The 72,089-nt window shown below is 36.1% G+C and overlaps 1 protein-coding gene across 1 annotated transcript; it reads right to left on the bottom strand.

Moving 5' to 3' along the window:
- Positions 1 to 18,037: 18,037 nt before the first annotated feature.
- On the bottom strand, positions 18,038 to 43,108 carry LOC150110100 (galactose-3-O-sulfotransferase 2-like). The gene is made up of 2 exons (XM_090391400.1): positions 42,783 to 43,108; positions 18,038 to 20,071 (listed from the first exon to the last, which is right to left on the bottom strand). The coding sequence occupies exons 1-2, from the start codon at positions 42,893 to 42,895 to the stop codon at positions 18,859 to 18,861; spliced, it is 1,326 nt and encodes a 441-aa protein (XP_090247526.1). The 5' UTR covers positions 42,896 to 43,108; the 3' UTR covers positions 18,038 to 18,858.
- Positions 43,109 to 72,089: the final 28,981 nt, after the last annotated feature.

Below are 72,089 nucleotides of genomic sequence, written 5' to 3'. Positions count from 1 at the left end.
GTTTTTTCAGAGCAGAGTATTATGCATATTAACAGCCGGACGGATGGAAGGGAAGAATAATAAGTGCTTACACCTTTGGCAAAACGCTTCTGAAAACGTTACACAAAAATGCTGTTTGAAAAGGTGTGTGTGTGTGTGTGTGTGTGTGTGTGTTCTCTTCTATCATAGGACCAGATTCCCTCCCTCGTGGTTTGGAAAAACAAACACAAGATGCTTAAACGTAACAATTTCAATTTCATTTATAAAAACCGAATTTTGTTCATAATCATCCAACTCGAGATATTAAAAAAAAAACTTAATATTTAAATATGTTAATCATGTTTCTTTTTCTTCTACTTCTTTTTCATCTGTCAGATTACGGGTTGCGCCTCCTATATACAAATCTTTGCCATCTGGTTCTGTCTCTGGCCATTTCTGTCATCTCTCTGACGCTTAATAATTGGGACATTTCCTTCAAAGAGTGTAGTCAAGTTCTTTTGTTGGTCTACCTCTTGATCGTCTTCCTCCAATGACTCAAGACTATATGTAGGAATCTTTGAAAAGACATTCTCTGGAGGTGCCCAAACCATCTTAATTGCTGTTTAAGAATTATAATTATATGTATATCTTCTCTACAGTTTAATTCGTGTTTGACTTCTTATTTGTTTTGTGTTCTGACCAGCGAGTCTTACTTATTTTTCTTAAGCATTTCATTTCTGTTTGAGTGTCCAAGTCTCGGCTTCATACGTTGCCGTAGGTATAAGAATGGTTTTATAGAGTTTTAGTTTAAAGATTTTTGAAATTCTGTTATTTTTTTCATATTTTGTTTCATTTATTCATATTAGACCATCACATATTAAGTCCGTATTTTACTGTTTCTGTGCTGTTGAAGTTGCGAATAATGAGACTGCTAAGAGTTTTCAATGAACTTAGAAAATCACATACTTGAACAAATAAATTGCTTTACTTTTTCAAGTATATGATTTTTTTATGTTTATTGAAATTTTTTCCTCGTCTCTTCCTATTTTCATTGTTTTAGTTTTGCTTAAAATGATTTTTATTCCATTCAAAAGTTTTGCACTCTTCACTTAAATTTTTTATTGTTTGTTCTAATTGTTTTTTTAGATTTGCAAGAATAATAATATCGTCTGCATATTTAATGTGGTTGATATTCGTACCATTTGTTAGTAGATTTGGTTCTTCAGCTATGGATTTGCATATTTCTTCGGGTTAGATAATAAATATTTATTTATTGTTTTTCGAGTTTGAAAAGGAATAGGTTTTGCTATGTGTTCCATTACCTAGCTGATAAATATTCATTTTCAATGATTCAAAAAAAAAAAAAAAAAAAAAAAAAAGGAAAAAAAAATAGTCATATTACACCATCCGATGAGGTGCATAATTCAAAAATAGTTCCATTCTATCCAAAATTCTATCTAAAATAATATATTCTAATTATTTTTATTATTTTTATTTTTCATTATTTTTAATTTATTATATAAGTATTGTATTTTATTTTTTATCTATCAAATAACATTGTAGTATAGGTTTATTACGGTAGATGGCGCTCTAATAAACGTAGTTTACGAAAACAGCAAAGAATTTATAGTAAATAAATTATCTTGTCGTGTTTTCCAGTATGTAGTTGACACGGACAATATTAAATATAAATCTCTTTCCGAAATGAACAGAATAAATTATGATGTTATTTTGATTATGCTGCCACGCTAAGCTGTTAAATTCCACTTTTCACATAATATGTAGTTAAATCATAATAAATTTATGTCCACAATGTGGTCTTTGGAATCGCTTAGACATTGCGATAAATTTTACATGCAGTAACGCTTAGATCGTTCTACGCAGGTGAAAAATGACTACCCCACTATCCCTAAACACGGTATTATTGCGTAACCATGTTATTTGAATGCAAATTACCTGTCTAGCAAATGCGACAATTATATCGTTTTCATGGTAGTCGGCAATGCCTTTACGTCATTCGCGTGATGTTAGGTTCTCATGGTTGCAATTAAGTGGATGTAAGCTGATCGTGGAGGAATGATGAAGAGGAAGAGAAACGCAGCCTTGTTTTCTATCCTAATGAATTATTCTGCGGCTACGAAACTCGGACAGAGTAATTTGTTATAGCATAATTCCCAACCATACTTGGAGAAGACAACACTTTGGTAAATGATACGACACATCTTTCTGGCGTATCATTACGATGATGATGATGATACGACAGGAAGGTCCACCACCCTAACATTATAAAAAATAAAACGAGGGACAAATAGATGAACGAAAACATTTTAGGACAGTTGAAGAGCTAAAGAAGTTCTGCCTACCCCCTTACGAATGAAAGACATTGCTGGAATTACTTTATTTATTTATTTATGATGTAATTAAATGACTATTTATTCAAATAATAATAATAATAGTAATCAGTGATCGAAAAGCTTTTCCTTATTTATTTCTTTATTTATTTTACGTATTTGTCTTCTTCTTCATTTAAGATCTAGAATAGAAATCTTTTACGACATCTGATGAATTACACTATTATTCATCATAATAGTGTAATTATGATGAATAATAGTGTAATTCATCATAATTACACCCCCCCCCTCTCTCTCTTCGTTTTAGTGTTATATTGAATTATTCTCTCTGGTAGTCTTTCTATCTCCCATTCGTTGTATGTTCTCTTTAGTTCTTTTGGATTCCGTCCATTCTTTAACCGTTCTAAGAAGTTTCCTTTCACTATTTGTATTCTACTTTCATCCTTTTATTTCCCCCCTCTTTTATGCAGCTTTTTTGCCATATAATATGCTTGTCAGACCTTATATAACCAATCAGAGATAACTGGCCCAATTAGTATCAATAATAATACATGGCATCCGGTGACGAGAGTACGACAGACACTTGGCTCCACCTCGTGGTCTCTACTGCAATATAGTATTGTCTGAGATAGTAGTGTGGGTTCTGCCGTCGATTTTCTTCAGTTACATATTGAAATTGCTTGACTTATTCAGTTTTCCTTCAAATACTAGTTTACGTTGTATGATATTTACCCACTATGGAATGCCATAATTTTATTTTTAACTGAAATATGTAAGTTGTATTCACTACTGGGTTGTTATAAATGGTTAACAGATATTTGAAGGTCTTCTGATTTTTGCATGACTACTTGAATCCTCTACAAAGAGAGAGAGAGAGAGAGAAAGAAAGTCATTGGATTTACTGTAGTAGGCTGATATTAATTCTTCGATTTGCTAGTCTTCCACTTCCTTATCCGGTTATCTACATATATTAAATAAGTTAGGAAAAAGCCTACATCCCTGTCAAACTAGTTTCTGTACTTGCTGCTCTGCACGTTCATAAATATTCACGATTGCTGTTGTATTGTAATATAAATACTTGATTTCAATTAATAACCATGTTGATTAACTTCGTTCTTTTATTATATTCCATAATTTTTGTCCATTAATCCGGTCAATGATGTTTTTAATAATCCATAAATGCCAGGTTGGTCTGCAAATTGAATTCCGTCTTTTTTTTCTTTTTTTCTGACTTGTTTAATTGTAAATACTTCATCCATTGCAGCTTCTATTTCCCCCTAAATCCACCCTTGTCTATTTATTAAATACAATATAATTTATGCGCTGTATTTAACAGACTCCATACAACTCCTGTAATTTCGCATATTACTTATTTCTCTCTTTATCCATAACAAATTAGACATCATCTGTTACTGCCAAATTCTGAGTGAATTTATAATCGCTGATTGGGTTTAATTAGCTTGGTTAATACAGAAAACCAATGTTGCTAATTGAGGAAGTTGTCCAAATAAATTGTATTTTAAATTAACTGTTAATTCATCAAGCCGGTCTGGTTAAAGTACTTGCTTTCCAACCAACAGGCTGCAAGTTTGAACCCTACGGTAGACGTGGATGTTTGTAATTGACCTTATGTGAGAGATCACCTGCCCGCTAAGAACTGAAGTGACCTTTAAAAGTTTCATGTTGGGTCTCTAGAGAAGAGTTTCCGAATCACATAGCAATAAATGAAAATACAAAAATATATAAAATTAAGAAAAATGGGGGGAGGGGAATAAGTCCGCCCATGATATAAATACTGTGGGTGGAAGGTACAACAACAATAAAGGATTATGTCAGCGCGGTTAGCCTGGTGGCAGTGCACTTAGCAACCATATTCTTAGGAAGGAGTGTCCTAGGTTCGATTCCCGTCGGTGATGTGATGTGAGGAGCTGAAGGAGCCATAGCCAAGTTAGCCGGGCGTGGACAGTAGGATTTTTTCCCCAGTTTATCCTGTGGTTTTTCATCCCGCAAAGCAGGCAAACCGGCCTTGAGAACTCAACACTATGGACATTGGATACACCAGGACGTAAGCTGACTACCTTATCCTGTGAACGGTTTGAGGTCCGATGATTAATAAACCCTCGACACCGCAAGGTAAAAGAGGGAAAAAGGAAGGTGAGATGAGATAAAGGGTTATCTTTAAATGTTGTACGACGAAGCATGAATGGAGTTTTAGCAAGGTTATATTATACTCGATAGGCCACCAAGACAATTGTTTGTCTTCAGTGTTTGTTTTTTTGCTAATTTTTTATGGTAATTTTTAAATCTTCGCTGTCGACTTTGCTCCCTTCTCAATTCTCAAAGAGTTTTGTGTTTTAATTCATAAAACGAAAAAAAAAAAAAAAAGCTCATCATAAAGTTATGTTTGATAAAGTAATATTTACACCGACTAAAATATTCGGCGTGTGTGAGGTGGTAAAATGCAATTTATAGCCTCTCCTACTCAAATGCCAACCTTACCTTCTCTTGGTTCACTTTGTTCTAAAGTATGAACGAGGAACTGTCGACTGAGTTTACGCGGTCTAACCCTAATATGAGTATTCGCCTAATGTACCATTTACAGAAATATTGTTAGGAAAACAGTCCAGAGAATGCAGGCAACAGTTCTATCGCTGGACTTACTCACAACCGGCTAGTAACCTGTCCAGGAAAATCTGAATTGCAGGTAACCGTCGTATAACGCGGATGTTGGTTCCACAGAAATGCCGCGTTATATAAATCGCGTTATGCGAGACTCAGAACACATAGAAAAAGTAGGGTTATGTTTCCGAAATCGATTTTTTTTTAAATTACATAAACAACAATGACATATCCAACAACAAAATAATAATAATAATAATAATAATAATAATAATAATAATTCAAGTTATTCATGTAAATTAAGAAAACATAAACTATGAAACACAATACATAGTATAAACTTATAAAAATACAAATTGTACGTAAACTTCATGGCCCATAATGAATAAATGTTTTAGACAAAATAAAAAAAGTGCACATTTTAATCGTCATCACTCTCTTCAAAACTAACATTTCGTAGATGTTCCTTATTTGAGTGGCCGGACGTCGTCATCACTTGAAATTTCCTGGATAGCATTTGTCTAATTCTCATTGCGTACTTCGGCTGGTTTAGTTATCAAGAAGTCAGTAATAAGACTTTGCTTTCCACTATGCTGCAATTTTATATTAAATTCATAATACGGAGTTAAACAAGTATCCAACTGTCTCTTGAATTTTCCGGAGCGCTCCATTGAGGGATCATTATCCGTAAAAGAACTTTCTAACTTTCTTGCCAAGTCCAATCGTTCTGCTAATTTTTTAAACTGAATTCTTTAACGGATTCATCACAATCAGAATATTCTGCAGCACTTTCCCTGCCATTTGGTTCGACGCCATCTATCAATTGTACCAATTCCTCCTCATTTAAATGTGTTTCCCCATCAATTAATTCACTAATTTCGTTTTCAACCATATGGCAAAAGCCTTTTAAGTGGTCATTACTATAAAAATAATTTTTTACACTAAAAAGCAAGCATTACATATTGTATGTAAATCACCAGAAAATAAAGCGTTCAGCTTGAGATTAACACACTTATGATTTTTAATGCGCTTTCCTGGCAGGAAATGAAGACAGTTTTGAACAATAAAACTTTATACCAGTGTTTCTCAACGTGGGGCGTACTCCCCACAGGGGGAGAAATTTGAATATTTTGGGGGACAATTCGAAAATGATGTTGCATTCGTCACTTCATCACCGATATAGTCAAGAAATCGACTTTGTCGGTGATAAATTATCGATGTTGCAATCCTGACTTTCCGAGAAAAAAAAAAAAAAAGCTGGCAACACTAGTATAGTACGCCCACAGATACGAGACCCTACGACACTTCTGTGCATGTCAAAAGAAAGAGAATCCATTCCGATAATAGGGTAATCAATCCGTCTTCTGGGATGAGTTGTTTACACGTCGGAAAATTAACTTCTCTTTTATGAACGTTTTAGTTTTTAAAGTGGTCACTATTTTGCTCGTATAACAGTTGCAAAAATTTTACGTATAAAGCACGTGATTTCGCGTGTTGGGGACCAATTCGTCGACATGAATTAACTCCTCTTGGCAGTCTGTCAACGACAGCTCTCGCTTCTGTGGTCGGACTATACAGCAGTCAACATAAATAATTGGAGGCGTAAGTGTGTTAAGGTTTGATCGTAGCACCCGTCACTTCTGAAAGTAAACAGTGCCAATTTAAATTGTGCGGTTTTGTTGCAGAAACAACGAGGCAAGTTTGTTTAATTTTTTTATGTATTGTCAATGTTTTTTTATACTAGCGGGCGTTTTTATGTACCATTTTTACATGTTGTTAGTTTTATGGTTACCCAAACGTTGCTACGAACCTAAAATACAATCGCCACGATTGTATTAGGTTCGTTTGACAACTGAAAACATGAACGTAATCTCTCATAATTCGTTCTTTCTTTTTCTCTGCTTGTGATGGTAGGCTTTCAAAATTTTACGTTTTTGTTATGTTAACTTTTTATTTATTATATGTCTTTGTAGAACTCGTAATATAAATACATGTTATGCACCATTCATTTCCTTATACAATCCATATATATATATACGTAGTATACTTTATAGACCTGAAGTTTTTTTGAAGTTTTTTCCCTTTCAGTTGCTAACTTCATGCATAAAACGAGTAATGCAAGCAAGAAAAAAGTTCGTCGGTATTCAGATGAGTATTTGAAGTTCGGTTTCATACCCACTCCCCAGGATGAACGGTCACCACTCTGTCTATTGTGCGAACATTGCTTAACCAACGAATCAATGAAAAAAAAAAAAAAAAGATCGTCTCGAAGCACATTTAAAGGCAAAACATAGTGCTTATGTAAACTATGATTTGAACCAATTTAAGTCTCTAAAGGAGAAGTTTGAGAAAAGATCAACAATAGATTCATTGTTCTCTCTACGAACCGTTACCCAAAATCGTATTCTTGAAGCTAAGTATGAAATTTCTCTGCTCATAGTTAAATCAGGAAAAAATCATACTATAGGGGAGGATTTAATTAAGCCAGCGATATCAACTTTTCTCAAAACAGTTCTGGAGAAAGATGTCAAAGGAATGTCACTGAGCAATAACACTGTTAGTAAAAGAATAGATGAGATGGCTAAGGATGTGGAAACACAACTTATTGAAAAGTTGAGATCAAGGAAATTCTGAGTTGGGTGAATCAACTGTAAGAGACAGTGAGGCTGTATTGATGGCCTATGTAAGATATAATGAAAATAGTGAATTTACTGAAGAGATGTTGTTCTCTGAAGCATTGAAAACCACCACTACTGCCATTGATATATACAATAAACTCAAAAATTATTTAGGTGAAGCTCAAATATCAATGAAAAATATTACATCTTGTGCTACAGATGGTGCGTTTGTTATGATGGGCAAGAAACGTGGCTGTTTAAAATTAATGAAGGATGACAATCATGAAATGATGCTTGTGCATTGTGTTATTCACAGAGAAAATTTAGTTTCCAAAATACTTTCACCTGTTCTAAATGAGATTTGTATTCAGTTATAAAATGTATCAACATTATCAAAGCTAATGCCAAATGTGAGCTTCTCTTCAAACGATTTTGCGAGGATAAAACTGATGACCATGTAAAACTACTGCTTCACATCGAGGTGAGGTGGCTGTCTCAAGGGAATTGCTTGAGAACATTCATGGAACTATTTGATATTCTTAGTGAGTTTTTGAATGACAAACTTGAAATGAAACTCCTACAAACAATTGACGGTCATGCATTTGTGAGTGATTTGACAGATATCTTTGAAAAACTGAATGTGTTAAGTAAGCAACTGCAAGGAGCAAATAAGACTCTTGTTGATGCAAAGGCCAAGCTATTGGACTTCATTGCATTTCTGCAATTATATCAAAATAATGTTTCAGCCAAAAAATGTGACCAATTTTATTGGCTAAATAAGTGTGAGGTAACTGATGCTTCTGTACTTGTTACTGCGTATCACCTGAGCAAAATGGCCTGTGATTTAAATGACAAATTATCTGATTTAAAAGAGATTTATTTTCCATCTTGGATGAGTCAGCCAATGCTAGTTGAACTAACTATTGTGGCCATGCAGTATCAAGAAGAACTCTCAGAAAAACAAAATGATGAGTCTATTAGAACTTTATTCAACATAAAAGGAACAATGGCATGGCTTTCTGACGAGACAGAAACGAAATACCGAAATTCAACTAGTTTTGCAAAAAAAAAAAAAAACTATTGTTGCCTTTCCCGTCATCATATTTAGTTGAATGTGGCTTTAGTGCTGTAAATGAACTGCTACTGAAAAAAGAAAACATCTCACAAACCATGGGGATTTGAGATTGAAAATGACTAAATGAGTACCTCAAATAAAAACACTTTTCAGCAAACATCAAGTTCAAGAATCGCATTAACTTGGATTTTATTTTCCCGAGTTCAGTTCGATTTATGTTTTATAATATACAAAGTGTAATATAAAATTTATATTCATTGAAGGAAGTCAAATTAAAAGCAGTTTTACCTATGTTCCTTTTTTTATTTAAAGTACATACTTATATTATACTTTTTCAGAACTTGGCTGACTATTATGCTAGAGAGGGGGAGGGGGTATCAAAATCTTTGAGACATTCAGGTGGGGCACGATCCAAAAAAGGTTGAGAACCACTGCTTTATACGGCAAACAATTGACGTACATGCGTGCTAAAGGGTATTTCCCCCTAATATAAATTCGCTACTTATAACTACCTCTGCGAGACGGGTAGACGCAAATTTAACGAAGATAAAATTTGATTTTTAAGTCGCGCGGTGAAAAACATATGAAAAGATAAAGGGTTACTACAGTTTGTAGAACGTCTTATATCGAAACCTCGTTGTATAAGTACCGCGTTGAACAAGGGATACTACAATTTGTAGACCGCGTTATATCGAAAGGTCCGTATGGTCCTACGGTAACGCGGTACTTATACCGCGCTGTATAAATATCGCGTTATACGAGGGTTACCTGTATGCAAATCTATAGGAGAGTTAAAAAAGAGGGAAGAGTAAAATAGGTATTATGATTCTTATGCACAAAACTGCGAATAAAAATATTATAACTACTGGAACAAAAGAAATTAGACTCACAACATTAAGAGGCCACATAACAATCTAATAATTATTACATAATAATTATAATAATTATGCTAACACATCTGCGATCCTATCGCGTCTTCTAGCTGAAGGCTTCACTCCCAAAAAACCTGATAAGCTACCGTAGGACCATACGGCGTCAAAATGACGTCACATGTGAATAACTAATTACATGAATAGGGAAAACCAAAAAGAAAAATGGGAATTACAGTCTCTTAGATAAAACTGACGAAGCTGGTTATTTATTACTAATAAAGAGATTTAAATGCCAGGGTAAGAAACACAGAATTGAAAACAAAACAAATCAAGTCGGCTAATGGGTACTACCGACTGTGCTCTGAAAGCGGTTCAGTTTTCTTAATTCAAATGTATTTTTCGATTTCAAAACGAAAAACCAGAGATTTCATCTATTCAAAAACAACAGTATCTGATATTGCATTTTTTTTTTTTCTCACCCGATCATGAGAACTGCGCATGTCATAAAGTTTTCTTTTTAGCCAATCCGCTCAGTTGAACTCGGCAAGCACAACAGATTTTTCCCATGGAGCTTTTTTTTTTTTTTTCAGTAGCGTCATCTCGCAGAACACTAGCGTATTGCAGAACACCTTGGCTGAGAAAGTAACCAGGCGGTATCCCCCCCGGGGGGGGCGCTGTGAACTCTGAGGAAGGCGGTAAGCGTTATAAATGCAACTAATATAATAAAAGCAAAAAAATTCCGTATTTAATGTAGCATCCCTGTTTATATTGTATGTTTGGCAACGGTGTTCAAATTCGCTACTTATTTTTTATAATTTTTACATTGAAAGTTAAGTAATTGGGCTACTTTTTGGTCTGAATTTGCTACATTGAAAATAATTAATTTGGGCTATTTTTAGCAGAATCCACTACTTTTATAAGCTTTTTCTGCTACTTTTCCTAACGCGCCCACCTGACAACCCTGGTTTGCAGTTTACATCCAGCCCGTGGTATCGTGTGGCGCACTTCGTTGATATTGTGTAGCCCATTAAGATGTGTGAAAAAGTGTCGTCAATATTCAAGTGAATATTTGAAGTATGGAGTTATTCCATCTATAAATAATGAGCAACTACCAGTGTGCTTAATATGTGAAAAAAACTTTCTCAAACGAAGGAATATGAATCTTTCAAGAATGATTGAGCATTTAAGAACAAAGTATCCAAATAAAGCAAAAAAAAAACACGTGGAGTTTATTTGTTTAGCGAATTAAAGACTAAATTTCAAAATCGTCCTGGACTTAATTGCAAGACGAAATTTTCTGCAGTTCCCAATTCTACAAATAACAGATGATTTATTATATATGGATTTGGATTTGGATTTCCATCTTCTGACACTGAAAGAAGACTTGATGATCAGATTCAAACACTTTGATGAGCTTAAAATATTTGATCGGGTCATAAATCCATTTCTTTCTGATGCCATTTCTGTTCGTCCAAATGTGTGTGAAGAATTTATTGACTTAAGAAATGATTTTGAAGCTCAAGTGCAATTTCAGCAGCGTGGGTATGAAAGATGCTGGCCAAACATGCAATGCAGGTGTCCTCAGCTTTGGCAAGAAATAAAATTACTGCTCATTGCTTTTCCTTCTTCATACTTGGCCGAGAAAGGATTCATCGTCGTGTTGCAATTGTTAGCTAAGCAGCGAAATACATTGCAAATAAGTGAAAGAGGAGACTGGAGACTTCGTTTGTCAAACATGGAACCTGATATTGAAAATTTAGCAGGATATTATCAGGCTCAGGGTAGCCATTAAGGATTGGCTTATTAAATGAAATAAGTTTACGTCTTTTTTTCAGTGAAAATTAATTTGTATCAGTTATTAATTTTTAATTAACTATCAGTTTAATGTTGATGATAATTTAGGTTTGCCTAATAATCTATTATAATTATCTTATTGAGTCAGTGACTTGGTGTAAAATTGAGCAGGGGGAGCGCCAGGCTATACAAATAGTTGAAAGGGGTCCCCAGGCAAAAAATGGTTAGGAACTACTGGACTAAAACATCAGTGTGTAGGGGGGGGGATGCACCATTGAAGTATAATGAACAACGGCTTACGAATAATCTTAATAGTGCAGATTTTTGATTTGACGACTTGGCAGCGTGGGATTCTCAAGATCGCTGATGCTGAAGAACGATTTACGCTTTCGATTCTAGTACTATTCAAGAACTTTTTCTCATGAGTTTTCTTTCTTTCTTTTTTTTATTCGATCTTTTACATAGACAATATTAAGTATCTTATCTAGCACACCGTGGGAATGCACTCAACTTCGGCGACGATGAGAAGTTGAAACCGACTACTTACCGATTCTTCCCCCCCCTACACATCATAAAAGAAAACAAAAAACAGTTAGGTCGGAAGAGAGTGGAAAATGTTGCTTGCAAGTAGTATTAAAGTATTAATTTTTTTTTTTCGTAGGCTGTTCTTTTTATTCCACTTCCCCCCTGTTACTGAGAGATGTTCCAAAGCAGTCAAAACTTGAGTAGAAAAACAAAGAAAAAGAAAAACGTTTTTTTCATGTTGGCAGATCTGACAGTAGTTGTCAAAAGCAAAACAGTGCATTAAGTTTCTACATGCACGTGCGACAATCAAAACTAAATTTGCTGCACGAATTTGTGAGTTTTAGAAGCAACAGACAGAATTCATTTTATAGCATGCGAATTACGAAAACACAATATTCATACTGAGCTCGCTCACGTGCGTGGAGAACACACGATTAGCGGAAAATTAGCTGTTGCTTTATGCAACCGTCTAATGTGAATGAATACGATCATTCTAGTATAGACCTTATGCTCTTTCATTTTGGAATGCACGCATGCACGCGTGCTTTATGTCTTGCACAAAAAAGAATCCCACCTGGAATCCCTTTATTTACGCGACTCAGTTGTGCAACGTTTTGATTTCGTTGCTAAGTGTACAGACACATCTAAGACATCACTCTTCAGCTTGTTGCAATAACTATTATCATATTCATTAGTATATAATTACGTGTTAGTGAACATCCTCCTCTTCTCATACGTATATTTGGCCTAGTGGCCTGTTACTTTCGTGTTAGGCATGGCCTATTACGAATTGAAACAGCGGCCGCCTCGAGGATAAGATTGTTAGCCCTATGCCTCCCGGTGTGTCCTATGTCTGTAGATGCGTGTGTTCATGGGGATAGTTTGCTTGTTCTGAGGGACAAAAAACCCGAGTTTCCGGGTGAAAAAAAAAAAACTACTACCTCCTTATGAGACCGGCTAACTCACCTTTAGTCGAAAGAGACCAGATAAAGATTCTTCATCACGGATGGGAATCGAACCAAGTCTTTATATATATATATATTCCCCCAGATCGCTAATTTTGCTCCTTTAGTGCTAAACTTATTTTTCACATTTTGGAAGCAAATCTGGCCTTTCTTCCTTATCTACAAGTAACGATCGTTAAAAGTAACAAATTTCATTCTCATACTAGAAATACAACTGGGATGAACCTCAGCAAGTGGATTCGCATCAAGTTATCTCTATGCAGTTATAACAAGAATAAAATCTTTGTTGTTTTGCTTGGCTGCTTTTCTTAACGTGGCGTCGTGATGCTATTTTATAGCTCCATCACAACATTCTACATTAATTAACTAAAATATGTTCTGAAGTTGCTATTTTGCAAGTGTAGAAATACAATCTACTTTAACACAATCACCTTCCTGTCTAGCTTGCTGACAGGAAAGTGATATGAATATATGAATATAACAGGCAAATTGGCCATCTCGTGTTCCTAATCCGAACAAGTATTATTGTATGAGTATCCTGTGACTGTGGTCAATTATTCTGAGTGTTTTTTTTTTTTCTTGGAATAAATTGCATTTAGCTACTCGAAAGATCAACCAACTCTGAGGAAAAAAATTATTTTAGGCGGCGACTAAACTCAGAAGTTTTTTTTGTATCATTTGGAATTTCACTGTATTTGATTAGAATCTAGGGGAAAACAACGAAGGCAGTGATGCCATTATATTAATATGCCTGTTGACTATCTCTTTTAGTTTTATTTTTCTTTTCGTCGAATGAAAAAAAATCAGGTATCGGAGAGGAAACTGGGATTTCTTCCTGCATTTTCTTCGTTTAAAACCATCTAAATTACCTTTCGTTGACACACCCTTATAAGGGTTTCTCGAGACTTAGCTTTTTCAATCGAATGTCCTACAGTCTTCGCAAATTCAATATGGAGTTGCTTTTCTTCTGCCAGTTTCTTCATAGAAGTTACGAATGTATTCTGTCTATAAAAATAAGCAATGCTCATCGTGTGTTTGTATAGAATTTTATCTGTAGTAGAATTTAATCTGTAGATAACAATATGCGCAGTATCCATAATTTGAAATAAATCATAAACATAAATCAGCAATTCGATTTGGGATTCTCCTCTCACAAAAGATCAGGTTGCTTTGATCTCCCCCCCCCCCTGCACTCATCCAAGTGAGATGTCATTTAAAGACAATTCTTCGGTTAACTCATCTTGACTAGGGGATTCATATTATATACCATAAATGCAATTAATAGACTTAATAGGAAGACAACAATAGAAATCCACTTATGATTTTTATATTCCCATTAATACGAATTACGATTTGAGTATGTTATTACACGAAACTCTAACTGTAGAAAGAGTTAATAAAGAAAGATAAACAAGATCTTAGAAAAGTGCTAAGAACCAAGAAAAAAACGATAAAGATAAATTGATTTCGGTGATCCCACAAAAAAAAAAAAAAATCATCGTCTCTTTAACTCCAATGTGTGTGTGTGTGTGTGTTAACCAATATAATATGCTACATTCCATCTGGGTATCCTTCCAAAGTCGTCAAGTGGATGCAGCCAGCCAAAAATATGTGCACAGTAAACGTACATATTCAATTTATGAGATTCCCTAATACGCGAATTCTTCTTACGTAAGAGTGACGACATCTGAGTCTAAAACGTCGCTAGTCTCCTCGTTACCATGGCGACAAGTTGCTACCCATTTAAAACAGCCATTTTTCAAAACTGTAACTTTGCATGACCAGCAAACTATGTCTCCCTTTTTTACATGCACCGCGCTATTCCACTTGTTATTCTCCCTCCCTGACTGAGACTACTCCATGTGCATGTCGTTACTCCCATTATCCATTGCTATTCCTCGTAATGAAAATACACTAACTTTATTCAAATGTATTTTTAATAATCCAATCTGAAATGTTCAATATTTGTTTCGAAACAAATGAAATCAGCAACAGTAGTGACATTAGAATTAAAGACCTCAAAATTAGTGACATGCGGTATTTCAAATTCACGTGGGAGATCAGTACAGTATTTAGTGTATGTTGCACAATACGTTCTGGGAAAATGTCTGATTTCTCACAGCTTCAATGCTGTGACATCGAGTCATAGTGTTGCACATCCGTGTTTGCATGGTGTTGAAATACTGAGAAATTCCCTGAAAAAATTCTTCAAGTATGTGTACCAGTCTAAGCAGCTGTTCGTTAGTTCTATGTAGTTATGTAGTTTTTTTTTTTTTTTTTAATTTATTTAACTCGCGAAGGCTGTCTGTAATATAACCCTGCACTGAGCACAGCAGTTGGTTTAATTATGATTATTTCGCACATTTGACACTTCTCTTGATGGTTGGCAGAGGACGTCAGGCTATGGTTAGTCAAGTAGTTGTTTGTGCTTGATAATCTCTGGCAAAATTTCAATTAAATGGACAGTCTTTCTTTCTATCCCTCTCTTATCTTGAATTCATGACATCAGAATATTATTTATAAGCTCTTTGCAATGAATCTGTTTTAATTTTACTCACGTATTAATTACTCCTTTCATATTTCCATATCTACTGTATGTATTTATATTCTAGTCTGTTCATCTAAAAGTCTAGATGAGCCCTTTGATCTATAGCTTACTAATTCTTTATAAGATTAAATGGTTTACGTTACGATTCTGAGAAATCAGTCTTTTTTTAAATATTTTATGGCTGATAACAGTTAAGACGTCAGTAGCTTATCTGAGGTCACTTTATTTTCAAGCTTATGTGTGTGTGTGTGTGTGTGTGTGCTAAGATAAGTATATGTAGAGGAGGTTATGAACAGTTTAGAAATATTCTTGGTAATAAATCAGTCTGAAGGGCAAACTACGCCGATCAGAGCAGAAAGAGTCGAGAGTTCAAACAGTTAATTGCTGGTCGAATTTGCAGGTCATTATGGGTCATGTTTTAAATCGCTAAATGAACTACTAATAAATAAATATCAGTTAAAAGAAATGCTAAAATTTGTAATAACTCTTATCGCAACCTCATCTAGGCATCTTTTGATTTTTTTTTTTTTTTTCGTGTTCTGTTCTTGCTTCAAATGCTTGCCATTGTTCAAATGAATTTCCATGAAAAGAAAACAAATGAAGCCTTGGTGAGTACTTAAAAACAATAACATACCTTAGAGACTTGTGGAAGACGACGCATCTGCAGAAAAAAATTCGCGGACGAGATTACACACTGGCATACGCAGCGGAAATGTCAGAACCACACATAAAAAAAAAAAAAATGTTCTCCTCAAAAAAGAGTATTTAATGATCAACTACTAGGGACATACCCGCTACACTAAACTAATCTTCACCACTTTCTTGAATTTGTTTACAAAAAACAAATACTTTCTGAACATTTATTCTTTCACTAAATATTTTCTCAAGCCTTTATTTATTTAAAATCTGTCGCTTTAGTACCTACCGACTTCTGCGAAAATGCATATAATAATAATAGTCTGCGGTACTTACCAGCCGTTAAGACTCGCAACCTTCCCAGATTGCCTTCAGTAACCATAATTTTAGTTATAACGTGGTTATGCCTAAATGTGTATTGTTGTTTGCAAGCTACGTGCGTTTTCCTGGGTAGGTTTGCACCGTTGCGTGATATTTCCGGGAGGAACAAACCTTCCACCTTCGTATGAGAACGGCTAACTCACTTTCAGATGAAAAGTCCCCTGATAAAGATTCTTCGCACGGATTCGAACCCAGATCGCGAAAATGTAAAATGAAAATGTAAATGGAGTAAAATACTACATCTGTGTAGTATTTTGAAGATTCCTCCCAAAGATTTGAACCCAGATCGCGAAAATGTCAAACGTCTCTGTAGTATTTTACTCCATCTTTTAATAACGTTCTAAAACTCCAAACTCCCACCTCCCCTTAGATATGTACCCACAGAATGTCTTTACTCATCCAAGATATCAGTGGGGTTGCCGTTCGGCTCAGTATTTTCTCTAGCATATCCTGTTTTGTTTTGTTTTTTTCATTCTTTTAAATGGAGACGAAAACTTGTATGAAATTTTCAATTTACTCAGTTATTGTTTAGAGGCTTCACCGAATCATTCTGGCTATTAGTACGAAAACCTAGAAATTAACCAAATAATAGCTTTCGCAATTCTTGTAAAGAGCCAATAGGCTACGTGCATTAGCTCACGCTAGTAGGCGCCGATGCTTTTATAGTTTACCATATTCGGCATGAAACTCTCTGATTGCAATCTTTGAGTTTCTTATTCGGCTTTAAAACAATGTGGGATTTAATATCCCCTTAATTTGAATAAAATTAAACAGATAAATAAGTCTCATAATATCAAGTAACCCTTTGGCTTTGAGACGGGTTCGTAGAACTGGCCAGATGACACTTTAACCTTGAGACGTATATGTGACATGACTTAAGGTCGTAACGTTGCTGTATTTGCGCATGCTTGCGTAAGCTCTAAGGAGCGGGAAGTCCTGAAGACAAGAGTATAAGATATCGGTTGAAATGAGATATATCTGTTAACTGCGTGCGTTCCTAGCCAGTTTTCTGTTTCGGGAATGCATAAGATTGCTTGAAAAGCTATTATAGAGGTTCTCCTACTTTAGACGGGATTTGAACCCAGATCTTTTTTTTTTTTTTTTTTAATCAAAGGGAGCCATCACTACTGATTATTCTGTTAGAAACAAAATATGTGATTTCACTCCTTGTGGATAACCGACAGATGGTGGACACTTTACCTATGACATAAGAATGTTCCTATTGGTCCACTGGAACTGTTATTTACAACAGTGACTTCCTCTCTGCAAAATAAGTACTGGCGGTGAGTGGAATTAATTTGAAATTTAATAGTTGTTTTCTGTATAAAAAGGATAACTTGATCCACAGTGACAGTTCCTTTAACTGTGATATTATAGCAGGATGTAAACACGTTTCATTATATTCACTAACTGCTGGGATTAAGTTTTAATTTTAAATTATTTATTTTTATGCTACTTCAAGTCTTGGAAAAATAACACCATTCCAGATAATAATGAGAGTTAGGATTTAGATCCACGAGATGTCGCCAGTTGTCTGTCGTAACTCTCTTCCAAACGCCTTGATTCGTTGATAGTTTGAGCTCACTATCAGTGAAGGCTGAAGAAAACGATAGAGACTGGCTGCCAAGCTGTCCTCGGAAGTTAGGACTAACTTCTGAGGACAGGTCAGTACTTCCCTTTGGAGAACAAATGAGATTAGAGGATTTATTAGTATTTATTTATTTATTTTTTTACTCCAAGCTTTCAATACAGAAGAGTAGCTAATAATGACGTACTTTAGTCACTTCGTGGAACAGTCCAAGAGATGATACCTTCGGCTGAAATCATTTAAGTACGCTTTTCCTAAATTGGAAAAACTTGCCATGGATCACGGACGCCACCATAAACGGTTTGCTACGAAAGACTGATGGGCATGTTTGTAACTTGAAATGTTGAACAGTTCTGCTCGTATTTCAACATTCTATAGAAAGTTCTTCACTCTCGGTTCATTGGAAATACGAAGACCATCATTGCTTGTATGAACTTGAATCTCTGCAGTGCATGTATCATAAATAAAGTGAAATCGTATGCATCATTAAAAAATCGAAATCAAATAATATGACAGACTTATGACTAAAAAAGAAATGATCGTCAGCATTTCTCTCTCTCTCTCTCTCTCTCTCTCTCACACACACACACACACACACACACACACACACACACACACACACACACACACACACACACACACACACACACACACACACACACACACACACACACACTCTCTCTCTCTCTCTCTCTCTCTCTAAGTTTATTTAAAGACTCTTGGACGTGACAAGTAGAAGGGTCTTCAAAATCAAAGTTTATATTCAAAGATTTTGTTAGGTTTGGTGTAAGCAGCTCCAAGAGTTGGCCATTATTATTATTTTTTTTAAAGTATACACGTTCTAAAAGGATCTTTATGCAATTGTAGACGTATTTATCACTTAGCCGAAGGTAGAACACTGGTCACGGAATTATTTTCCTCTCAACTTTTAGAAATAACTAGTGACTTTTGTGATCAGCTTATTCACGAAACTAGGTTCCCTGGTTGCAGTGGAATTGGACTTCGTTGGATTCTTCAAAAGAAGTTCAGGTCTCAGATTTCGTAAACGGTTATTATGCAGCAAGACGAGGGCTGTTTCCAATTCCTTTTCACTCCAGGTTTCTGTGTTGTTATTTTCCAAGTTCTTAACACTTCTCACCACTTGATATCGCCTCATATCATCGGTGAAGAATCTTTCCGGTTTCACCAAGTCTTCGCAAGTCCTGTTCACCAATCCAGGTTTCAACTGGAAAACAAATACCTTCTTACTCCACATTTTGAATTTCTTTAGAGCTGTCGCTTGGACTTGTCGATCGACACAAGAGTCCATCCATTCTTTTCTTCTTTTTTGCAGCTTCTGGACTTCTTCCGACATCCGATCACGGCCGAAAGCATCCACAATGGTTTGAAACTTCCTCAAAAAATGATCGTACAACAGCTGATCCTGAGCATTCCACGCTCTCAATAACGCACTCACTTCCTCGGTGAGGTTGTGCTTGTAGGACCTCATACGAGCATTTATGGTTAGGCTGATGACGTCATCGAGATCCCAACACAACAGATGACTCAGGAGGACGATGGATTCGTCGAAGTATTCGGCGATCATGATAAGATCGAATCGCTTTTCAATGCGGGCGATGGTTTCGTTGATATAGGTGGCATTGCGGATTTGTTTGATGGGAACTCCAAAATCAAACAGCATCTGATTAGGCCCCGTAATTCTGTTCGCGTTCCGACGCAACAAATTCCTCTTGGATGTGTTTGTAGCTCTGGCATACTGTTTAATATTCATCTTATAAAATGTTGCCATATCGTCGTATTCGTATAAGGATTCAAACAGAGCTACTGGATCTCTGAGGATGGAGATATATATCGAATCAGAAGGCATAAGGCTTTCCACTTCCTTTTGGTTGAATACCATGTGATGACAGATAACGTTGTAACCGAGATGCTTCCAAGGGGCTCCATCTACCATGCTCCGCTGGAACGGCACGAATTTAGACAAGTAGTGAGTCCGAGATTCAATGGGAAGAACAATGGTCAGATTACGACTGTGACCGGCTCGGAGTAAAATATTTTGGACTGAAGAACTTGCGCACTTGTGGGTCTTTAGAAATACAATATTCTTCTTACGAGAACAGGAAGGCTGTGGTGCATCGTATCTGGAAGAAATACAGGAACAACAGTTAGAGATAAAAGGAATTATAGAACATCGAATAACCACTAAAGAAAGTAAATGCAAATAAAAGTAATATATTAATGGCAGTCTTCAAGTGAACGAGCATTGAACCGCTTATAAATTAGCTAAAATGCGAACAATGGGGACTTTTCTGACATCCATAAAATAAACGAACGAAAGATTAACCTACATATACACGAGTCTCATTGTCTACCGCGTAGCTAGCCGTGAGGTAAAAGTTGTTAAACACCGTATCCAATCGACCTGTTCGTTGTTTTGCTCTTGGGGGAAGAAGCTACAAGAAACACGATAATGGCTGGAGGGGGAGAAAGTTGGCGAAGCATGCAACGATGACCTGATACTTCCCGTTAAGTATGAAGGTGAAAAAGAAAAACTAGTGTCGATCTTTGACCCTATCTTGCGGACTCTTCAAACGACCTAGAAACGTCCTTAAACGCAATCACACTAAGACTTATTGCTGACTTTTTGTTTCGCTGCTTATATCCACGCACTCGCTCCGATTATGGCAAAAGTGTGACGCCGGTAGAGGAAGTGTTAATAATGTGTTGACGCTTTTACGGAAATTCTTTCTAAGGTTCGAAATTTTTTTTTTCTTTTTATGCACTTCAAAGGATGCGACCTTTACGAAAGTCATCTATCAACAACAACAACAAAAAAGAAAAAAAAAAGGGAAAAATGTAATTACTGCGAAGTGTGTCACAATCACTTCCTTCTCGCTTAACTCGAATTTTGAAAAAAAAAAAAAAATAATCGAACGTTTGTGGCGGAGACAAAATGTAGAGATGTGCAGATGTATCCTACTGGATGGCTAAAATTAGCTTTCCAGCCATCTCAGCGAATCAATGCTAGTAACCGATCTAGGTGGAGACAATGGGTCTGTCCTGCAGTGTCCTACACGTACGCTCTCTCTCTCTCTCTCTCTCTCTCTCTTTATACTTTTCTTTTTTTTTTTCTTCTTCTTTTTTCAGTCTTTTGGATCTCTTCCTAGTCTCAAATTTATATTCTGCCGTTCTCTCTATTATTGACAAGATAACCTTTCAGGAATGATGGATTACTTTTACTAGCACATCAATTTTGTTTCGCCGCATGGATTTCGTTTCTTACCGCCGATTCCCAAACACCCTTCTTCTCACTTCCATTTATTTTTAAGTAAAAGAAATGCGTATAACAAAAATGCAATAAACGAAATAGAAATCACCGGTTGTTATCCAACTATAAAAGACAGAAAATCAAGGAATAAATATATACGAGTGCATGTCTCGCGAGGAAGCACAGCTTTTCTGTAAAACAGGGTTTAAAACGTTCAACTTCATCGATTGTTCGGATGACGTCACAGTAAATGGTAGAGGATGACACCTCACACGTTATTATCATTTTATTTGAGATCCTGTTCGATTTGCTGTGAATGTATTTAGCTTTAAACTCCGAAGCGCGGAGTAAAAATAACAGCCGGAACTCTTCGACATAGCGCTCGCCAAGCGTTTACGATCTTCGGCATATGCTGTCTCGATATTCGCCATACTTAAAAGCCATAGTCTGCTAAGAAGTCGTGTGTTTTATTTGCTTTTTTTTACGATCCCACTACTTGAGAGTGTTGTCAGGTAGCGGGGACCGTAAAGATGACTGTCATTGCTTATGCTTTGAAGTTTAAAGGCAGGAGGATACATTCATAAATGACCAGAGGATCTTTCTAGTACACGATGATAGTAGATGGGATTTTTTTTCCTACATTTTTTTTTTTTTTGACAATAAACGAGAGGAAAACAAGTAAATGAAGTTGATTATACGACCAAGTAAGATGTAAATCAAGCATTTTCTGGCTTGTGCCGCTCCTTATGACTTTGGATTATGCGTGTGTTTGCTCAACGGCTGGTTTGTCTACTTTGCAGCAAGAAAAAAAAAAAATCTGAATTTCGTGGAGAAAGATGCCTCTAGTTCACTCTGAGAACAGTTTATTCAGCCCAGCATGATCCATGGATGATTCATGAAAACTTGAAAGAGAAAGTGGAAATCTAGATATTGAAAGAGGGAAGAGAAAGAAATGATGGTGATGATAAGTGGATGTGTGATTGGGATAAATGGGTGATGAGAGAGCCGATAATGATGAGGACAAATAATGAATGATCACAACGTACTGAGGGAAAGATCCTAATGATTTAATCGTACGTAGATGGGATGATTGTGATAAGTGGATGATGACAATAAATGGGTGAGATGATACATGGGTAATGAGAGAAATTATCGGGATGATGATGACAAACGATGAGGGATGAAGATACTGAGAGAAAGAGAGAGAGAGAGAGAGAAAGATGGTGATGATAAGTAGAGGGGTGATTGCGATAAATGGATGGGAGAGAGATTATGACCATACGTAGGTGAAATGATGATGATAAGTAGGCGGAATGATTACGATAAATGGATGAGCAAAGAGGTGACGAAAGATGATGAAGAGACATGGATAATGAGAGAGAGAGAGAGAGATGATAATGATGAGTAGATGGATTATTGCGATGAATGAATGAAGAAAGAGGGGAGAGAGAGATGAGACGATACGTGGGTGATATGAGAGATATGATGATGATGATGATGATAAATAATGCATGATGAAGATACTGATGATGATAAGTAGACGAGATGATTGTGATAAATGGACGATGACAGAGAGAGAGAGAGAGAGAGAGAACGAAAGATGACGGCGATATATGGATGAGATAATGGCCATAAATGGATAGAGAGATGTGATAATGATAATAAATAAACGGATAATATGGGGAATCGAGAGAAGCGATGTTCACGTCTTGAATGTTGTCGAATGTTCACTCGATCACGATTTTGGTTGGTTCATTTCTGTCCACTGCACTAAACACGCAGTCCCTATCAATTTCTCTCCCAGCTAAATAGTTTATTGATGTCGATGGATGTGCGTGCTATCGAAAACTTGCCACTTGTCATTGAATTCTGTGCGACAGATCTTTCGTAATATGTTGGACTACATTCTCGTTATTGGAACCCGCGCTCTCTCTCTCTCTCTCTCTCTCTCTGAACTAACATTTCCTGGGCCGTTGCCAAGCCGTGGGTTGCTATGGTTACCTTTAGTCAGCCGAGAGCAGCTGATATGAAAATACCGATGTCAGAGTAACGAGAAAGCGTGATCTGTTGTCCTTGGCTTCTGTTCGCAGTTTGCCACCCCCAGGTCATCTAGCTAATCATCGGGGCAGAGTTCTGCTAGGATCGGAGCCCTTCAAGACAGAGGTGCACAACCCCCAGCACATGTGCGACACATCCCTAAAATTAGCATAAGAACGCTTGCAAGACTATAAAAGGGATCTTCTTCTAGTAGATTAAGTACAAAAGTATTTTGTGATGTGTTTTATTAAGACATTACACGAATGTGTTTTAAGTAAACATTTAAAAAGTAACAGGTGCTTTTTTCTTTTCTCTCTCTCCTTTCAACGTACTTAGGATCGTCCAGGCTGACGAAAATCTGTAGTGCATGTGTCACTTGTCACATGCAAAATTTGCAAATGCGAATCTGGTACTGTGAAACCCCGGATGGCTTCACATATGAGAAACACAAAACTTACAATTATACATAAATTGCTTTAGAAAATACAGATGGCTTTTCAAAATACCTACAGACCACAGTTTCCGATTTAGTACCTCGGTTGAACCGTTCCTCCTAGAACGCCCCCTCCCCTAAACATATGCAGGGCTAATGCTAGAATTTGAAAGTAGAATCTAAATTTGATATCTTGGTGTCAATATCCTCTGTTTGCTTCTTCATACTTTGTGAAACGCAGTATTATTCCTTCTGTGTTTTTTTTTTTTCTTGACCCCTTTTCACCACGAACTATTCAAATAAGGTGTTGCTTATGGAGCAACACCTTATTTGGAAGTGTTTATTTAAAGAAAGGTCATTTGCCTTACTAAATCTGAACACTCCTTGTTGCTAACCTAATGACGATAGTTGGACGGAATTTGAAAAGAGTGAGAGTATTCCTTTTTTTTTAGAGACGCTCGTAGATTCCTTTCCTTCGTCGCTGTGCGTTTACCATCCTGTTTGAAGTAGGAATTGCCTTTTATTTTCAAAACTGTGTATTTGTGGTAACTAAATTTAAACTTTCGGTCAGCTGTTCAGCATATGCTGTCAAAGAAACATAAACTGAAACAGAACCAGATAAAAAAACGAAAGTAAAAGAAAATAGGCGTAGGTTTCTGTGGTTTAACAGTTCATAAGAAAGATTCCGGTAATTGGACCACATATTTATTAAGATAAATATCAATGAAAATAAAAATAAAAAACGACAAGTTTCGTAAGTCGTTTGACTTACATCTTCAGGAGTCAAAGGTAACTAAAAGTTTAAACACAAGAAATGAGAAATTACTCAAAATAATTCATTCGATGCAGTCGTGGCCGCCTAATTAAATTAAATATCCGAATGCAGATTCAGTGCAATGCTAAGTTTGAACAATACTGGATGCTGTCACGTTCTGTTGTTCACATTCACATTGTCCGAGATCTGACTTGGGTATATTTTTTATCAACGCTGACCAAACGTGGTGTAGAGCGAATTTCCCCTGATCTTCCCGTCTGGCCTACGTAGCAGATGCCACAGGAACAATGAATTTCATAAACACCTGTTTTTTTTAAAGGATGATGTGGAGGTTTGGGGGAGATGTAGAAATCTTGAAATTTTTTCAGAGGTAGAAAAGCCACTTTGATGTTATGTTTGTTTAGTAATTTGGCCATTTTGTCTGTAGCATTCTTGATGTATGGAAGCGTGATTGCGTTCTTGAAATCTTGCTTTTGCGAGATGCTTGTCGGAGGTGTGTCGAGGATTCTTTTTATTGTTTTAGCTTCATAACCATTTTTTTTTTTGAGGATCTATGTTAAATATTGAAATTCTTCATTTCTCTGTTTCTGTGCTGGAATATTATAAGCTCTGTCCCTCAAAGTTTTAATTAAACTTATTTTTTGCGAGGGGTGGTGGTGTAAGGCCACATTAAGAAATCTTCCTGTGTTGGTGGGTTTTCTATAGATGGAGAAGGATAATTTATTATCTTTTACATTAACTTCTATTAGGATATCAAGAAAGGGAAGTTTTTACGTTCTTCTTGTTCCAAAGTAAATTTTATGTTGTTGTTGTGTATATTATTCAGATAATCTTTGAAAGCAGTTAGTTCTTCTGTTGTTCCTGGCCATATCATGAAAATATCGTCTAAATAGCGTAGCCAAATTTTCGGTTTTTTATGATAATTGTTTAAATCATTATTTTCAAAATGTTCCATATATAGGTTAACTAAAGCCGGGGAGAGGGGGGTGGAGCCCATAACCAGTCCTTCTTTTTGTTCTCAAAATTTGTCTTGATACATGAAAAAAAGTATTTTTTATGCAATCTTTAAAAAGTTCTACGATGTCCGGAGAAAAAAGGTCTTCAAGGAGATTCACTGTTTCATATCTGGGAATATTTGTAAACAGGTTGATTACATCCAAACTTGCTAAGATGTCGGGTTTTTTATTTTTATTGATATTTATCTTAATAAACATGTGGTCCAATTACCGGAACCTTTTTTATATATTGGCACATTTTATACAGAATGAGTATTTAATATTTATTGATTAGTAGGTTGAATCCCAAGATTAAAATATAAGAGATACGAGTATATCCATAGGACTATTATTCACAGTACGTATAAGGAATGGAGTTGCCTTAAAGAAATGAGATAGGGAAGTTTTGAAATGAGAGAGAGAGAAAACTCCGTTTCACTCGCTTCAGCAGCCACGAATGTAACTTGACTACAGTTGCTCATCTGCACAAGTAATGTACATCTCATGCGCCACCTGTTGTTAAGTGGGCATAACACTTGACTTACGAGACACGAAGATGCCAATATTAATACCCGTTCGTTGGTCACATAAAGTTGACCCGAAAGTGATGCATAATTGGAATGCATGACAAATTTCTTAACCTCCTGATGGACGCCACAAGCTCATTGCTCTTTTGTTGACCTTTTTACATGCCTTCGGTGTTTACACCTTTGACCTGAATCACCTTTCGAATAGCCATGACGTAAGCCTCCGTTTCGAGGCATCTTTCTAACCTTCTTCCAAACCTGTCTTTCGTTCAAACTTGTTCGAGAACCGACTTTTTCATCAAATGAGTGTCACTGAAAATGTCATTAAGATATACGACAGTAGTTGTTGCACGTTGTTTCTGCGCGTGGAATTCGCAGCAATTTCCAGTGGTGCATTGTGACCTTCTTCATTATCTGGCTGCAGTTTCTCTCTTCATGGATGGTGGTTATTTTCGGTGAAGTTGTGGCACCAGGCCAGGACGACAAATGCAAGGACAAAAAGGGTTAAAAGAGCTCCCGATTTTACACAGAGACTGAAATAAATAAAAACCAACAGGAGTTTCACCGTTAGCTGAGCGCATCCCATAGTGGTCAATAGCCTAACAACAATTGTCCCATAAGCACTTTCGATACAGATTTGGAAAACAAAAGTAATGATATATAATAACTCTTTCTGATATTTCTGTTTGGCACATTCCCTCATATTATTGTTCCATTTAGCAGTATAGTTAACCCTGTAATAGATAAATTACTTTATAACTTTGAGCGTTCGATGAAGACCAAAGAATATGCGCATTGAAAAATGCTGCATTATGGGAATCCAGATTCGATCGAAATCCCCACTGTTATAAGTAATGCACGTGTGTGTGTGTGTGTGCGTGTCAGGTTTGTACGTTCTTCTCGTCCTAAACGAGTTCGAACCCCGGTCTTTCTTAATTTTTCTTATCGACTGAGCTACGAATGTTTCTTACTGTATACATACGTCTGCGCATGTGTGCAAATTATTAACTTACTTTTACGAACACATTATTATTATTTAAATTAATCCACAAGCATTTGTGTTGCGTCTAAACCGTATGCGTTTGTCGTATTGACTTTCATTGTCCATATTCATATTGGTGCATTTATTATTATTATTATTGTAGACTATATACGTTGTCTAAAATAATTCCATCATTTTTATTGCGGTGAATAGGGTGGTTCCACTTAAACTCTCCTGTAAATTCCTCGTAATGTTATTGTGCGAGATGTAAGTATTAGTATTTGGGGGTTTGCCAGAGTGTATTGTTTTACGCACGCGATAGCATATATTCCACTCCTCACTTCTTCCTTTTGTGTTCGATGTGTTCGGTGTGTTCACCTTGACATAATTAACTAGGATGTCCAGTTCAACTTTCCTCCATGTGCAATATATCTTTTACACTCCCGGTTTCTTTTCCGAACGTTGAAATAGATTTGTAGAAATTAAAGAAAGTCACTAAGGTGTTCATGGAAATGTTAATGTTGATTATCTTCCGTATGGTATTCTTATTTTAATTTGGCATATTTTTTTAAATGTGCCTGTTTTGATGTTGCTTCTTTTTGCTTTTCAGAGTTTGGTTCCAGTTTTAGTTAAACACACACACACACATTTATATTCTTGTGTTTAAGTTGTGATTACGTCTTTATTATTATGATTATTGTTATTATTATTATACGCTCACACCAATTTTTATTATTGTGCCTAAACTATAACTTCATAGCGGTAGTCCTGCTTAGTGAGATGAACTTAAACAAGCAGTTAGAACCTTGAAGAGAGGCTTCACTAATTTCCACTTGCTGCATTGGAGGTCACATGATCTGTAATGGGTAGCAATGAACAAAAAATAAATAAATCCATTAAACTATTTGTAAAACCTGGCAACATTTCGGAGTTCACAAAGCCAGATTACCAAAAGAAAGACTTATAGATTATATCGGGGGTCACTGACGAAATGAACTTTTTTGTTTGCTGTTTTTATTTCTTCGAACTGATGCAATGTTAATTTTCTAATTTTGTATACAGTTTACAATTATCTTTCCTTTGTTTTACTCCAGTGACGTATCACTTTCATTCTTAGAAGTTTCTAGTACCCAGTACACAGCAAAGAAACTTATAATATTAAAATACACAAAACGTTTTAACAGTCTAAAACTCCATCATATTATTGTGATCATTTTTAACTGAATTTTACCTTGAAAGATATTTTTGTATACATTCTCTTTTACCATCCTGCAAAGATAAATAACAATAACAATAATACTAATGATAACGATAATAATAATAAATATCCAGAGAATACAGAAAGGGCGTATATATTGTGTTGGCATCATAGCTGTCTGAATAAATGGAATAAAATGCACTCAGGGTTATGCATGAGGTAACAAAGTGGCCGTGAAATGTGTTCAAGCAGCTGGTTTTGTTAGCTCAAGGTCTGCCGAGCTACGTTACGATATGTGGAATAAATGACGTGTATGAAAAAGGTGGCATAACTTTGGAATGACCTCGGCTTTTGAGTAGAAAACTATCTAATGTTTCGGTGTGCGTTTTGAAGAGGATGGAGAAACACGAATGCGCGGTATGTCATGAGTGCGTGCTCGTAGCGATTAAGCAACTAAAAAGAAACAAAGATATTGTGGTGGTGGGGGGGGGGGGGGGGTAAAGAGCAAAGAATTGGAACTACAGTACAGTATAATGTTTATGTTTGAGTAAGCGCAACTCGCGCGTGACCGTATTACAATACCAAATTATGGGATGGGGGAAATGGAAGTAAGACGCAGTTTTCGTAAGAGGTTGGAGATCTTTTGTTGGACAGTTATTAAGAAGAGAAAGAGTTCTGCTATTAGCCTTATTTTATATCTGCATGTTAATAAATGTTATTAGAGATTAATCAAAGAGGTGTTTTTTTTTTTTTTTTTTTTTAATAAACCGCATGTTTTTAGGCTTAAAAAGAGTAGTGGTGCTACTCTTTTTAAGAGTAGCACCTTACTTCCTATATTATGTTTATGGCTAGTGACCTCGGGATTAAGGAGAAACAAGCAAAAATTTAATATCGTGGCTAACAGCAACCTTGCGAGTTTCTTGTTAACGTTATAACCTTTAAGTACTGTACTAATCTTGGCACATTCGTATCGCATCATGATGTTGTTAAGGGATACGCATTTGATGCCAAATATTAAATCCATTCGTTTGATACTATCACCGGGATAGTGGTGGATGTAGTCTAAAAATGACAATGGATTGTATTCATATACCACTGCATCGCGATTCTCAAAAGTAGTGCACGGACATGGATTGATCTTCAGACCATACTGTATGGGTTAATATTCTAAAAGAAAACAGTTTAATTAAAATCATTTCCCGTGCTGTCAGACTGGTAGAGTATGTAATCCTTGATAGTTCCTAAGAAATAAATTCTGTAAGGCGTTGTCCTATGGGAATGAAGCCACTTTTATTGTTTTGGGCAAATAAAATTTTGACATTAGTGTATGTAAAAATGGCAAGCGGGCGGAATTTTTTTTTTTAAAGGTAAATCGTTAAAATGTATTTTCCTGGCCAAGTAAATAAAAAATAATAGATGAAAAAAAATTATAATTAAAAATAATATATTCAATTGGGTGACTGTTGGAAACCGTCAGGAAGCAGCTCAGAGAAAGATTCCCACAAAATCTTAGGAAACGCTTGTTAAAATTATGCTTAATTAAACGAATACCTGCCCCATTCATATTTAAGGTTACGAGGATTTGTTCAAAATATTCGACGAGATCCAGCGGCCCACTGGCAAGAACAGCAAGTGCCATTTATGGTGATATCGTTGTTGGGTTCAGATCCCGTCAACTACGAGAGGAACATTTTCACTGTCTCTTTCGAATAAAACTGAGTTTGTCAGTTTCTGAAAGAGCTGGATTTGTTTTCGGTTTTTCAGACCAGACATTAAATGCTTATTAAATAACTAACTCAACTCAAATATTCTAGTTTTTGTTTATTAAATGTTTTACAAGAATGCAAGTGGTATAATCTACTTATTAGATTATCTTCTTTCTGTATCTAACCGTAAATTACAAGTACTTTATTAGCAGAGTTGGTCTTAGAAGAAGGCAACAACCATCCCATGGGAGTGGGAGTACGCCAAACTTCTTCCCTGAAACTCGGATTTTTCTTCTCGCAGAACAAGCTCACGCGCTCAGAATAACATACGAAATTAACAAACAGTACACCAGCCTCACGTCCTTGCTCGGAACTAGACAAAGAATAAGCAAAGTTGGTATAGTGGGGAGTCAGCTGAATGAATACGGAGAAATTAGACAAAATACTCGTAAAAAGAAAGCATTCAATGGAGTTTTAATTTATGGATCTGAGAGTTTGGATTACGAATAAAAACACTGGATCAAAGACTGGAGAATTCTGATACTGGATTTCTGAGGAAGATTAGGGGGGGGGGGGACTGAATAGATGGCATCAATGGCAGTATCACATTAAAAAATGAGGATATCAAGAAGGAACTCGCTATTGTTAGCATTCAAGAATGTGTGAGCAGAGCTGATCTCAGGTGGTATCGTTACTGAAAACAGAATTGGAAAATAAAGAAAAATGAAAGCGTTTGATGCCAGGATACAGTTAACAAGTGCTTTAAAGACAGAAATATAAGACCTTATAATGTTGGCGTCTTGACAGATTAATTTGGAAGAAAATTATCGATAGGAAATTAGTAATAATGTAATATTTTCATGTAGTACTCTCATAATATCCTGCACACCCTCTGTGGATAGATACCAGGAATTTCATGTGATGATGATGATGATGATGATGTGGTTTCGTTACAAAATCTAAATTTCGTTGCGGTGCACATGCGCACTTAATCATTGAGGTAGTCAAGAAATTATATAAGAATCCGGTATGCTTCGATGACATTTTGTTATTTTGATCACTTGAAATCAGATTATTCAAAATCCTTAGGTAGAGGAGGGAAATCGGATAATGGCATTTTCAATATTTTACTTCTTTTTTTTTTTTTTTTTTCATTTCTAAAATTGTAGAATTTTGGATGTTAAATTCATTAATTAATTTGTTCATTCTTTCTCTGACGGTGAATAAAAGTTTGTATCGCCAAAAACTTCGCAAAAATTATACATTTGTAGTCCAGAACAGTGAGAAGAAGAAGGTGAAAGAAAACACAGCGTGTGTGTGTGTGTGTGTGTGTGTGTGTGTGTGTGTGTGTGTGTGTGTGTGTGTGTGTGTGTGTGTGTGTGTGTGTGTGTGTGTTAGCAAATCACTGGGTAGGGAATTAATTGAAGTTTCAACATTGTTTACAGGACGTACGCTTCCGGAAATTTATCCAAGTAATTTCCTGAATTGAATAGGAATAATAAATCGTCGACCTTCAATTGCTTTCAGAAACTCAACATCCTACTCTGAGATACATAAATAAAACAGAATAAATAGGATTACGTTCTTCAAAGCTCACAAATCCCATTTTTGCTTTTCCATTATTTCAGAAACAACCTCCCCCCCCTCACCTCCCTTCCCTTCTCGAATAGCAAGGTTTTATATTTTTCGGAATGTAGTGTGGCGTTAATATACATAATACAGCACTGAAGTGTTCGAAATCCGAAAATGCCCAACAATTTTTCGACATCATCGGAGGAAGAAGCTGGTGGACTCTAAAGATTCATCTTTCTAGAAGAATGAGGCGATTTCACATTCAATAGCTTTCTTCCTTCTTTTTTTCTTTCTGCACTTTGCAGTAGATTTTTTAACCTATAGAATCAATCGTACAGTTTTAATATATTTGCAAAAAAAAAAAATAAATAAATAAAATAACTAACGGAGAGATCGTCTTCCACTTTTACGACCTTTCAAAATACTTCTGGCTGAGATTGAATGCGATTTCTTCGTTTTTTATTTTCATTGAAACTGCCGGAAACGAAGCCCCACAGCAGCGCAATAATAAGGGCGATGATTCATATGCCCTTAAATCGGGAGAACCCGCTTTCCAATCGCGTCGTGCGTGTGTGTGTATATATTCGATGAGATTCGGTCGAATATATATTTTTTATTTTTCTCTTCGTTTACAACTGTGAACATTTTAAAATCAACAAAAGACACAAAATTACAAACGGAAATGAACAGCCGATTTCAAATGTAAGAAGGTTCCATAGGATGTATGAAACAGTGAGCGAATCAGGTGATGTTTCAAATTAATGAATAAACGACTGAAGCATAAATAAAATTATGGACGAGTATACAATGTATAGTAATGGAAGATAATCAGTAAGTAATTAATGAAAGTGGGCAGGATTTACTCACCTCTTTCCCCCCAAAAAAACCCATTCAACTACATACAAATATGAGGGGGAGGGGATGAAAAGTTCTGATAAACACCTAGAACATGGTTCTACCTCAATTCCTTCACGGTGGTTATCACAACTTTCCAGCACACCTTCGTATGTTATGTCTAACAAGAAATTTTATTCTTGTTTTTATCTATTACCCAACGGTGAGCAAACAAAAGTTTCATGAAGTAACATCACCACTAGGTTTCTTGTTATATAGCAGTAGATGAGTTCACATGAAATTGTCCTAATTTTCCAGAATACACAGCAGACTTCCATTCGGACGTTTATATTGATGTGCATTATGGGAAGGGTCGCTACCAAGAACAATTTCGACCTTTACTTAAAAATGAAGTTTGTTTCAATTCAACTTCGGCTACAGAAATAATTAGAGTTCAACAAAACTCTCTCTCTCTCTCTCTCTCTCTCCTGGTTGCATTGGCAGGCAAGCAACACCATGACTGTGCTATTGACTGACACAAGCATCTTTTGAAACCTCAGCTGTACTCAGCTTTTTGGTTATCCTTTTTCCAAACGCGGTGTTTCGATAAAGTATAAAAAAATACATCCACCTTCTAACTAAATGGCAAGCAAAAAATCGACTCAAAATTTTGTCAATACTGAGCAGTGAGCACTAATCCCCCCCCCCCCCATCCCAATTCAAAGCGTACCACCATTCCACACCCCAGCTGTAGGCAAGAATCCACTGCCCTTCCAATCGGCTACACCAGAGAGTAGGCCCGACACAAGCTCTGCACAATAATGAAGGCAGAAACCTGCTCCAGAGTAGCCTCTTCGTTACGTGAATAGATGTTCATCATGTTTTACTTTTAAGAAATTTACAATTAAGAAAAAAATAAAAGACAGATGGATAGTATAAGAAAAATAGCCTCATCTCTTTTATATTATCATGTAACCAAAGGCTATCCTGTTTTCCTTTTTCACGAGTCTCAGGCAGATGAACTAAAAGACCAATCGAAACTAAAATCAGGAGATGACTGATACCCGAGTGAGTTAACGTAAGTTAACCACCTTGAGTTGACTTTCTTTACTTGGATTACTCTCCAGTCATCCCTGCAATTGACATTAGACCATGAGTTAAGCAGGATAGAATCAGAGGAAAAACTCTCTCAAACTAAAAATATACAGAATTTTAACTCCATCCCTAGTGAATATTGTATGATGTTGGTGGTGGTGGTGGCGAACCTTTTTATGTGCGCTACACTCTATCAAATGCCTGAGTGATGTCCAGGAAAACTGCGCCAGAGTGTTGGTGCCATTCATACCCTTGGATTATATATTCGATATTCGACAACTCTGTAAATTTGTAGCGTTGTGGAGTGATATTTCCTAAAGCCGAATTGCTCGTCTTGAATGACATGGTCGATATCTGCTGCCTCTTGAACCCGCGTGAGGAAAACGTCAACAAGTTTCAAAGATGGCCAAATGAATGCAAAGGTAATATTTTCCATATACAAATAAAGAAATGGTGTGTCACCTTATTATTAAAATACTTTGGATCACAGATTAACAAGCTTTCTTACCAAATTAGAAAATAAATTATACTTTACATTAAGCGATATTCTTAATTATTTTAATTCTTTATCCAAGCATATGTGTTGTGTATAAACAAATGTTTACACATGACACGTTTTGAGTAAAGAATTAAAAGAAGAATATATAATTTCTTGGCAAGTATATTTACTTTTTCAAGCATGCGAAAAAACTGCTACCTACAATTGTATCACCTTAACTGGTGTTATTGGTTTTCATTCGGTAAAATAGCAGACCGCTAGAAGAAAACACGCAAAAACAGACATCGCATACACTGACCTCATAATCTTCGTTGCTTTATGTGTAATTCAAAACAACCCGATCCAAATGTTAATACTTAGCTAAATTACGCATTTAGAGATTCCTCAGAGCGCAAGCAAAAATATGGCACAAAAAATTAAAATAAATAAATAAATAAATAAATAAATCGATAGCTACGATTATATTGCATTATTCTTTTTTTTTTTTTTTTTTTATAAAAGTATAAAAGTTGTTTTTTAAAGTAAAAGTCAAGTTACGAGACCTTTACAATTTGTTTTAGTACAGAAACTTGATCTGTAAACAGCGCCCTCTTTGAAAAAGGAAGTTTACAAAATAGCATGTATGTATTTAAATGGTTAAGTTTACACTATAATAAAAGGATATTAAATTTCTTTCTGTCTAATACGTATTAAATTCTTTATAAAATAGAATACATTTATACACAGAATATATTAAAGAAAAATATGGATAATGTTTCGTAACTTTATTTATTTAATTTATTTTGAAACTGTTTCGAAAGAACAAAGCTAGTTACGAAGAGAAAGTCACCGTAGTCCATTCAGCAAGTGCCATTGTGTTGCATGGAAAAGCATGAGAGATAGATATTGGGCGTAAAAAACAAAAACAAAACAAACAAACAAAAAAAAACAGAGGATGAAAGAGAACGTGGTTAAGCTGATAAGGGAAATGTATCGGGTCTTTACAAGTGCGGTGGGAACCAGGAAGAGATAACAGAATGCTTTGGTAACCATGTTGATCTACATAGACACGGATATACAACTACGTGTAAAGAGAACTTTTTTTTGCTGATGTCCGGGCCATTTTAGCAGAGACAATGAATGTAACAGAAATAGAGAGAGAGAGAGAGAGAAAAGCCTAAAAAAGATAGAGAAGGCCTATAGATTGAGGTTGCAATAGAAGAAATTGTGAATAGAAGGAAAGAAATCAGAAATACCAATATTTTTGAAGTATTTACGTGGAAGAGGAGGCGAAATAGTTCAGTGTTATTGTCAGGCGAGATCTAATCCTGCGTATAAACGTAGATTGAAGGTTGCGCTGGTCTGTTTAGAATTAAGATGGAGGCAACTAAAGCCATGAAGGGAAAGTATTATGATCGTCAGTTGCTTCTCTTCACCTGACATCATTTCACTGATGCTCCATCGAGACCACCGTAATGTCCAAGTGCATATGTCCTCTCCAGCTTACCTAAGTATTGTTTATTCTATAAAGCCATGCAGATCACGCTTTCAACCGTTTCTCTTAGCTAGCATTGCGTACTTCTACTATCATTCTGGCAAGATATTAGGGTTATTCATCTCCGCACCCATTCCAGTGTTTCATGATCGTTCCAAAATCCAGGTAATCAAATCTGTGTATAAGTGAAGGAAGTGTATAAACCAAAGAAAGAAAGACCGAAAGAATGACAGTTGTGTGCAACGGATATTTTAAGAATCTGGTACAACTATTCTCTACTCCTGTTGCACAGCAAAATCCCGACTTTCTCTTCTGAACTTCTCTTTCCTCCCTCACACTAGTAGAATTTTGCTGATGCTCGCAAGTCTCCTCAAATATCATGACTTAAGAATGGACTTAGCCAATTTTAACTACACGAGGTTTCTTTCATTCGCCTAAGAACCACAATTCTTTCTACAAACATCCTTGGGTTTATAATAATATTCCATGCTCTTGCTACCGTTCTTACATAGGACAGACACCTAGAAGTTTGGAAATAAGACTGGAAAAAAAAAAAAAACATATTGAAGAGGTTAATAATAACAGCGAAAACAACTCGGGTCTATCGCTTCATTTTTCCCACATACATCATAACATTGAATGGAATACAAGAACTCCTTACAATAGGGGATAACTTTACTGCTCTCAACATAAAAAGAATCTACCTTGATTATTCCTTCACAAGGCACACTGAATAGGAATCAAAATTTGATCCTTTGTGATATTTGGAAATCGTTCATTAGATCTTTCGCATGTCAGACCTTGCCTTTTCAGCCGACGATCTGCACACATTACTGAACAATAGCTAACTCGTGCCACCGCCCACATTCTACCTGGTTTCGTTTCGACTTATATTGTAGCGATTCCTACATTTTTTAAATTTATTTATATTTTAGTAATGTTATGATTCATGTTAGCCTTCCATTGTAGTATTTGTTATTCTTCCTAACTCCGAAGAAACCACAAATATCTGTGGCGAAACTAGTAGGTTTTTATTATTATATTGTTACGGCAAAAATAAACTCACTGCATTTGCTTTTTGTAATCTAAGTGTCATGGTGAAGTCTAATCGAAATTTTACTTGTACAGAAATCGCTTTATATCTACTTATTAATGTCTTTATAATCATTGCAATAATTCTCTTGGCTATCTCACATCTGATAGTGCCGCTTCTCTCTGCCTATAAGTTTATTCGAATCGTTCTTCAGGAACACTATCAGTAAAATTCTCGATTACCCTCTCCTAGTTTTCGATGTCCACAAACAATAATTCCCTATTAATTGGCAGTATGAGTGAGTTGTAAATGGATGCAAAGAAACAGATTAAATACAAGTTTTGGTGCCGAATTAAAAAATAAATAAACAAAATAAAAATAAATGAAATAAAATAAAAATAGAACGAAATATAAAATAAAAATAATTAATGCTTTCAATAGCACGTGGGGCGGAGGTCTTTTGATTCTACCACAACTGGAACAACGCAGGAATTTATACATAATGTGTAGGATACTTTATTCAGTCCTAGGTTAAATAACAGAGAGGACTTGACCCAAAAGAAGGAATCGGTTTTCGATATCATATTCTGATTCTATTCGAATTTTTCATTTTGTGTACACGGTTTCCTATTCGAGTGTAGTTGGCCATGTCCATCGCACAGAAACAGACTACTGAACAATTAGGGATGCTTCTTCCTCAACCGGTTTGGCCTTACGATGCTTTCTAACTTCTCTCATTAACATCAATCAAAGCACGAACATGGAAACCCAAACCAGTTTAAGAGAACAAAATTTAAAGATGTCGTTTTCAAGAAGAATTTTGTAAACGTGTTCTTCCCAAAGTAACATGAAAATTATGCAATTAAGACAGATCAGAGGCGAATTTCAGTTAAGTACTTTAATTTTTTTTTTTTTTTTGGTTGTTGTAAAAACATGTTTTGGATTGTAAAAGCAGCCTTGTAGTGCGAATTTTTAAAATAGCATCACAGAAATAATCCTTTCTTCCAGTAATAAAAACAGTCGGACAAGTTTGTACTAATGGACAAAAGAATGATATGTCAGATGGGTAACTACCTAAAATGGAAAACACGTTTTCTTCTAATTGTTCGCCAATTGCTGATCTAATAGGCACATACTCTTTTCGTTAGTGTGAGTCATGGCAAATGGAGATCAGATCTTAGCGATTTTATGATAAGATTCTCTTCCTTGCAATGCAAGATGTATTCGGCGTAATGCTATTGAACAATTAATACAATGCTTAATACTAATGTCGAAATAACAGGCATTGTGTGCATATATGCGAAATCTAGGGCTTCCTGCTCTCTCTCCCTCCCTTTACTCACTCACCAGTCACTTACACAATTCTGATTACTACTTAGGTTGAATGTCTGCCAATTGAAGACAAATATTTAAAAACCAATTCTTATGGAAAATCGGAAATTACCTTTCTATGACTCTAACACTGAGGATTGGTGTGAAGACCTTACGAAGACAAGTTTACCGTATATGTTTCATCCTTTATTCATGTGATCTTTATTTCCTGCAGTATTTCTACTTTGTTTTATATTCTGGACAGACAGGAAGAACCCCCGAGATCAAAATGGTGACCATATGGTTTATACCCGATTTCTTCGCTCGTTGAAGTCTGACTTCTCTATATTCATTTTGTATCCACTAGACACAAAGTTCATTAGCATCCGATTCGGGACAGAAGTGATTTTACATTTGGATGCTAATGCTAAAGTTCTATAGCACTTCATCACCTAACGTGAACAATGTTCACCTAATATACTGGTTAACTGAATTTACTGGTTGAGTTAACCATCAAGAAGTTATTCTTAATGTTTAGCATTATTTTTAATGTAAAATACTCATGGAAATTGTAACTCTTGTATTCAGTTCTGAAGATTGTACGGTTATTATTCCTTTATAAACATCTTCGTCTCTCAGAACAAGAAAACCGGCCCCATGAACACACGGATTTACAGCCATGAATACTTACGACAATATGTGGAAGATGTTGTAACGCTCGTAGTTAACCATGAGTCGAGTCACATCATGGTAACCAACCTCCTAGATGGCAGATGACACACGAATGAGATGGGATGGGAAACATCTACGAAAAGGCAAAGCTATGCTCGATATTAGTAATGCTTTCTCCCTGCGCTGTATTAATAAGTTCCAGCTTAGGGTATCGTTTTCTTTGGCAAGCAGTCACCAAAGGTAGAAATATGACCTTATTCTATATATATATATATATAGTTCAAAGATTCATCGCGGGCATGTCGAATACTCAGTCCACAATAACTGTCATAACTTGCCTTAAACACATTCGATATTGAAGCACTCACATGATCCTTGTACAGCCTCCAGGTACTATTATATGCAATAATTCCCCCGTGTCTATTTGGTAGGCTTCTCTCACCAGCTGATACATCTTTAATCATATCACTCCTCCTATCTGCCATATTCCCTCAATCTATGCTGATACTAAATATTCTAGAGTCCTGAGACAGTCTTAGTTATTCGCCTCTACACTCTCTCCAATGTTTCCTTATCACCGATATAGTTAGGTGACGAATCCGGCCACATAAATTCAAATGAGACCTAATTAGCACCCTACAGAGTGGAACTCTCACCTCCTTATCCTTACATATCTTCTTCGCATCATAGCAGCGATTTTTTGGGTAACCCTTACAACTTTCGCGATGGGTCCCCTGAGCTTCAGTTTTCTGTCCACCAAGATGCCCAGATCCCTCGCCTTCTCCACCTCCTGAAGCAAAGTTCCTCCAATATGGTAAACTTCATTCCATATTCTCTGGCCAAACTTTATACTTAGCAACATTGAAATGAATCCCCATTCTTCAGCCTAAATTAGCAACCTATTCAGATCCTCTTGTAACAACAACACATGAGAATTTCCTGACATGACTCTTCCTAATTTAGTGTCATTAGAAAACAACTGAATATCTCCTTCCGCAAACAACAGTGGTCCCAGAACAGAAAGCTGTGGCGCTCCACCTGTCACCTTCCATTTCTGGGACCTCCACTGCACCTCCATACATAATTCGCTGGCTGCTTTTAGTCAATCAAGCTACCAAATGACTATCCAACCCCCATCCTACCCAATTTCAACGGTAGTTTCGATCAAATGTTTTAGCAAAATCCCACTTGTCATTCTACTATAAAATGTAACCAAGTTATTGAAGCGTGACCTCTCCTTAACAAACTCGTACTGCGCTCTCGAAAGCCTTCCATTCTCATGAATCAACGGGTCTTCTCTAACACCTTCGCCACTACACTTGTACACTCTTGCCTATAGTTTCCCACCATTAACTTGGATTCTCCCTTATGCAGTGGCACTATTTTTTCCACTTCTTTCCACTCTTCTGGGACTGTGCCTGTTGCCAGACTTCTGTTGAACAACCAAGTCAAAGGTACAGCCAGCTCATTTGCCATTTCTTTAATATACGTGGCAGTATCCCATCCAATCCCACAGCATTATTAACATCAAAGTTATTTAAATTCTAAACACTTCCCATTCTTGTACTGCCAGTTTTCTTTCCTCCTTTCTATTGCTATTCAACACTATTCTTAGCCCCATGAAATACACTAACAAAATACTCATTAATCATTTTCATTATCTTCAGCAGACATGCCTCATGCTCCATCTCCAACTACTAAAGTCAGTCTTTCATATTCGCCCTTTCTTCTACTAACAACAACATGTAGAATTCTCTAGGGCTTTGCTTTGCTGCTTCAGCCAGTCGCTTTTCGTATGCCAATTCCTCTCCCCTTACTATACTCGTCACCTTCCTAGCTTGTACCTTGTCATGCTACTGATGGACTCCTTCATAACATCCTCTTTTTCAGAATTTCCTGCATAATTTCATGATTCATCCATATTTATCTATTCTTCGACCCTTAGAAATACAATCTAACATTACCCTAAGTCATTTATTCCCGACCAAATCCCAGGCACTACTGATTTCTCTTCCTTTCAATTGATTGAGCCATTGCACATCACCAATGTTTAGTTAATTTATCGTAATCCCTTGCTTTGTAATTCCACACATATATTACTTGTTTCACGAAGCTCGTACCTGGCTAGCCATTCCCCACGTCAAAACCACGCTCTCCTCAACTAGTGGCATCTATCATCACTATAAGAGATGCTATTAGTAAATCTAACACTGAGTCCTACGTGTTGCCTCAGTTATATGCTGCATAAGATAATTGTCCATAAAACTGACTGCTTCCAGTCAGTTTCATAATTAAACTCTCAATTATTATAACCTTCCTAACACCAATCTCATCTGTCTGAATATTTCAGAATCTTCTCCCTCTGCATTTCCAGGCCTGTAGCCACATCCCACTAAATAAAAAGTTGTGCTAACTTCAACTTCACACTGAATGGCCTCAAAGTCACTTATCGTTATTGCTTAACTAAACCATCAGTAAGATCCCACCGCTTCTTTTATCTTTTCAGTCTTGTCGAGAAATTATATAACCATCACATTCGATTCCCGTAAACGCATCATCCATGTCTCACTGACATCAGTGATATGTGGGCTGACTAGCCGTATCAAGGCCACAAACTGCTCGGGTGCTTGTGTAGCTTTTGACAACAAAGCCGTGTACAAAGGCTCCTGTGCATTTTGTGGAGGAAAATTAACTGCGTATTTTGAAATGTAAGTGAAACAACTTCAGTAACTTATTTCAATAAGTAACTGATGGGAAAGGAATATCATTGAGGATATAAAATCATGGGAGGATAAAGATGTCTTGAGAAAAAGACATTTATTATTTTATTTAATTTTTCTTAATTAAATTTGATTTCTAAATTTAATTTAATTAAATAAAAATTCAGTTTTATTTAATTATTCGCATCTCGTAAAATAAATAAAACAAAATAAAATATTATAGTAGGAACTAAAAGAACTCCCATCTCAAGATATGATTAATGGGACTATTTCTAGGTGCAGATTTATTTTATGGTGATGAGAGATTAGACCGCTAAAAACTGTTTTGAAATATTTTCATGCCACAACTGAATACCACGAAATTCTGGGGGATGATTATAATGTTTCGTATTCACGGTTGTAGAATAATGTCGAAGGCGTTGTGCATTCTGAACAGTCGCAATAACAGCTCTAAAGTTCACAAGAAACAGAACACCGCTTAGAAATAAGCGCCAACACGCGACTGCTTGGACAGTAAGTGTTTTCCATAACAACGGATAAAGCGATAGAGGACAGAGGATATTTATAACATTTTCCAAGTTTCGGAAAGAAGAAAAAGAATAGCATAGACAAATCGAGTATAAAAACGGAACTCTATAAGTCTCGAGGTGAAAGAAACTACTTTTTTCAAATTTGGGGATCGAGATTTAGGAAAAGTGAATATAATAATCATAATAATAATAAATTCCTGTAATCTTTAACTCCAGTAAAACAGACAGACCAGCCTTTGAACACACACGACTGATGCGATGGTCTCAGATATCTTAAGTTAACTCAATGCTTAATTGCAAACGATCCTAACACGGCTGAAGTGTTAGGATTGTTTGCAGTTAAACACTGAGTTTCAATCTAGTTTCAATACTTTCCAAATATTAAAAAAAAATATATTCTTATAAAACTCATATAATATTATTCTAAAAATATATAAAGTTTAGTCTGTTTGAGATGCGAAGCTACTTTTACACAATTTATTGATGTCATTTATTTTTATTCCTCTGAGAAATAAAGTAACATATTTTGCTTGTCAGGTAAAATTCGATGTGCTAAATAGTTGATTAAACAAATGATTAAACTCGCTTAGAAGAAACTGTAAAGCTGTTGGTTCGCTCAAACGGACCAAAATAGTCTTAATGGAACAAACTTTTGCGATAAATGGGCGCATTAAATTATGATCCTCTTATGGGATTAACCCCCTTTATACTACATTATAAAATTAACCTCCGTTACATTACCTTGTCTACTTAAAATAAGTTTGGAAGAAGAAGAGCAAAAAGTCTATAAGTTAAAACAACTTCTCTTTTCTTCAAACCACACTTATTTGCTTCCCGAAAAGCTGCGATCATAAAATCAAGCTCATAAACAATTCCCGTCTCGAAACTCACTTCTAAATATCTTATTACAACACACTGCATGTCAGTAAATGCAAAGAGGGTCTCCGAAATGGTAATCCAATCCGTTCAAGGACTGAACGAAGGCCACTCGATATTACATATTTAATAACCGAAAAACATCGCAAAAGAGCGATGTTTTTCGGTTATTAAATTATTAAACTATTATTATTAAATTAAATTATTAAATTATTAAACACGAAAAACATCGCAAAAGAGCGATGTTTTTCGTGTCTTATTCTGGTAAGGGGATGTCTTATCTGGTAAGGGGAAGAGACGATACACCTTTCTTACCTGAAAGACGGAGATTCTTTCCGTAATATTGTCGGAGAATAGACGGTCACAAACAATACGATTACCACCGTTATAAATCCGTTGAACCACCACAACCATTTCACACCGGGCATCACGAAATATATTCACGAGCGCTCATAACACTTGCATGATCCTTTTTGTTGTTGCAGTTCTCTTTTTTTTTCGTATTATTATTATTTTTAATGTCTTCTCGGAAATGGTGACGGTTCCGCTATATTATAGTGAGGCATTTCCGCTTGCATCCGATTCTTTCGGCAGCTGTTGCGCGTTGTTGGCAGCTGACTTGTGATGTACACCGACGAAGCGCCACCGAGAAGACCCACTTAGTACCTATGACGTCATCAGCTAGAGGGCTGACTGCGAGCACACTCTCGACTTTTCTTAATCGTGAATTATCTGCTCGCCTTTTAACTGGACGAAATTTCGGTTTCTCCACTGTTTGTGTCGCAGACAAGACAGCGCTAGTGACGTCAGAGAATTGTTACAAAGTTTTGTACAGTTTTAGACAAATGAGATTTTTTTTTTTTTTTTTGTTATTCGGAGTAATTCCCCGGATGTTCTGATAGCAACCCTTCTCTCCCTTGGCATGTGCTAGCGCTTCTCAATCTTTTTTTTTTTTTTTTTTCCTGATCGTTATTTTTCAAGGTCAAGCTATCGTGACTCCTTGTACGGTCAATTCCATCATTTCAAGGACTCTTTCATCCTGATTTTAATTAAACTCATCTCACTCATGGCAACGGAGTTTAATTACATTCCCCGTAATTTTACTGCAATGTTTTTTTGTTGTTGTTGTTTTGTTTTGTTTTGTTTTGTGAAGGTGCTAGGTTTGCTTACACCATATTTAAGTGGTGAGGTTTGTTACAGAAATATCACCCCCAATATTTTTTTTATTTTTATTTTGCAGATAATATTGTGTGGAAAAACTGTAGCAAATACGTATTTTTGAGCTGACAAAAAAAAAAAAAAAAATCAACTTTATAATTGATTATCGCGAAAAGCTTTTTAGAATATTTGTTTTGCTTTCAAAGAGTATTCTATCGATCCAAGTTGTTTGCGGATATTCTTTAATATTTCACTGTATATATCACTCTTAATATAATACAGTATAATTTTTTTCAAATTATACTGTATTATATTATATACTTTTTTTAAAAAATATATATAATATATCAGAGATTCCAAATGACAGTGGATAACATAGATGATATCGGGATTATGGAATGTAGATTACAAGAATAGACTGAGAGTAGCAGACACTGGTAAACGGGAGAAAGAGGGATGATATGATAGAGGTCTAAACTTCGGAAAGAGTGACATCGGTTGACGAAATTTTTGATTATATGCAAGGTGGTGAGAGGACAAGGGTGCAGTTGTGGAAGTTGTTTGTGTATAGTTAAGAAAGGGATGCGCGCTAGATTTTTTCTCTCGCAGAGCAAAGCGCGAGTGAGTGGAATAGTTTGCATTTAGAGGTAGCGTGTGCATCTACTGCGAATGAGTTTGTGTGACAGGTGATGTGGGTGATGTATGACCTATCAAAGAATGATCTATCTTATTAAAGAACACAATCGTATATTGATACTTTTTTAATAATAATCCAAAGAGAGTGGGCACGAAATAGCGACATTTATTATTACACCTTTACCCGTTCTTGGCTTAGGTACTGTAGACTCAATTATGCTTTGGTAAGTTCCAAAAGTTGAAACAATTCAACAAAATTTTGCAAAATGGATCCAAGACATGCTTAAAGCATTTTGCAAAACGTACCCAGAGATGTCGTAAACTAAGCAACTACGACAATGCCTAAAAGTATTGTACTCCCTTCTGAGGAGTCTCCAATCCCTTTGGTTCACTTTAACATATCCTTTTAAATACTACTTGACATCATCTCTTTCTACATATTCATGTAAAATTTACGCCTTCGTTAACATAATCCACACTCACTATTTTGCCTCACCCACATCCTGTCCCCCGAGGTGGCGTTCCTCTGGTTGATTAATCGTCAAGTGCATTAGCTTAAATGACCAGATAAGGGGTTGTAGGTGTTCAAGTGAATTAACGGTTACAGTAATTCGTTCAGGTACTTAGGGTAGGAATTTAAAGCAAGCGGATTATCTGTCCTTGTCTTGAAGTAAAATGTTTCAGTAACCGTTGTGGGTTATTTCTGTTATTATAAGTTATTCGGGTTAGAATTCGTGTACCGAACTGATGCAATCTTCATTCACAGTCAGTGAATTTCGCCTCTGCTCAACGTGATGCTTTCTTGGGGTGTCCGAGCACTGCGTTGAGGAATGTAAGCATTAAACCCTTTAATTAATTTTGTTTATAAGAAAATCACATAATTTCTAGAGTTCTATGTATTCTGCATCTTTATCTACACGATTAATGTCGCATAATTCTTCTAGGCGCATTAATGATAGAGTTTGTTTACGTATTTCCATTTTCATTATCTTAGGTATAAAGTTACAAAGAAAATGTTTCGATTTTTATTCATTTAAAAACAATTTCTAATGTTCCAACTGCTCAAGCGATTCTTCTGACTTGTCTTCATCCATCCAGACTTCTCGGTAGAATTACGGAAAGAAAGTATTGTTGCATTGATTAAAGTTGACTTTGCTCAGTTCTGGTGTTGGATGACTTACCGTCAATAGGTTATTATTTTTTTTTTTAAATGTTAATAAAACAGTGCGAGGAACCATAAAAAAGTGGGGTAGTGGAATGAAAGATGAGGAATGAAGTTGGTTCGGTAGATTTGAAAGAGAAGTGTGTATGCATGTTGACCAGCGCTGAGTATTTTCATAATAGTATTAGAAGAATGTAGAGGAATCAGCAGGAAATTTTTTCGTTAGATAAGAAACTAAAATGTACTTGATAAGAAATGATAGTGTTATTTTAATTCTTTACCCAATCATGAGCAAACAAAAGTTTGTGCGCGAAGTATGTTCATCAATAGTCTGCTTCTATACAGATGGTTTGGCCTTTATTAAGGTTTCATCAGTGGGAACTAAGCGCGGGGAGATAGCAAAATCATGAAGCCATTTTTCATATACATATTATATGAAAAATATCACTTGCAGGTAACTTTCGTTATATGCAGGGGGTTTCCTTCTCGAAAATTGCTGCGCAAATCGAGAGAGAGAGAGAGAGAGAGAGGTGTATGTTATTGACAATGAACCAGTAGGCTCTGCAGTAGATGCTAAGACTGCCACTTGTCACTAATTAGTGCCAGGCTAGAGGTCTCGTGACCATAAATTAGGCCTAAACGGAAGTCAAGTCAATCAGTAAAGAAAAAAGCTATTCAGTTATTGATTGATTCGATTTAACTAGGAGATGGCCAAGACCTTTTATTCACTTTAGAAAATAAAAGGATTTTATCTTTTGTAGACAGACAGGATTTTTATCTCTCCCAAAAAATCCTGTTTTTTTGGGAGAGATAAAGATAGATATTTAAAAATTTTTTTTTTATTTAACTTGTTAAAATATACATTAGACGACAGGTAACAAGGACTTTTTTACATATTATAAGTATATATATTACAGAGAAAGAAACATTTTACTTTTGGGTATACAATAGAGAATGCAATAAATGAATTCAAAATTTACAGTTCAGTTTCAGTCTGAGTTATCTTTCAGATGAAGCGCATTGTCGTCGTCAATCCAGAAGAGGGTACCAGTTGGATTCCACTCCTCTATGAATTTCGCGACAGTTTTTGTTTCTTTGAAGTATTCAAGTTCCAATAAAAGCCCGCTTTTTAGTTTCCGACGGAGGATATACATGAAGGTTTGTGCAGTTTCAGTGATGAATGGGTGCTGGTTACTTCTTGTCTGTTTTAGGTAGAAGCTAGATGACGGCCTTAGCGCAGATGAAGAGGAAATTGCATGTTCTGTGTCTGTTTTCTTCTGTGTGGACTAAATTCCAGTAGTCTTCTTGGCTGTGTGCGTAGTTACAGGTGTTAGAGGCAGTATTCAGGACGTAGGTAATCATCGCTTTGTTTGCGGGACAGGTCAGATATGTGTGTTCCAAGCTACCTGAAACGTCACAGAATAGACACAGATCCGTTTCTCTTAGCTGAAATTTGTAGAGCTTAGAAGGAGTTGGCAACATGTTATGCCATAGTCTTCACTGTATGTCGGAATCTGGTTTGGCACATTTTGATTTATATGGAAGATCCCACTGAAAACTGAGTGGCATATGCAGCCTTGTAGATGAGAGGGTTAAGGATGAAAATAAGAAGGGCAAGATTGGAGACACTGACATGAGGAAGTGGTATATTTTCTTGTAGTTGGAGGGAAGAATTGGAAGTGAGACTTCAGATTGTACAAGATGAAATATCGGCCCCGAGCAGTTTCTAGAAGGAATAAGGATTTCCTGAGGTGTAGCGATATCTCGATAGGCTTTTATAATCGATGCTTGAAGCTGTTGATATTGCTTTTCAGTTTTTGGGTTCTTCATTGGTAGGCTTGTGAGTGCTTTCCACTTTAGGGTCTGGGTTAGGAGGTCCCCTGTGACTCTTATTCCTGCCCAGTTCCATGTAGGGAAAAGAAAAGGCTGGCCAGTTGTGAGACTTGTTATGTTTCTGTTCGAAAATAGTGGTTCTGTGAGTACAGCTGACTCTGTTGATCCTGTAACTGTGGGATAAAGTCCTGTGTTTTTCCACCGCTGTAGAGCATCTTTTAAAAATGAGGTAGTTTAGGAGGAGATGGTGCAGGACTGGCCATTCGGAGGATTGTGGAAAGTGTAAGTCCTGTGGTGGATGATTTCGTGATGTAATCGAAGGTGGTTACATAAGTGTGATTGCATTGAAGTGTCTTTAGGAGGAGGATTATCCTGAAGGATCTAATCTTGTTTTCAAGGGAAATCAAGCCTTGACCTCCCTTGCTGACTGGCTTGCAGAGTTGAGGGTATGTTGTCCAGTGATATTTGTTCCAGAGGAAACGTTTGATTTCCTTTTGAATGTGGTAGAGAAATTCTTCAGGAGGTGTGAGTACTTTGAGGGTATGCCATAAGACACTCGCAGCCATCTGGTTAACTATTAGTGCTCTTCCTCTAAGTGAAGACATGGAACGAACGCTGTTCCATTTACCTAGCATCTGTTTAAAACGGTTGTGCAGCTGTGTCTAGTTTAGTGTGTTATATATTTTGGTGTTGCCAAGGTGCACACCTAAGTATCTTTGTCCTTCGCTTGACCAGGTACATTCGATCGGAGAATCATTTCTAGACTTCCATCTGCCTGACCACAAGCCCGTGGTTTTTGCAGAATTTAATTTGGCCCCTGAAGCTTGTGCATATAGTCTGTGTGCTTCCTCGGTTACTGTCATTTCTTCTTCATTTCGGATTATTACAGTGACGTCATCGGCATATGCTGACAGGGCAATTTTTTGATGTGGCTCTATTATGCTGGTTCGTTTGGAGATGATGGTGTCGTGTACTCTTTTTAAGAAGGGTTCTATGGCCAGTGCGTATAATTGACCGGAGAAGGGACATCCTTGCTTGATCCCTCGAGAGTATGATAAAGTGCGAGTGAGCCTGTTGATGATTTTTAAACAGAAGTGTGCATCTCTGTAAAGCAATTGCACTGTTTCAATGATGAGAGGACCATAGTCAAATGCCTTTAGAACTTCATAAAGGTACTCGTGCTCTACCCTGTCGAAAGCCTTCTCCTGATCAAGGCTGATGAGTGCTAGGTTTTCATGTTGGCTGTTTGCGATGTGGATGAGATCTCTTATTAAATGGAGGTTATCATGTATTGATCTTCCTGGGACAGAGTACGTTTGATGTTGGCCAATAACTTCAGGCAGTGTTGGCTTTATTCGGTTTGTTATAACTTTGGAAATGATTTTGCAATCGGTATTAATTAGGGAGATAGGACGCCAGTTGCAAATATCCGTGTGGTCTCCCTTCTTTGGTATCAATTCGTGCTACTGAGGTCGTGACGGATTGTGGGAAGCCATTGATGTAGGCTTCTTGCAGTGTTTTGAGGAGAAGTGGTCCGAGTTGATTGCAGAAGACTTGGAAACACTCAGACGTGAGACCATCAAGGCCAGGAGATTTGTTCTTTGGCAAAGATGTGCATGCGTTTTCCAGTTCATCTAGCGTGATTTTGTTTTCTAAGTGGTTCCGATCTGTTGCAGAGATTTTTTTTGTTTCTTTCAGTATTTCGTGAATGGCATGATGGGATGTTCCTGCAGTGCTGTATGCATTCTTGTAGTATTGTAGGAATTCAGAGGTGATTTTACTTGGATCTTCTGTGATCTTGAAGTCTGATAGCAGACATGGAATTTGCTGGCTGGCATTTTTTTTCCAAAGAGAAAAAAATATTTTGTGGGGGCGTCTGAAAGATTTAATTGTGTATGCCGCGATCTAAGTAGGGCACCTTTTGCCGATAATTCTGCCTGTCTTTGCATGGCTTGGAAGGCAGAATGATGTTCAGGGCTTTCTTCTGGGAGATACTTGAGCTGTTCTTCAAGCTGTCGGATTCTAATGTTCCTCTGTTGATTTTTCTGTTGACTGTAGATCTGCGTAAAGGATTTTATTCGTGATTTTCAATGGGGCCACCATGTTTTCATTGGTTCTGTATCCATTTCGAGTGAGTGAGGTTGGTTATTAAAGCCTGAGTGTTTATTATATAAGCTGGATCTTTCAGTAGAGTATTGTTGAAGATCCAATAGGCACTTCCTGATTTGGATGCATCCAAAGATAATGAAAGTTGCAGCTTGACGAAGCAATGATCCGAAATGTAGGAAGGGATGTGTGAGATGTTTCTAACTAGAGGCAAGGTGTGTTTGGAAATGTAGTATCTGTCCAGTCGTGCTTGGTAGAGTGGCCTATTTGTCGCTGTGATTGCTGACCTCCATATGACTTTAACAAGGACTATTATGTTGCGTAGAGCAGAGGCACATCCTCTTGCATTGAGAGAGAAAAGGCTTATAGACATTATGATTTATGAAGTTTGATTGTAAGTTTAATCTAATATCGGTCCTGGTACTTTTCACATCACCTGTGTTTCATTCTCAGAAAGCACATAATCTGATAAGTTGCAGCAAGTTTAAACAACTTCCTGCAGATTATCTTGCCTGCCGGAAGTTGCTTAAATTTCACTTTTTGCAAAAATAGACTGTTTACACTTCCCTTTTTTTATAGTAGCTATTTTTAGTTCGTTTTCAGTCGAAAAGCGATTTACGGAAGCCCAAATATGAGACCTGAACAACTTAGAAAGCTTTAAATAAAGCTCGTGGCATTTTGACGTTAATGACGCTTAATGTCCTACAGGCATTCCGTATTTGTTCCCTTTAAGTAGAGCTGAACTTGCTTTGGCATAGATGTTGGGTGCTCGGGGCGAACGGAAGTTCTACTTAATCTTTACGCACGTAGGGGGAATGTAACCATTGTCCCGACCAAATTTAAGAAAGTGTGCCTATTTAGAAATTTAGCACGTGACTTGTGGAAAGTGTTCGTGTCTTTGCTAGCTGATTTTCCAAAAAGACGTTGGATTTCCGCATTTGGATTTTCATCGTTGACAGCAGTCACGAATGAAGATTTAGCTTAATGCCATATTTGGTATTATAACCAAAATTTCAAATTTGCTTGAAATCTCCCAAATTTCACTTCTATACAATTTAGAACGTACTGTGTTTGTAGCCCATTAATTAGGTAGTAGATTCGCTTACTCCTGTTAACCTCTGTTTTGCTCTTTTTACATTTCAGTTTCGAGGGTAGGTCCTGAAGTTGAGATATTAGTTCCGGGATTCTTATGGTGTATTTAAGGGCTATAGTTAGTTTGTGAGGAGAGCCTCACACTTTCTGTATGAAGGATGACAGCTGCTTCATGGTTAGGGGACCCTCAGTGTGGGGAAGTTCGCCCTCAGCTTCCTCTTCTTCTAGATCGTCATGTGGAAATACAGTTTCTTCATCGTCTGGGAACTCTGTTTCTCCTTGGCTGGCTGCAGGTGAGGAAAGGCCATTTTGAGTAGTTTCTTCTGTAGGGTGAGGTTTTGAATTAGTGGAAGGCTGGGTTGGTGATTCTGGTTGCTGGGTCTGGGGATTGCTTTTAATTAGTTCGTCCTTGTCATCTCTGTTGGGAGGATCCGTGTTTTCGTGCAGTGAGGCTTCGTTATCAGAGCCTTGGATCTCATTACTTGACAGGCGTTCAAGAGCGGCATGAGCGCTGTCTTTTCCAGTTCGGGATTTTCTTTCCTCTGAAGCAATTGGAAGAACGACGGTACATTGCGCCCTTCGATTGGAATAGGCCTAAGGTCGATTCTCGGAGGAATCTTTATATGGACTTTTTCAATCGAAGGTGAGTTAGAAGATCTCGTACAGAGGTAGCAGGGTTTTTCTCCCGGAAACTCGGGTTTTCATCCCGCATACCGACAATCGGCCCTTCAGAACACACGCAATTTACAGACAAAAAATACTAGTTTTGGTTTTGGTAGGTGGTTGATGGAGATGATTGGTAGTAGAGGTTCGGTGTAGTGGTGGAGACAGTTGTATATTAGATGTCCTACCGCGATGAGTCTTCGGACTCCTTGGAGGTGTCACGAATAATAATAATAATAATAATAATAATAATAATAATAATAATAATAATAATAATAATAATACAGTCGTAATGATAGCGTCATTAAAATAGGGTTATACTGGTTAGAAAAGTCTTGGAGACATTCGTGCTAATTAGAAATTTATAGATGATCATATTTCCAGACGTTCTAAATTGTATAGAAGTGAAATTTGGGAGATTTCAAGCAAATTTGAAATTTTGGTTATAATACCAAATATGGCATTAAGCTAAATCTTCATTCGTGACTGCTGTCAACGATGAAAATCCGAATGCGGAAATGCAACGTCTTTTTGGAAAATCAGCTAGGACACGAACACTTTCCACAAGTCACGTGCTAAATTTCTAAATAGGCACACTTTCTTAAAGTGGTCGGGACAATGGTTACATCCCCTACGTGCGTAAAGATTAAGTAGAACTTCCGTTCGCCCCGAGCACCCAACATCTATGCCAAAGCAAGTTCAGCTCTACTTAAGGGGAACAAATACGGAATGCCTGTAGGACATTAAGCGTCATTAACGTCAAAATGCCACGAGCTTTATTTAAAGCTTTCTAAGTTGTTCAAGTCTCATATTTGGACTTCCATAAATCGCTTTTCGATTGAAAACGAACTAAAAATAGCTACTGTAAAAAAAGGGAAGTGTAAACAGTCTATTTTAGCAAAAAGTGAAGTTTAAGCAACTTCCGGCAGGCAAGATAATCTGCAGGAAGTTGTTTAAACTTTGCTGCAACTTGTCAGATTATGGGCTTTCTGAGAATGAAACACAGGTGATGTGAAAAGGTTTTAACATGACCAATGCACCTTACAAAAAGTCTCAATTTCACAGCATGATGAAAAGTGATAATTGAGTCGAAGCAGAAGTCAAACATCTTAAAAGCAGTATAAGCATTTTTTTTTTTTCGGTGAAAATAAATACTTTTTTTTTCACCGAAGGAGAAAATTATTATTATTATTATTATTATTATTATTATTACGTGACACCTCCAAGGAGTCCAAAGATTCATCGAGGGAGGGCACCTACTCCACAACTCTCCGTCTTCACCACTCAGTCCGCCACTACAGCGAATCACATCATCTACAGTGTAGATGGTGTAGATTCTACACCAACGCCATCTACTACTCACCACCTCCACTAGTATTTTCACAGACAATCACAAACCTCCAAGCCCACGGTGGAATCCTCAGCCTTTTGGCTGGAGAGTGTCCAGCCATAGATATAAGGCTTTATTATCTATTCGGAACCAAGGAGAACAAATCTGCACGCATGTCCGGTAGTAGTTCTGTCAAGGTCTTGTAAAGAGGCAAAACGACTTCCTTCTCCTTGCACGTCAGCATTCGTTTAAATATCACAATTATCCTTTGAGTTGTATTTGCAAATGTTTTCATTATATATATTATCGAATTTTATACTTCTTTTCAATAGGATGAAGTATACCTTTTCAATCTCTTTTGCTGTTTAGTACAAATTTTTGTTCTCATTTCAACAAAAAAAATGGAAATTAAAAAATTAAATTTAATTTAATTAAATAAGAAAAAAATTAAAAAACAAAAAATGAGTTATTAAAAATGGATTATTATCATCTGTGCTGAACTGAATATCTCAACTGTATTTTTAAATAGAGAGAGAGAGAGAGAGAGAGAGAGAGAGCTATATATTGAATGTCAGTAATAATAACCTTTGTGGATCCATCTGTCTCGTGGTTTTTATTAAAACCCTCCTGTTTTCATTATCAACTGGCAGTTTAAATAACACTAAACGAATTGTACTTCGTAGTGTGCTGTTCTCTATGGTAGCTATATTTCAATGGTCACTTGAAGTAAATGAACCATTTTTAACGTGATATTGGAATAAAGCAAGAGATAAAAGGTCTACAAATAAGAATGTACGCTTGAGATAATATTTAAGTCACCTGATAAACTTCATAAAGGAATCATGTCTATTGGTTCCTGTCACTTTCAAGGATTACACTTACAATTATAAGTGATGAGACTATTATTACTGAGTCACCGTTACTCGGTTGGTTTTTCAGCCATCTTGGAAATCGAATCTCGTCTAGACGCAAAAAATCTTTATCGTGGCTTTTCAGTTGAAGGCGAGCTAGCCTGTTTCATACGGAAGGTTTTTCGCCCTTGAATATTGGTTTTTTTCATCACACAACACCGGGCAAACTGACCACGAGTACACACTTAATTCACACACGGAAATATATCAGGCATAAAACTAACCATTTTAACTTGAAATTCTGGTTACGAAAGCTAATATGGGTAGTTTGTATGCATTCAGGACCGTTACGTACCATGAATTATTATTATTATTATTATTATTATTATTACTATTATTAACTGAGATCTCCAGGGAGTCAAGGACTCACTGATAAAGATCGTAGATAACTCACACCAGCAGTCTTTTAAACTCATTCGCTAGATGCACTCAGTACCCAGTGAAAGAAAACTAGTTTTTACCCCTTTCTTAATTGCCTTGGATGTCCTCGGGGGGTGTTCTATCCCTACCTTCCAAATAACGAAAAATTTTATCAGTCGATATCCTATACAACACCCTTTCAGAAGTTTATATAAGTTTATATTCTATCATATCATCCCGATTTGTCTCGTTGATCAGTGTCTGCAGTCCGCATACTCTCAATCTGTCGTCGTAATGTACATTCAATAATCCCGATATTATTTCTCCTCGGAACCAAGGAGATTAAATCTGTCCACAGTAAGTACAGTTCTAGTTGTATTAAGTTCTGTAGAGAAGCAAAATAAAGTTCCTTATCCTTGCATGTTAAAGTTCGTTTCAACATAGCAATTATCCTTTTCATTTTATTGACATTTTTTTCAATAAAAAGTGATTTTACATGCATAAAAAAGCGATCTCAGATATAACCACACATTTATTGAATTGGCTTGAAAAAGTTCCATGTTTGGTCTCTTGGAGCAGGAAATATGGAAAAAATAAATAAAAGAATGAAAAAAATCATATTAAAAAAAGCAAACCCTGCTCACTAAACGTTACAGTTTCCTTACATTCAACTTGTTATTGTAAAGCATAATTTTAAAAGTAAGTCTTCGAGTATTTTTTCCTCGCTTGCAAGAAAAATCTTACATTCAGTCGATTTAGATTTATTCACGAATAAGATACACCTGTATTACAGTCCTTGAAAATGTCTTGCTGCAATTGCAACCTACTAACCTTCAGCATTGATTCCTAATGTCCTCAGTTCCAATTACTTCCCTCAGTCTCTCTCTCTGTCTCTATCTGTCTCTCCTTTGTACCTCTCTAGTGAATCAACTCCCTTTCTATAATGGGACCTCAGCAGTCGTACGTCATATTGAAAGTGAATTAGAATGATTACCTCTTTATATCGAGATGCAGACTATTGTAATATCATAGATAAGATTTCCCCTGGAGATTTTTAACCCCATCAAGTTCCATGTGCTGCACCGCATATCATACTTCATGTGTGCCCGTACTCGTACTCGTACTATTACATAACAAACCTTTATCATCATGTACGTTAGGGAATTTTCAATTTATTCGTTTTTGCGAAAGACAGCACCGTCGCCATATTAAATTTAGTGTAATTTGTAAACTTAAATAAGATCCACACTGTTTCATTAAAGAAAATCCTAAAAATGAATCCACTCATCAAACCGTTTTGTATTCAATCCATTTTATATTTTAGCCCATTCCTATTTAGTATAATCCGGTGTAGCCACATCGTTAAAATCTAGACTTGTACGTAGGTAGAAAGACTGATCAAAACTTTCCGGAAAACAATTTTTGTAAGGAACCTACCGAGGATCGAGGTGAGATGACTGTAATCATGCAGAAAATTTGACATCTCCTGATGTTATTCCACCCCCCCCTTCAATACAAATCCCGTTCATGGAAGATTGGACAACATATAGTATATTAGAACTCGTACCAATGGGGTAATGGATAGAAAAACTGTATGGCATGGACGTTTTTAAAGATATTTCAAGCCTCCAATCATACACCTAGTGGTGAAATTCATGGATTAATTTTTCATTATGTGCGAATCATAATTAGCCCTTTAGGTTTCTTTCTATTTGATTTCTCCAGCCGTAGACGATCCCATTTTATAGGTGGTGGTGGTGGTGGTTGTGGGTATGAAGGGAACATGCACCGTAATTAGTACCAATGTTTTCAAACACATAATCAAACCTTTTTGAAAGTTGTAAACTATGTCTGCAAAGGACGGACAGAATAAAGCCAGCCATGCAGGAAACGTGAGAGACAACAGAGCAGCAGTTTATGCAATAAGAAGCCTCCAGAATTTCTAAGAAGACTGATTATCGAAGTCGTCATGCGCATATGAAAGACAAAGGGAGAATGAACAGTTAAGAAATTATCCAACAGACCTGGGAAAGAGATCAAAGACTACAGAACCATGAAAAGGATGTAGTTCATATTTCACAAAGTTTCTGCAAAATATTATATGAAAGCGATGTACAGAAGATATGGGAAGAAAACTGGACCCATTAGCTATCTTGGTCACTTTATTAATTTCCTGCAGTGCAGCTCCATCAATGCTTCACAAAAAATACACAGCTTGTCATTTTTTTCAAAATGTGGAAAAATGCCAAGTTATGCATTTTGGAAAAAAATGACAAGCTGTGTCATTTTTGTCAAGCATTGATGGAGCTGCACTGGAGGAAATTGATTAAGTGACCAAGATATGTCCAGTTTTGTGGTGCGTATGCTCTCTCTCTCTCCTTCATGCTGGAGTAAGACAATCCTTCGTTCTATAAATTCAAGGTTATTATCAATTTTAAGAAATGAATGCTGGATTGTTTTCGTTTTTAGAAAGTCCTAATCTGGATCCCACAGTGCAATGCTTCTGGTTCTGTGAAGATTTCAAGAAGGTTTATAAAAATACTAAATAAAATACGTATAGATTTAATTGCTTTCTCATTTTTTGTTTCCTAATTTTATTTCTCTTTTCTTTAAGATACTCCGCTATGAGTAGTTAAAAATGTCCGTATTTATTTATTTATGTATTTTTTAAACTTGATGACACGTAATACAATTTAGGTGTACCGTAGAGAACTTTCTTGAGAAGCAGGTGAATCATGCTATAACGTTTACGCACCATGTTGGCTGTTGTCATGACAACTAGAATTGATGAAAAATAGATGTTTCAGATTCCAGCTTGGCATTGCGAACTGGTCGAACGTGTTCCATAAAGAAACATTTCTCTTATTTAGGCCAAAATGAAAAATTTCAAATTTCGAAATTTCAAACTTGAGAGTTGTAAAGGACTCAGCATTAAATGAAGTAAAAATTTCCTACTGTTGACGTATCTTACTTTAAACTTGAAAAGATTGTTTAAAACTTTTGTGATTTGTTTAATAACTACTTTTGTTTGCTTTTATCCATGCTACGAGAATGGCAGGGCAAATGGATGCATTTGTCGTCATTCGGAGGAAGTAACACATTTTTATTATTACTATTGAGCACTTTGCAAGAAGATGTCATCCAGGTGGTGACATTGCAGGAATGAATGAACTAATAGATTATACAGGAATTGTGGTGAATGAATTGGAGGTGAGTAGTCTATTACAAAACCTCAATGTCAATACATCTGTGGGATTGGATGGTATATATACCAGCTCGTGTCGTACGTGAAGCGGCTAAAGAATTGTCAGTGCCCTTGACCATTTTGTTTAATTTGAGGCTCGAGTCTGGGTTAGTCCCAAGGGAGTGGAAAGAGGGGAAAATAGTTCCACTGCATAAAGGAGGTTCCAAGACTGCTGTTGTAAATTACCGATCGATTAGCATATCAGGAATCGTTGTCAAGGTCTTGGAGAAATTAGTCAAGAAAAAAATACAGGATTGGATAGATGAAAATGGAATACTGTATGGGGGGGGGCAGCATGGTTTTGTGAAGGGTAGATCATGCCTCAGTAACTTGCTCACGTTTTATAACACAGTGACGGCTGAATTGGATAAGGGTAATGGGTTTACAGTGATTCTACTGGACCTTGCCAAGGCCTTTGACAGGATACCACATGGAATTCTAATCCGTAAACTACAACATATGGGAATGGATATAGGGTTGGTAAGATGAATAGGTGGGTGGTTGATGGAGAGATATCAAAGAGTGGTTTATTCAGGAGTAGAGTCCAAAAAGACGGCTTGTGACTAGGTGTGTCGCAGGGTTCTGTTCTTGGACCACTACTTTTCAATTTGTTCATTAACGATGTAGGAAAGGATCTGAGAGGAAGTGTTCACTTGTTTGCTGATGATGCAAAGTTGGGTAGAGCAATTGTAAGTGCACAGGATGTCAAAATTTTGCAAGATGATTTGGATAGTTTGGAGGACTGGGCTAAGGAAAATGGATGTCGATTTAATGTGACAAAGTGTAAGGTTATGCATTTTTGGGTGAAAAGATTAGCAGCAATTATATCACATTGGTGGAACCGTACTCTAGGAGATTGATGAGGCCAGGGATTTGGGAGTGTTGGTGGATAGGGAGTTGAAGTTTAGGGGGTCACATCGCAAAAGTGGCTAAATCAGCTCATCAAATCACTTGGTTGCTGAAAAATACTTTAATAAGTATAGACAAACAGGTTATTGTTCCTCTGTATCGAGCCTTGATAAGACCCCACCTGGACTACTGTGCCCAGATATGGGCGCCAGGGTTTCTTCATGATGGGGAGGAGGTGGAGAGGATCCAGAGGCGAGTGACCAAGATGATAGCAGGTCTATGGAATAAGCTTTATGAGAACAGGTTGAAGATTTGTGGGTTGCAGAAATTGGTTGATAGGTAGAAAAGCGGAGATATGATTGAGACATTCAAATTGCTGAAGGGTTTCTATAGAATTAATTCAGAAGATATATTTGAGAATAGGACTGGTGGTGGGAGGACTAGGGGCCATACATGGAAGCTGGGCAAGAATGTGGTTAGCAAGGGTGTTAGAACTAGGTTTTTTACTTGGAGAGTAGTGAATGAGTGGAATAAGCTGCCAGAGTCTGTTGTGGGTGCTACGACCGTGAATGAGTTGAAGGCAAGGTATGATAGATACTGTGTGAATGTCGAATAGTTGTTCTTGACATGATGTTAAGGCTTCCCTCGATGAGTCTGTCGACTCCTTGGAGTTGCCCGAAATAATAATAATAATAATAATAATAATAATAATAATAATAATAATAATAATAATAATAATAATAATAATTATTATTATTATTATACGTGATATTTCCAAAGGTCCAAGGTCTCATCGAAGGAGGGCGTCCACTCCATTCCACACAATTCACTGTCTACACTATTTAATCCACCATCTAATAGTATTTTTGTCTGTTAATGTTTGTTTTTCATTTGCGGGATTAAAAATTCAACTTTCCAGGAAGAAGAAGAACTCTGCCAATTGTATACGAAAACAGCTAACTCACCTTTAATTGAAAAGTTCTTATAAAGGATTTTCGCGGGATTCGAACTCATATCTTTCCAACCAATGGCATCGTTGAACTAACTGAAGGCCGGAGGCATATTTTTCTGGAGAGAAAACCCAACCGTCTTCATATGAGACCAAATAGCTCACCGTCATTAAAAAAGCGCTTGATTAAGATCTTGGCGTCATCGAAGGGATTTAGAAGTCAGAGTTTTCCAATCTAAGGACCCGATGAGCACTTTTCATTCTCCTTCTGCGTGATGTGTTATCATTTCACATTTTCAATTAATTTGCAAGTGGCTGCATTGGCGAAGTTTTTAATTCTCTTTTTGAAGGTGGTTATTAAGCAAGTTATGTTTCACAAGATATGCGATGTTGCCCACTTTGCATAATTTTCTTTTAACATCCGTTTCACTTATGTATATATAGTTTTAATTACTCTGTTTCAAAAGAATATATGGTCGAAACCACAACACATCAACCGTTTATAGTACGTTCAGTTAAAAACAGCTCCAGTCTCAGATGCTGTGATAATGAATAACTTTATTATACAAGAATGTAATTTCTAAAGGTACGTTCTCATGATCATCTTAAATCATTTCCATACTTTTTTTTTTTTTACTCAAAGAACCCTACCTTTCATTAGTGGTTAAGAACTGTTTGCCAAATAAAATTTGATAAGGTCTATTTACTATCTTGTACTGATAAGAACGATTCATAACAACGTACCAAAACGTTCGCTCACTTCATTTAAAAGAAACTTGGTACTTGAAGATGAACAACGAGAATGGAAAGGCAACTGACACATTTCACACTTAATAAAGTTGGGAAACGAAACAGCGAAATAGGTCGATGATATTTCAGTGGTTATCAGAATTCGAGGTATGACTATAAACTTCCGATAGAAATCTTTATATAAATATAATAAATAAATATATAAATGAATTTATATCTACCCTGTATTCAACTCAGCTAAAGTGGGTGAGTGGTTCAACTAAAGAAGAAAGATATGATCATCGCAAACTACTGACGTGCTATCCAACCCAGAGTGGCTCAATCAGCGTAAAAGATGCGCATTACAAATCGATGCTATCCTTAGTGAATTTGTGCAATTCTTCAAAGAATTCACAATAGTCACTGAGGTCTAAAATAATTTTTAGTTTAGTTTCGGACTTCTACATTTTTAAATTCTTACTTCAAGCAGAAATAAACACTGTGGTAGACCTACCACAATGTCGAACGTTGTTGTATTTTTACTTTTAATAAATCTGGTAACTGCTGTGTAATTTAAGCAATTTAGAAAGAGCTGAGGTTAAAACAGAATTGACTGTTCAAGAAACGTATAAATATATTTTGTCTAACCATATATATTTAAAAGTTGTCAAGCAGTTTTATCTAAATTTTATTCACATTCCCAATAGTTATATGACTGATACTTCGACTAGCTGAATTTAGAATGAGTCTAAATTATGAGCAATATCTACATACGACAAACCCTCCCGTCCTTCGTGTCTAGATATTAGTTTCATCTAGACAGCCAAAGGATAGGCGAGGCCTGCATAGTAAAATAAGTGCAAGCTGTCTGAACAAAGTCACGATGGCAACTCAGAAATACGATGCGACTTCTTAAACAGAGGTAGTTTGAGCTGCGGACAGGAGTTTGTACTCTGAAATTCAATCTCTCTCATCCAGGCGCGGTGGGGGGGGAGTCTTCTTGAATCACTCATTCTCCGTCGTCACGACTTTTGTCGTATGATGTAACAGATAAAAAGGTTAAAAGGTCAAGCAAAACAACCACCTAAGTCTGACTGTAGCTTAGTGCTTGGGAAAGTGTTTTGATAGCCAGATAAGAATCCGATTACCCTATTTGGAAAACTGTGACTGTCCTGGCATAGGTTTTAACATTATCTTAGTCGATAGGATATTATTCAACAAAGAATTTTCTCTGTTTAAATTATGATCCATTATTTTATAAAATATTATTCAACATTTTATATGATCAAGTCCTGACTGCAAATTAGTACTAATCACCACTTCATTCTGAGACAATAAAGCTTCAAATCTTTGAGATTAATCCTTCTTATATTTTCTTTCTTTAACTTTAAGACACTTTTGCATTCACTTTGGCGATTGTTTACAATAAGGGTTAATCTGACACGACAATAAAAACAGGACTCAAAGATGTGTTTCTTGTCCAACAGTTTGTCTACATTTTCCTCAAACTGCTAGTTTCCGACATGTAGAAGTTTGAAAAATGCAAGCACTTTTTTGCTTGCCTCAAATTTTAAGACTTGAAGCAGACAAGATACAGTCTGGGATAAGCAAAAAGCTGTTTGCTTGTCCTTCAAGTTCTACGGAGAACCATTTACTTCGTCACTACAAAACAATGACGTATTATAGTGAAGATTCTCTCTAGAACTAGAAAGGCCATCAAAGCAAATTATTACAAAGCTACATTTTCTCCTCAGGAACTGGATCATCTTGAAAACATTTCATTGGAGGGGAAATTTTTTTCCTGGACACGCAGAAGATCTCAAAACAACACGAAGAGCACTTAATCCCACCTTTCAATTACAATTCATCGTAATCACCTGACTCTTGACTCTCCAAGGAATACTTGAAGAGTCAAGAGTCAGTTGAGATGATTTATGCAATGGTGTTTCGCAATGTAACAGCAAGTCGTATGACACATATTGTTTCATCCATCAAATCATGTTACCCAAATGTTTTACATGTTTAGCTGACCAAAAGGCAATGATAATTTTAAAATATTTAACTTATTGGAAATTTAATTTCCAATAAGTTAAACATAATTATAAACGATGGCTCTTAATATTGAAGGGACTTAGAATAATCTTAATAAGTTTGGTAGTAAGAATGATATGAGGAAATCATCGCCGAAAAAGAAAATACTGCGGAGAACTGGCTGAGTTTCTGTCGTTTCACATTTTTCGAAATTATGTAGCTTAGAAACAAAAAAAAAAAAAATAGGAATTTAACATTAATATCTTGAATTTTAAATCCTCCCTGGTTTTCGCTATGTAATCTCGACCAAACTATGGTCGGGAAATAAATTAAAATATTTTGGGTTACATAGTTTATCTAGTTCCGTATTCAAGCTTCTGCTTCTATAGCAATAGGTCGCCACAAGAAAGACACAGGTTTGATTCTAGTTGTCGAATAAAAGAACCCTTCTCAATGACTTTTTTTTTTTTTTTCAGTCATTCCTTAGTTAATCAATCTTTGATGCAGACAAGTCGGGCAGTTTTTTTTTTTTTTTTTTTTTTTTCCTTCCTAAAATTTGGATTTTTAGGCCCACAGTTGAGAAAAATTGACTGTAGAACTCACACTATTTCACACAATAAAATGAAGTTAGAATGAATGTGAATCACGTCTGTCATATTCTCGAAGATTTTAAATGGTCGGTAGTCTTTACAGCAATTATCAATGACTGGGCATCGATAATTGATGCTAAAAGTTAATTAGCCCTATCAGCCATAGAGGCATTCGATATCACAGATCGATACTAAAATAGAATGCAGAATAAGAATACTAAAACGTTATCAGTTCTGATATCATCTGGTTCATGACTGACGTGTTTGTGACGCATTTCACTTCTTTCAGGTGCTAATTTAAATATAAATTTAATCACATTCGCATAGAAAGAGAATGGAAAGGAAGACCTGAATATTTGAGCAACACTAGGATAGATAGAGCGAGAGCCTCCGTAGCTCAGTCGGTATAGACGAAGACTCGGGTTCGATTCCCGTCAGTGACGTGAGGAACCTTTATCTGGTCTCTTTCGACTAAAGATGAGTTAGTCAGTCTCATACGGAGGCAGTGGATTTTTTCCCACCCGAAACTCGGGTTTTTCGTCCCTCAGAACAGACGAACGGACTCGTGAACACACTATTGCCCTTAGGGGGGGGGGATGCAGCAAGGAGCGACGAACCGGTTGCATAAATTTCGTCGTGAACCCCTCATTAGGGGACTCTACCTCCTAAAGGGATAGATAGACCCCCCCTACGTAAATATTAATGGAATATAAAGGTTTTGATTTCCGGTCTTGTTTTCTCAATTAATTTACTGGTACAGACATAATCAATTCAATACTTTTTTTATAATAAGGTTGAGGGGTTTTTAGTTCGAAGCGTTAGTTAAAATTATATCTTCGGGAACTTCATTGCAAAATAAGCTTGCTATTCGGGGTACATAACATTATATTAGAAAAAAAGTGAAATCCACTTATACAAATAGAAGAAATTATGATGTTTTGAAATGTATCAATTATGTTCGTGATTCAGATCCAAAATTTCAGTGTTGGTCCTACTAAAGCATTTATTAAGTTTTCAGACGAATATAGATGTTTCCGGGAATTCTTAAAGAAAATTCTGTAACAATTATTTTGATAAACTGAGCTACTCTGGGTAGACCTTTGATCAAAATGGTCTGCCCATATTATAGTGGAAGGGGGGGGATCACATAAAAGGCCGTTTGTCGTTCTTATTGCCCTTCTGTCGCATTTTCCTTAAGATACAACTAACTGGCGTGTTTGTCAACAACGGATATCCTTGTAGGTCGTCAGAGTACATTTGTTACGCGAATTCTTTTACAGGTGTCTTCTTTCTGGATTAAAACCCGTTTTCCTTCCGTGATTACTCATTATGTTGTTAGCTCAGTACTTTCTCAGAAGGTGGTGGACAAATGAAAGCGTCACGCTCTACCTCGACTTTAATTGAACGACTTGGATTTTAGGAAATATTTCGGCTTTTCTTTTTTTTTTTTTTATCATATCAAGCTAAAAGAAAGCCAGCAGTTGATAAATGAATTCTGGGAAGATTAAAATGTTTCTCTGGGCAAATAAAAAGCACGAATATGAATAAAAGATAAAATAATTTCGAAACTATGTGCATTTAAAGTTAGATCAGTAGTCTTTGTATCCATGGAGATATGAATACAAATCCCACTGATCTAACTTTAAATGCACTTCGGAATTATCCTTTTTATATTTCTTTTTTTCATATATTAAGAATCACCGCATTTATTCTTGACGTACGATGCCTGCGTTGAGCAGCGGAACGGATATGCATTCTTAGGATCAAAAAGAAGGCTTGGATTCGATTTTTGTCATCACGAGAGGAATCAATCATGAGGTTTTTTTTTTTTTTTCAACTAAAGGTGAGTTAGACAGTATCATACAGAGACTATGAGAAAAATCTGAGAATAAACTACTACTACTACTAATAATAATAATAATAGTAATAATAAATAAATAAATAATAACAAAGTCAAAAAGGTAGAAAAGGTCAAAAGCATTTCACAGATATAGTAGATCATGGAATTAAGAGTTTAGCATCCCGTTCTACTTGGTTTCGAAAGCCTACCTATGCCTACGTAAATGACGATCTTATGAAAATAATCTAATTTGAAACCTCACCCCCCCCCCCCAAAAAAAACACACCAAATACTGAAGAAGCAGGAGAAATTCGAACCATGATAACAGCAGCATAAATAATATCGCTAATTATTAGAAATGATGTCGATAAAGTAGCTGCTTCTCAATTCCTGCCAAACCTCTTGGTTTTTCAGTACTTGGCTCACTTTTTCTTTTTTAGCAAAGTTTTGCGACATGCATTAGCGCTCTTTGTTGAATATTGGAACAGCATTATATACATCAGAGAAATCTAAATTGCTGAATATATTTAAGTACCTCAATAGCACATGTCATCTTTAGTTCTGATCACACTTACACTCCGTCTAGACATCCGCTGCGCCACGTTCTGATAATTTGAGGGGGTTTCGGGGAAAATGATCATTTGAGGGGTTTTTTTTTGAACGTTCCTCCTTCAGCACGACAGGAATTCATGTACTGTTGGTGGATGCATTGGTTTGGCTGGCACTCAATGTTTTAATACGTCCCTAAGGTGTTCTGTTGGATTGAGATCACGTCTTTGCTCAAGTCAGTCGAGTTTTTCTACAGAAAATTTCTCCAGTCCTTGTAGCAATAGCATCTGCAGTAAGACACAGTGGTATTGATTGAAGAAACGGTTCTGTAAAGCTAAAGCAAGCGTTCATTCTCGTAGACCAAAGAACAGAGTCTGTACTAAGGAAAGCAACTCCATGTGGAATGATGTAGTTGAAATAAAGAGCCTCATTCAATCAGTTGATATCGATGATGTCCTTTGTCTGGAAAGAACTTGATTCGAATGCAGTCTAGGATGCGAATTTCTTCATCTCAATATGAAAAAAAAAAAAATGCAGTCTCATGTGGAGGTTGTTTCCTCTTCTGGAAACTTATTTTATGCTTTTACTTATTTATATCCTTGCAAAACGGACAAACAGGCCAAGAGAACACATAGAATTGAGAGATATAATATACTAGACTCATAGGCTTTCATGCTTCAGGTATTCAAACAACAGCAATTGGGCATAAGCCGTTCTCCTGGCGTCTGATAGTCGCTAATTCAATCAGAAATGTTACACAAACGCGCTGCATATCATTGATGTCGAAGCTCTACAGAGAGAGAGAGAGAGAGAGAGAGAGAGAGAGAGAGAGAGAGAAAGAGAGCTCTTTTCGTAGACGTACTTAGCACAGTAATCTGTGATGTTGATTGCCATGATTGATGTTTGGCAATGTACAGCTACCTTCCATACAAACTGAGAGACTGTGTACCTTTTAACACAGTGTTCTACTACTAACCTGTAAACTCTTCAAATTCCTAGCTGATAATTTCCGAATCGGATTACCAAGATCTTCATACTATAATACCATCCAAACGAGGCTCGAAATCTTTATTCATTGGATTTCATGCTTTAAATTTGATGGGTTATCCTGTTCAATACTTCTGCCGAACAAAATTGCCATCCTGATGATATTCAGCTAGCAACCAGAGATAACAATCAGTTGAATTTGGGGTCCTAATGATTCTTGAAATAAAGAAGTCAGTGACTGGCTACAGCATTGGCTTAGGTCTGACTGCTGTGACTCTTGAAATTTCCCGAGAATAATACTCACACCATCAGCATATTTACGAAATCATATGATAAATTAATAATAACTGGATTTTGATTGTAGTCAGCAATATTCCGAGATTTTTATTATTTTTTAAAATATTTTAAAAACACGTTAAGGTGTTGCCCTTTTAATTTGAAAATTAATATTTTTTTTCTAAAATCACGCAGCCCATTATATTTTTAAAAATTTCAGATGACTGTTCTTCTAGAGAAAAGATTTCCACAACTGAGATTCGTGAAAATTTTCAGGTCAGTGAAACGTGATGGCGGCAGTTGTCTGCTGTACTTTCCCCTGATTTAAAAATCATTGATATTCTTGGACCAGCTATCTGCGATTGGCTAACTGTGGAGATCAGCTATCATTCCTCCATTTTCCTAAAGTTTGTTAGAGCTAAACGACCCCCCTACTCCCTTTGGAGACTAAAAGGCGTTAGCTGATTTATTGTCTATGAACATATCATATATCATGCATTTTATTATTTTAAAAGAGGTTTGCCAAAAAAAGTAACAGACTTCTTTCAAAATAATAAAATGTAGTATACATGATATCACACAAATAAACAAAGCGGATACTGCTGTTCTTTTTTAATCTTCAACATATTAACAGAGTTTTGAAAAAAAAAAAAAACAGTCAGAATATTCAAAGATATAAAAAGCTTTAAAGCCTAATTATGCAAATGAACAGACTCACGCAATGTAATTTGAATATTTATGCTTCATTTTCAACTTCCCATTTTCAAATGAATGGCGTTTGTTTTTTAAGGGATTATTATAATCCCGTAATTTAAAGTAACGAAATGTGTTCGTGGTTTAAAATACATTTAATTCATAATTTTAACAATGAATTAAATCACTGTTATCAGAAAACGGTAATTCAGTAATAATTAAAATTAACAGCAGATATATTTATTGGGAGAAAAAAAAAACCGCTAACGATTTTTATTCCTTGTAGGGAGTAGGAGAGGCCCTTTTAGCTCTATCTAACTTTTGAAGGGCAGTTCAATCTCCACTAGTAATCTATCAGAGATAGCTGGCTCAAAAGTTATTTAAAAAAAAAAACTTTTATATTTGCATGTATAAATTCATAAATCGTCGTATGCTACGAAATTTTGTGTTTAGGGATTAATAGACTGAAAAAAAGATCGAAAACTCCTGTTCAAGAGGAATTGTATTATTTTCCAATGAGGAGAAGGGAAGAAGCAATGCGTGCATCAACAAATTAAGATGAATACCTGTTTATGTAATGAAATTATGTCTAAAGAATGGGTTGTACTTTTGTGGACCACACATAAACAGAAAAACAAACGTATTTTGTATATAAGAAGAAAAGGAAGAGAAAAAACACACAACACATACATAATTAATGTGTTTTTTTTAATTTATTTATTATTTAATATATACACTATAAGAACGATGACAGTAAACACTAAAAAATAAATTTGATAGTTTACTCAAATAACTATAAATTCTCAGTTTACGATCACAGAAAAACATGCACATGATCTCTGGAAAATTTTGAACTGGAAATAGTGTTGTGATTGGGAATTTTTGCGTCTAAAGCAGAATAATAATTATTTTTACCTATTTTTTTCTCTCTTTAGCTGAAGAATCTCGAGTTTTAATTTTTTATTTATTGATCGTTTCTTAAAAAAAATTCATGGACATCAATTCATTAAATAACAAGAATCGTATTTATTTATCATTAATGGTATGAAGTATTAAAATATATTAATAAAAATTAAACAATTTTTAAAATCATTGTTTAATTTTTATATTTTAAAATTAAATAATAATATGTTAGGAAAAAAAGTGAAAAAATGTATCAGTTGTTGAATCTGACTTATTACGACCAGGATGAGTCTCCATTCGTCATCCTGCTTAAATAAATCATTGCTAAGGATTTCATCGACTGTAGTAATTATCAAAAATTACACAGAATTTTGCCATTTCGGCACTGTAAATTACGTTACAGCACCTCGACAAACCAGTTACTGTATCCATATCCCGCCATCTATCAGCAGTTACTACAACTATCTTATACACGAGGTAAATGAATAAGACCGAACATGAAGTTGTCAACTTCATGTTCGGTCTTATTTCATTAACTAAAAAGGAAAATTATGCTTTTATTTCTTTAAAATAAATTCATAATATTTTTATGAAAGATTGTTATGAAAGTTACATTGCAACGAACGACTTTCTAGAGAAGGAAAAAGAAACGTTCAACAGACAGATGTCATCGCACCTTTGGTTTTAAATTTACTAAATGATTATCAGTAAGTATTGATATATGTTGAAAGAGCATTTCACAATGATTACAATAGAATCGGGGTTAAATAATAATAATAATAATAATAATAATAATAATAATAATAATAATAATAATAATAATAATAATAATAATAACAATAATAATAATAATAATAATAATAATAATAATAACAATTATTATTATTATTATTATTATTTCATTTAACAACTTGCATTTAAATCAAAATGTGACTCGACGTAGGATGACCGAAAATAAACACTCGGTAGATAGAATTTATATAGCCAAAACAAATTTTAGATCTGGGTTCGAGGCGATATCGTGAGAGGTCAGTTTATTTAACGCTTGTGTAAAATAAGTGATTTTTATCTGTTTTTATTATGTTTTTTTTTTCTTATTTGAAAAATGCGTTTTGTATTATATATTAACTGCTGAAAATTTTGTGTTTTTATTGTATTTGGTATAAAAAGGATGAAAAGTGAAGTTGAGAATAAGTAAGCTTGTTTCATTGAACAGGCAGCATTTAAACAAATGAGGATATCTACAAACGGAATCTGGTGTAATGTATTCTTTCACATTCCTATGTCTTCTACTTTAATAATAATAATAATAATTTGTATCACTTTGTTGGAACAGTTTATCTTAGTAGATTCATATCTCGTTTTTGAAAACGAATTTTTAGACAATATTTCAGACAAGGTTAAGTTATTCGGTAGTAGACAAAAATGGGATGGTCTTTTTTCACGGAACACGGTTCCCCTCCCCCCTCCTCCCGAAAAATATAAAACTGGTTTGGAAACTCCCATGTTTAGTTTGGTTGGAAAATTACGGCCGAGATGTCCAGGACCGCAATATTGTTATGTTTTTTCATGTGAGTTGCAATTTTTGCTCGTGTTGTCGCTACTGTCTAACTGAGATGGAAAACACTAACATCTCGTGACCTTTTCTGCCGTAATGTTAATTCTAAACAATGCATTTCGAAAGTTCGAGTTTTAGTCAGATAGACACTGGCAGTGGCGGCTCGTGGCTTGAAATCGTGGGGGTGCTGCAACTTTCGAAATATACATACATATTGTAAGTACAGTGTATACGTGTTTGGATAAAATACCAAAATTATGGTAAAAAAAAAATTAAACATGAAAAAATATTGTTTATTATCGATAAAATTATACAGTTCGGTATAATTCAAAATTACTTAAAAATAAAAACCGTTCTTGTTTTGTTTCGAGCGAAAAAGTCAATAATTTTTTCCTTGATGTTTGTGTGACTGTTGAAGAATTTTTTCTCCGTTGAAATCATCGCAAGTGTATTTAACCTATCTTGAGTCATAGTGCCCTCTTAATTTATTAATTTACAATAATTAATTTCAATTATTGTAAATTAAAGTCAATTAATTTACAATAATCATGCATGTCGGGTCTCCTCACGGGCGCACCGGCCATATGTACAATGTGTGCGACGCACACAGGCGCCAGGATATTAATGGCGCCAAAGAGGAGGAAATACTTAAAAAAAAAAACCGTTTTTTAAAGTGATTTTTTTATTGGAGGGGGGGGGGGGGATAGGGGCGCCAATTAAAGTTTGGCACACAGGCGCCGGACACTACTGGCGCGCCCTTGGGTCTCCTGTAGTAGAATACTCGAAGTTCAGTTTCAAGTTTTTCTTTGTTGATCATAGCATATGCTTCAGCTGTCAATTTTATTTCTTCTGTAGGCAATTTATTCTTAAAATTAGCTAATTTATCATTGTTAAATAATTTAGCAGCTAATAATTTTAATGAAAGAATACTTTTCCTCCATATCAACACATATGCAGTCGCATACTTCCTCTGATTCAGCAGTGAGGGTCTTTGAAGGATTCTCACAGTACTTGGAATTTCTTATTGGCAAAATAGCCGTTTTAAAATTTGCTATACATTCATGTACTTTGAATACATCAATTTCACGAGATTGTATTTGATTGTAAATTACTTCAACATGAGGCATTATCTGATGAAAAAGCACTACGAACAGTCTTCTACTGGCGCAAACTGCATATAAACGACTGTGCAACTGCGCGACGGACAGTGCCGCATTACGCTAATAGCTCACATCTCACTATGCCGTGCATATGCTTGCGCGCGTAGCAATATGACACTGTGGTAAACACAGTGCTGCTAGCGTCCATCCCTTTCAAGTGCTACAAGATGGATTTCTATTATTTTTTAGAAATAAGAGAATTGTATAGGATTGTTGATGATAAAATTAAATATTACAAACAAATATAAATAAATTAATAAATATATTTATATATCGAGAAAAATTGGGGGTCCTGCAGTTCCGCGGTTCCTATGCACGAGCCTTCCCTGTACAATGGCATTCTACAGGATGGCCTTAAAATAATTTTCCCTCTTTGGAGGCATCTGTAGCTAAAACCAATAAACGGAATGAGACCAAAATTTATATTGAGACTCTTGAAGGCATGGGAAGATGATTTCCGCGAAAAAAAGATTTAGTAGTAAAAGTCGCCGATAGGGAAAATTTTGGCGCTGGCGGAGCCGAAAACAAGCGGATAATTACATTAAAGGGCAGATAAAATGGAATAATAACATTTCTAATAATAACAACTTGCGAGAGATACAGAAATTAATGTAGTGATTGAACTCACAGGAAATAATGTTTTATTCATCAGAATCAGGGTCTCCCGGACCACACACACGATTTTCAATGTGCTGACCTTTCTTGTGTACAACAAATATCATCAGGTGCGCGACATGGTCTACATCTGAACATCTGTTACTGTCTCTTTTTGCACTGCTTTCCATCCTCTGCCAGGTCTAACTCCTAGTGATCCAGTTTCTTCAAACTTCTTAATCATAGCTCTCAGTGCTACAGCTGACATAGGACCTGTACACAGGTTATGACGCCTTCTAAATTCTCGAAGGGCCGCTACGGCATTACACTGTTTAAGGTAAAACAACTTAACAAGTAAAGCATGCTGAGGCAAGGTAGGACAAATAACTGCCTGAACGTTCCCAATCCATTTTTAAGTGGAATTGGTGGCGCTGCTATCACGTACGCACAGTAAAATTTGCATAATCATTTTTGCCTGCGTTTACTGCAAATATTTGACTGCTTTCGGCTCCGCCAGCGCCAAAATTTCCCCTATCGGCAACTTTTGGTACTAATTTTTTTTTTACGGAATTCATCTTTCCATGCCTTCAAAAGTCTCAATATAAAATTTGGTCTCATTCCGTGTATTAGTTTTAGCTACAGATACCTCCAAAGAGGGAAAGTTAATTATGGCCACCCTGTATATTAATCAAGTATCTCAATTTTGTGGCGTTTATGTGGTGTTTATCAGAATTGGTGGCGCTGCTATCACGTACGCACAGTAAAATTTGCATAATCATTTTTGCCTGCGTTTACTGCAAATATTTGACTGCTTTCGGCTCCGCCAGCGCCAAAATTTCCCCTATCGGCAACTTTTGGTACTAATTTTTTTTTTACGGAATTCATCTTTCCATGCCTTCAAAAGTCTCAATATAAAATTTGGTCTCATTCCGTGTATTAGTTTTAGCTACAGATACCTCCAAAGAGGGAAAGTTAATTATGGCCACCCTGTATATTAATCAAGTATCTCAATTTTGTGGCGTTTATGTGGTGTTTATCAGAATTGGTGGCGCTGCTATCACGTACGCACAGTAAAATTTGCATAATCATTTTTGCCTGCGTTTACTGCAAATATTTGACTGCTTTCGGCTCCGCCAGCGCCAAAATTTCCCCTATCGGCAACTTTTGGTACTAATTTTTTTTTTACGGAATTCATCTTTCCATGCCTTCAAAAGTCTCAATATAAAATTTGGTCTCATTCCGTGTATTAGTTTTAGCTACAGATACCTCCAAAGAGGGAAAGTTAATTATGGCCACCCTGTATATTAATCAAGTATCTCAATTTTGCAGACACGTCTGGGAAAGCAGATCTTGAGACAAAATTCAAGTTTGTGTCCAAGACACTATTACTATTACTAATAATAAGATCTCCAAGAAATC

The sequence above is a fragment of the Typopeltis vanoorti genome, chromosome 1, assembly GCF_054136105.1.
Source record: "Typopeltis vanoorti isolate ZY-2024b chromosome 1, IOZ_Tvanoo_1.0, whole genome shotgun sequence".
NCBI lineage: Eukaryota > Metazoa > Arthropoda > Arachnida > Uropygi > Thelyphonidae > Typopeltis > Typopeltis vanoorti.
This window is presented reverse-complemented; position numbering and strand designations above follow the sequence as displayed.

Bases quoted from the DNA above. Each gene is read 5' to 3' on its own strand.
- LOC150110100 (XM_090391400.1), bottom strand. From the start codon at position 42,895: ATGCCCGGTGTGAAATGGTTGTGGTGGTTCAACGGATTTATAACGGTG. The intron at 20,072-42,782 runs GTAAGAAAGGTG...TATTTCTTCCAG, and splicing joins AAAGAATCTCCGTCTTTCAG to ATACGATGCACCACAGCCTT.